A 72089-nucleotide genomic window follows, 5' to 3' on the forward strand; every position below is an offset into this window, starting at 1 on the left:
CAATATGAATAATGTGAAAGGGAAGTTTAAGTTTTAAAACTGAATTCGTCCAGCTCAGTTGCTATAGGTTCTAGGGAAGGTAAGTGTTGCGTGGAATTGCCACAGTTATGCGAGAAGAAACAAATGACCACATTCTGTGACTTGTATACCGAAACAGCGTACATGTTATATTTTGCTACATAAATAATGTTTACAATAGAAACTAATAATATTATTTAATTTAACGGCACTTTGTTTGTTTTTTTTGTTGTTTTTTCTAGCATTTCTTTACTAAAAAAGTTCGTTTTAGAAACATTCTCACAAATGCTGAAAGAAATATTGTATATACTGAAAAATCTATCATATATTTATCGATATTGTAAAAAGTGTTGAATTTGCTTCGGGGGTGGGGAGGGAGGCAGGGGGTAGATGTAAGCGAGGTTTGTTTAAACACCCGTTTTCAACTGTATTTCAGGTTATTTAAGATTGTGGCCCATAGGGGTAATGTTTTAAAATTTGGCATAACTTTGATACAGTCTTAAAATTTAAAACATTGTTTCGCACTGTGTTGCTTTTTAAACAACTTTTACCGTGTCTTTCTTTTTTAAATTTTGTATAATTTATGTTATTTCCTCAAATTCAAACATAGACAAATTTCAAAGTGATAACCACTGCGCAAAACAGTCGCAGAGAATTCATTATTCCAAAAACATTTATAAAAGAAACATCAGTCTTGCGTAACAATATAAAACATAACAGAAATCTGTCGATAACATATTTTCTGTTGAGCCTCAAGTAAAAGGATTTAACGGACAGAATGAAGCTCCAACACTGAAAAATATGACATTTTTTCCCCTGCATTCAAAAATAACCATAGATGTTTCAAAGACGTCAAAACCCCTTTCTTCCTTCTGAAATCAGGTTTAATTTCACTTTAAACAGAAAATTGGCTAATCAAATGAATTTTTCTCCCTTTTGTACAATAAATCATAAGAAGTCTTAAAAAAATCAGTTTATCTTACTAGATAAAAGAAATATAATGAATAAAAGTTTGGTCCTAGTGGGGTTTGAAACTTCGTCCTCTTGAAAAATTAGTAGGTTTATGGTAGGAATTGAATACTCTTCAAAAATGGAGGTACACTATTACGGGTCCGTTAATTATCCTAACTACGTATATTTTTGAAGGAAAAGGATAGACCAATCATTAACAGTCCGGTTGGAAGGGGGTGCGACCCAACTTTTCCCTCATCCCCGGACAGAAATCCCCCCATCAGTACTTTAGTACTTTGACTAAGTAAAAAATGTAAATTGTAAATTTTAAAAATTTTATTGATTTTTGTCTACGAGTTGAATCCCTTAATTACGCGGTAAATATTTGTTATGTGCCCAAGGCGAATGACACACAGAAAACTACATTTATCCGCTAAAATATAAGTCGTCGGTAGCACCAATCTTTATAACGTGAAAATCATGGATATAGACTTTTATGAAGTATTTGCAAAAAAAGTATCAGTGATGATTAAAAATGCCAATAGGTCCCTTTCTTATATATTACTGATATGATGATAGTCTTGCCAACCCTCTTGTGGTATTTTGTTGATATGCTCTAGTCTGGCCCAATTATTTTCAAGTTCGCACACAATACTCTTAAGTGAATCAGTTGGATTTCTTGACATTTAGAAACTATTGGGCCTACTTCATACTGAATGTTTAATCTCACAAAGTTTTTAAAAATTTGTTACAGTTTTGAAATATTTTTTGAAAAAAAAATTGTTACACAGGTTTGTAAGATTTAAAAAATTGTTACAAAAGTTTAGATAAATATTTTGATATATTTTCTCTGTTTGTTCTCTTGGTTTTATGCCTTGACATTCACTATGGAAGATCCTGCCATGACTGTCTGTCGAAACCTGCTTTCAGTCTAGTCCGTTTGATTTTCTTAGAACCTTGCAAGACAAAAAACAACACCCATTGATTTTGGTTTTCGAGATCAAAGCTACCTTTAAAGCTTAATCTGCTTTTACTGATAATCAGATTTCATACGTAAAGACATTGGTTCCTATTAGATCTATTAGATCTAGAGTTGGCTTCTCTATTAAATGCATACCGGTTCAGTTACGCTTCCCTACAGTCCCCCCAGGGGTTTGATTCATTCTGTTAACAACAAATCTAAAATGCCATGTTCTCTCCAGCACCATTAGGGTGTATTCCTATGGACACAGACAAACAAATTAAACTCAAATATTGTTATAAGTCACTGATCAGCTTAATATAAAATAGAAAAAGTTGACACTCCGCATGCTTAAGGCTCGGTATGATTCAATCTGTTCATGGACGGTAGTGGAAATGTATGCTATCGTCTACGCTCGCAAGCCCCGGGTTGAACAGAGCTCAATATTTACACATGCTACAAGTACTAAAACAATTTAGAGACATCAGCAGATGTGTTCAAACGGCGATGCACATGGAACCTTCAATCATTTTCGTTTTTGTCGTGTTGAGCGACCTGTGAAATTTCTACTTTTCTCTATTTTCAATGATTCACTAGTGCCCATTAAATGCGGCGTATGAATTTGTCCTAAACTAAACGAACTGGAATGTAGAAAGGGGATCTTTGTTTACGGAGCCCAATATCCAGAAACTGACAAGATTAAAAAGCAGGCGCCTTATCCAATGTGTTTAGAATTATACAAACTCAAAGCTATGAAAGCGGGATATTGGAATCACCCGAGCAAAAAAAATGTTCAAGCTGAAACTAAACAGTACCCCTAACACAAAATAAATGTCGTGCTGAACGATCTAATAAGATCGAGATAAACAGCTCTGACTGAAGTACGGACGAGACTTTTACGGGCCCCCACCCCAGCACAAACCAAAACTGCTGATAATAAAAATGAGAAAGAGGGAAAAATCCACAGGCCTCTCAACACAATAAAATTGAACATTTTTCCGGCTCAGCATGATTGTACCTGCTTATTAACGGTAATGAAAATGCATGATACCGTCTACACCCTCTAGCCACGGGTTGAGCAGAAGGTAACATTTACACATGTTACAAGTACTAAACACAATTTAGAGACATCCCGTCTGGCACCTCCCACCTTCGCCTTGCCCAAACTCCTGTGCTCATTTATACATAGTGTGTAGAATAAGTATACCGAAGTTTTTGAGAAATGTTTAGTTCGAGCAAGCGGGAAATGTTAATCTATAAAAAGATTTCCATGCATTAAAAGGTAACATTAACTGTTAAGACCTCAAAAGTAACATCTTGATAATTTATTTTACGAAATGTTTTCGTAATCAAAATCCAATGAAAAAATTTACAGAACTACTGTATCAAATTCCCATTAAATCTTTAAAATGTTTTTGGCACATGTGCTGATCACTGGAAGACTTCGTGCATGTGGTGTTATATTTATTTGATAGGAAATCCCGGTTTCGTTACGTTCTTGCATCTGAATATGCCAATTTATCTAAACACATCTATGCCAATTTATTCTCAATTACACAATGTAGTGTTCTAATTAACTACTCTCTTGGAAGTGATATTCGGAAAACAGCGTATCTTTTTCTCTGGTTTCGTTACAGAGTTATTAGAGAATTATTGTTTAGCTTTGTTAAAGATAATATCATAGATAAATTGTACCTCATTTAAACCAATATCTCGGATGTTTTGAATGAACTGTATTGAATTCAGAAAAAATGACCCATAGCAACTGCAAACTTAATTTCTCTAGATACTATAAATTGTAATATTCACATAAAATATATATTGAAACTGTGCTATTTTAAAAATGATTTTAAAGTTTTGCTATGTAAAACAGTGGAAAATATCGTCATGGAATAATATTGTATTGATGAATTCAAACGAACTCGATGTATTTGAAAGAAATTTATTACCGCGCTTCTTCAGAATTGTGCAGTATTTTGTCAATTTCTGTATTGTCTAATCCAATAATGTAAATGAAAGTTTTTGATGACGTCATGACTGTTACATAAACAGCCTTTTATATAAACAGAAACAATAGTTTGTGATTTTTTATAGGTTAGTGACAAACCAATTGTTTTCCCTAGCGTAATTTTTAACATTATGGCGTGTAAAGCCTTCCATACATCGAAACATGTATATCTAATTACAGGTTTCTCAAGAACTATCTTAGTTCTGTCGATAATGAAATACTGTAAATGCAGTTAAAAACACAATTTTGAAAGAAAAAATCACTTCTTGGGTTTGTTTACATGACTGACCAATCAGAAGGCACAGACGTTACCTTATTCCCAAGTATACATGTAAGTTCCCTGTACTTTTTAGCTCACCAGAGCACAAAGTGCTCAGGGTGAGCAATTGTGATCGCTCACCGTCCGGCGTCCGTCGTCCCTCCGTCCGTCGTCGTCCGTCCGTCCACACTTTCCTTTAAACAAACTTCTCCCTAAATCAACAGGCCAATTTTGGGTGAAACTTCACAGGGATGTTCCTTGGTGGTTTCTTTAAAAATTATTCAAAGAATTGAATTCCATGCAGAACTCTGGTTGCCATGGCAACAGAAAGGAAAAACTTTAAAATCTTCTTTCAAAAAACCCGAAAGCCCTAGAGCTTAAATATTTGGTGTGAAGCATTGCCTAGTGGACTTCTACCAATTTTGTTCAAATCATGACCCTGGGGTCAAAATTGACCCCGCCCCAGGGGTCACTTGATTTTACAAAGGAAAATCTTCAAAAAGTTTCTAAAAAAAAACAGAAGGCCTAGAGCTTGATATTTCACGTGTAGCATTGCCCATTGGACCTCTACAAATTGGTTCAAATCATGACCCCCAGGGTCAAAATTGACCCCGCCCCAGAGGTCACTTGATTTTACATAGGAAAATCTTCAAAACTTTTCTAAAAATAAACCAGAAGGCATAGATCTTAGATATTTGATATGTTACATTGCCTAGTAGCTTCTACAAACTTTGTTCCCTTCATGACCCCCGGGGTAAAATTGGCCCCGCCCAGGGGTTACTTGATTGTACATCAGAAAATCTTCCAAAAAAATTCTAAAAATCATCAGTTTGACATTTGAAACATGTAGCACATATTACTCTGGTGAGCGATCCAGGGTATTCATGACCCTCTTGTTTGAATTGGTGGTCTCTGACCAAGACAAGTTACAAGCTTTCAACAAGTGGACATACATTCCCTATTAAGTTAATCGATATCATTACAAGATGTTTCAGAACAAAAATAAAGTGCAGTTACTGAACAAGGATCAGTGATATCTTACTTCCGTTAAGAACTCTGTAAGATATGTTCTGGTCCTTTGGGATCATGTAGTCCATTCAATTTTACTATAATAGAATTCCGCTAATGCTGGTGCTAGGGATGTGAGGGGTTCCCATTTCATTACCTGTTATGGACAGACTTTAAGCAAACCGAATCTGCTATTTGTTGCATGGTTGCATTCTATGTTTAAACAAATGATAACTTCCTTGCCTTCCATGATCACTACCGTTCCGCTAAAAACAAGTAAGATTCCATTGCTATTCGAGTAGAAAAACACATTCCATTTAGCATTCTAACGCAGTGCAACATATAAAACGTTACAAAGAATAACCGTATCATTCAGAAAATGTGTTTTAATGAAAAGTTCCATCTGTCCTATATGTAGTAATTTCCAACATTACTGCCAAAACAGAAACAAGTGTTGCAGCAATGTTTAAATTTAAAGTCATTCTTAGTATAACGTTTTAAGAACAGCGGTTATAAACAATCTTACTGGGCGTATTTACGTCAGTTTCATTAACGATTCAATGCATCAAATGTCTAACAACTTTGTGTATTTTGAAGGTGTCTTAATGATCAAGATTGACAGTAATTTTATAAATACCCGTTAAGATTGTTTTAAAAAATTAGCTTTCCTTAGCTTTTACTTTTCAAGACATTTTGTTATATATATATCTTTTTTATAAAGGGAAAAACACAGAATATGTACCCTGTGAAATATACGTTTCGAATAATATTGTAGTTTTTAATGGTAGAAATAACTCTTTCGTAAATAGTTGGCCTTAGACAAACATCAAATTTAGAATATGTCTTTTTATTAATAGGGGAAACAAATGCTTACAGTAAAAGTGGTCATACATGTTAACTTAAATGCAATTATTTGCCATATTATGTACGACATTCGATAACTGTTGCTTTTGTTTTAAGTCTAGTTGTTCAAAAAGCTTTCTATCATTAGGAATTTTAAGGCAAATTACATTGTATCCGTGTAATGGATCTGTTCCAAGCATCTAAAACGGATGATTAACACATATACGTATTCACTGAAAACATGATGAATGTCTGATATTCTTAGGACACCGGGCACATTTTTATGCAATCTCGCCAGCCATATGTTTGTTTGTGACAACACAGAAAATGACGTCACTCGACCTTCAGCTATTTCAGGAAGTAAAGAAAATGAAAGTTTACATGTTTAACTTGAAAACAAAAGCCGTATTAGCATTGGTCGATAGTCAGGGGTCTCGCGCAGGGGTCACCCCGTCAAAATGTATGCGCGTGGTCTTCATTTTTTTCTTTTTTCTTTTGCTAATGTGAAGTCAATTTTCAGCCATTTTCAACGATTTGAAAATAACAGGGCTTTAGCACTTTAGCATGTCAGCTTTTCATCTACGAAAACATATTTGAACTCGTAATAAACACAAATCCAAAAGGTGTCTGTAACGAAGCAAGGTTACATAGAGATTTTAGAACTTCGTCAAACCGCTCAAAGGGTCCTTTTTGATGTTGTCTGAAATCGTCAGTATATGCCTCGGATGTAAGATATTTCCATATTTTAGAGCTCCTGATACAGCCATTTCGGAAATATTTACAAATAATAAATGTTGATTTTACGGAAGCGTAAAAGGGCCATCAGACGCTAATACGTTTTATTACGTTACAGGTGCGGAAAGGATATTGATTGGAAATATTCGTTAAACAAATTACTGTTTAAAATCGTTTTGAGTTATCTTGATGTCGTAACCAAAAATGAAAATAGACTAGTTCTAAGTAAATAGCCCGTCTACAACTTGCCAACTGATTAAAAATTTTAACACAATTATCACAGGACACCAACTGTTATTTGCAAGTCTAATAAAACAAAGCACAAATCACTAATCAATTTAAGAGCACGGCCGTAAACCGTAAACGTCTTCCATTTATCCCCATCTTGCAGCAGTCTGGCAGACCCAGTGGTGCTATTGACTGAAACATGGTCTCAAGCCTTCAGTAGCGCGACAGCGTCAGCCGTATAACATTTGTTGTAGCTCCCGTCTCCGAAGTATCCTTTCTTCCACTCTACGTTATCAGCTATTATTGCCCAATGAAAATAGTTTTGCCCTGATGTATTAAACACATAATAGTATGTGCATGAAAATGAGACTTTTTTATATTGGCAAGTTTTGTAGCTCAAAACCGGAAGTAAGTGTTAAAAGTAAATGCTAAAAGAAGTATTTATTAGGTTAGCAGGTCACTACTGACTGGAATTTTCACGAGGAACTAGTCAACCCCCTTTCTCTTTCTAGCCTATTTTTTGTCAACTTGTGACAATATTTCATGAAAAGCGGATGTAGGATAAAAAACTTTTCTCTAAAGATGCTTACCATCAGATCTAAAGTGGTCGTAGTTTATTTGTAGCAAAGAAGAATTATAATTAGTGATATTTAACCTATAGGATCTTATGTCTTAATCTGTAGACAGCCGGTAAGAGGTAATGATATTTAAAACATTTACCAAAAAAGTCTTAACAGGTATCTGATGTAGAAAGCCTATGTGGTCATGTACGTTATTTTCGTGATATTACCGTAAAGACATAATGTACCGGGGATTCTAGCAGTGAAAAGCATGATTAAAACACTCGTTCTACACAAATGTACGCAAAAATGGGAAAATTAGGATCTATTTACTTTGGACATCTTTCGACTACACCACGGAAGCACATTTTCGACCGAATTACTGACCTTATTCCTGATATTCAATACAATTATCACATCCTGATAGTATTCGTAATGAAGTTTTCAAAATTACTCCCTGTTGGATCTATGAAAATTTTAACCCAAGATTTAGCAATAAATGACAATTCTATACAAATGTAACATGTAACTTAGTATTAACTGAATTGCTTTTAACTGATAAAGTAATTCATATACATGTATGGAACGGCTCATTGCATTGTCTTTATGTTTTGAACATTGTGACTGGTATTTCAAAACATTTTTACATTTCTTTTTTCAGTCAGGCAGCTTAAACTCTACAAATCTGAGAACACTAAACATAGGTTCAGTTCGGTATGACATAATGTTGATGTTGTTAAAGAATTACAAAGTTGCCTAAGCAGAATCCTATGGCTTAGCGGAGCAATTTTTAAATTGTATTGTTTTTCACTTTATGCAATATTTTATGTTAAAACTTGGTCGCAAATTGATCGTAAATTAAGAAATGATAAATATGTGCCTATATTTTATCAGTTAATAAAATATGGGCAGGAGTTCGGATGCGTAATAATTAAATCACGAGTGCGTAGCACGAGTGATTTAATATTCGCGTCCGAACGACTGCCCATATTTTATTAACTGATAAAATTATTGGAACATATTTATTATTTCGATTCTAACCACGCAAATTCTTCGCATTTTACAGCACTATATTTTAGCGCGATATGTCATTCAGTTGGCCATATGCTATTATAAAAACCTCCCCACGAATGGAAAGCGTTACATCAAACGGAAATTTCCGATATTCAATAAATTTTAATTAAATTATAAAGTAGTTATTGCCGTGAAAATGTTATTTTTAATAACATCTAAGGTCGGATATAGAAATCAGAGATAAATACTTAATGCAGAGTTTATATATGCAGTTTCTAAAAATAGTACACGTCACCTACATGATGGCACTGAAACATACACGCTAGGACATTGCGGCGGCATATAAACACGTAAACACTTGAGTCTGGAAGACTGGGACATGAATTATGATTTATTTACTGTCAAAGTAGAATCTAGTTGACATTTGTGGTGCCTAGCTACAACGCAGGAATTGTACACTACACACACGACCATACATAGATGCACTGGTGTTGAAGTTGAAACTTACCGGGCTGAAACATTTTCTTACGGTAAAAATATCAACAAATAAATTCATCAGTTAGAAATTGTTTGTTTCAGAAAATTTGATGTACTTTTTATTACTACTAGCACTGAAAAATCGAATATTTAGTCGGTATTATACTGTATATAATGGAAGCAGAGTAGAATCTCACAGTCATGTTACAATCGTAGGGCGGAATGGAAGAGCTATATTTTATCGTAGATTCATGTATAGGCGAATTCGCTATATGTTTATATTGCAGCTGCTGCGGATCGTGTTAGAATTGATGATATGCTATATGTAGAGAATCCAGTATGAAGTAAATCATACATGTATGATGATTGTAATCTTTTACGTGTTTCGATTGCGCTACGAGAATAATCATTTGTCGAGTGGGATGGGGATGGGGAATTACGGGGAGGGGGGGGGGGTGTAGGTGAGGGGGGGGGGGGGGGGGTGTCGACGGATGTGTCGGACAAACTGTCATAGCTTATATAGGCACGTCTCCATACATACTGTTGTTTATTGAAATTCAGTGGTAAGTAACAGTAAAATAGAAATGGATTCAGTGACTTCCAGGTAGTATTTATTTACAGCAGTATAGTGTATTAAGTATGTACAGCGTCAGTCTCGCACAAGAAATGTGAGATTCATAAGATATTAACTTAAATTAAATTTATTAATTAATATATCAAGTAAAAGTCTTTATCTCAGCTTGTTCACGTCCATGCTCCCTTTTATTACGAAAGAGAGAGCACTTTAACAGTTTGTTCCCCCGATATCCAAGAAATAGTGGTTTGTCTTTGGTGTCTTCGTGAAATTTCATGTATGTTTAAGCGTGACAGTTTACTCAACTAAGCTTCTACTAAACATAGAAACATTGGCTTTGAGTAATTAATCTGCCATTAATAACACCGTTTTATGAGTCTTTCACAAAAAACATAATTTGTTTATGTTTCCGTGTCCAGTTAAGGTAACTTGCATCTTTTGATACATATCACATTTCATACCACTAATGCTATTAAAATCTAAAATTGGCTCCATGTTACTTCTATCTCTGGTCGCCTTGGTGCAGATCGGCAATGCGAATTATCTAAACCCATTCGAGATATACGGTTATTTTTGCTGTATATTTAGTTTATAGCAACACTATCAATTCATTTATGGAATATCCAGGAAGAACAGACAGATCCTGCATTAAACATTAATTTTTATTTCTTCTTAAGCTCATCCGTATGTGAATTTTAGACCAAAGTATCAATTTACATATGAATAGTTTTTCAGTATGTAATTTGTGTAAAAGTGTAATCCAGATAGATTATTTGTGTTAAACAAAAGTAGAGTCTAAGCGTGCACAAAAACACCAGAAAATGTATTCCAGTAGTTACTGTTGGAAGACAAAAGACTGGAAGAGGACGAACATTTCACCTGAACACGAGCACCTTGTTTAAGAACGACTACAGCATCAGCAGAGTAACAGGCGGTCCACTTTGCATCACAGAACCACCCTTTCTTTATTTCTTCATTATCAGCAACTATCACGTAATACATATTCTTTCCGCCGACAACACAAAATTGGACAGTAAAGATATACGTTCCTCCTACCGGCGCAGTGAATATCCCGGTAGTATTATCATACCCGAGACCTTCGTTCAGCATCGTCGTCTGAAACACAAGGGTGTCACCGCTGTTTGGTGTTAGATCAGCAACGTCCTTGCTTCTGAAAGCGACTGCAGGTCCTAGAATAAAGAAAAGTTAGATAAAAAGGGAACTGTAAAATATGCTAAAATGATATTATCTACAAAGAAGTGTTTTAGCACATATACCAGTGTGTGTCTGTGTGCGTGTGTGCGTTTGCGTGTGCGTGTTTGTGCTTGTGAGTGTGCGTGTGCGTGTGTGCGTGTGTATGTGTGTGTGTGTGTGTGCTGAAAACGAAGATTACCAACGTATTCTTATATTAAAATATTCTCGTACTTTCTGTATTTTAGTACGACATTTTAAACAGCATTTTGTTAAAACAACACATTTGATGCATTATATAACTTGGCAGTATTAAGTCATAAAAGTGAACTATAAACAAATGTATTCTGATTTGTCAGAGTGACCCTTCGTTACAAGAAACAACACATGATATGAAATTATAATTTTGCAAAGTCGCTAACACAAACAGTACAACTGGCCAATAAAAATCATGTATGACGTTGAATGTTGCTGAAAAGATATGAATAAATAACATTTACAAAAATAACCATTCAAATTTCATCTATTGCAATAAAATAGGATGTGCCATATGATGTGACCTTCACCAGAATATAAAACATTGTCAGGCCAATATTAAACAATAATTTTATTTTAGTGAGATTGATATTTGAAGAATATTGGCTGTTTATCGTGAAATATGTCCGAGTTCTGCAGCACATTTAGTATTCCGCGAAAGAACGGGTACATATTTTTCTATTCAAGGAAATTAATTTTTTTATGACTATGTATATACTTTTATTAATATCATATACATGTAAATGATATAAAGTTGTTCTTTAGCCTGAATTAAATCGGCGTTAATAAATTTTTAACGTGACGGTTCACATGAAAAGGACATAACATATGAAATAGTCATCCAATATGAAATGTGAAAGTCAACTTGGAAAAAATGACGTTTATGGACTATTGTAAATTGACAGACTTTAAAAATGGCTATGTAACAAGAGGATTTATTGGTCTGGGACAAGTTATTTCGACAGAGTGCAAATCCTCATATCGACCAAACATTTGACCATGTCGTTACATGATATTAAATTAATATTGGAGACATTTATTCAAGCAGGGACCTCTGTGGCCAAGTGATTAAGGTCGCTGACTTCGAATCACTTGCCCCTCACCGATGTGGGTTCGAGCCTCACTCATGGCGTTGAAGTCTTCATGTGAGGAAAGCAATCCAGTTGGCTTACGGAATGTTGGTGGTTCTACCCAGGTGCCCGCCCGTGATGAAATTATGCAAGAGGGGCACCTTGGGTCTTCCTCCAACATCCAACATGAAAAGTCGCGATGTGACCTATAATTGAGTCGGTGCGTAGTTAAACCCAACAAAAATAAAAATATAAATGAAATTTATTCAGGCTAACATTGCTACGTTATGTTGGTCACAACACGTTTGACTAATAGCAGTTCACTGCTGTATATATATTCTATGTATTGTGTAAAGACATATATTCAACAACATCACATCAATGTAACTATATAACAGCATGATACCTTTTAGTTTTTCCAACTCGTTAGTGAATTCCAATATATCATTAGCAATCGCCCCTTTCATGTCTTTGACATCGCGTTTCAGACTTTCTTTTTCATTATTCCAGTCATCTTTAATCTGCTGAGTTTCTTCCCTTAGACCACGAAGGGCGTCTAACACCTGCTGCTGCGTGGCAGCCATATCCAACTGCAATTTCTCCATCGCTATTTCCACTCTAATCATCTTGTTTAAAGTTTGTTCTTCATAGTGGAATCTAGAGCATTCTGGCTCTGAGAAGGCCACATATATGAAAAGAAATGACAAGACCACTCGCAACATTATTGTTTGCTAAAGATGATCGTTCCGCCACGAATTCAATTCAAAACTAAATAGTGTATACCAGTTCAAGTATAATATATCGTTACGGCTATAAAGGGTTGTCCAGTAAGTAGTCAATAGTTTACTTTTGATAAAACACATGGTTGTACACTGAAAGTTTGAATTACCGCATAATCAAGCCCTTAAAAACCCATCACAACCTAGTGACCTACTTTTTCCTCCCACATGAACTTTGTGAAAAACATTCTGACTGGTATAATTCAGCGATACTGCATGATGTCAGACGGACAATTTAGGCCCTCCCTGAATAAATGTGTTTTCAGAACTTTATCTGCAAACTTATTCAGTCAATCTCTTTTCAGTATAGGTTTAAAAACATAGATAGATAACTATCTTACCCTTTAGAAAATTGTGGTCTTAACGTAACTTAATAAACTAAATACTATGTTCATGATGAAACATTAATTCAATACAATATTTAGATATTTTACACATTGTCTTGGCCTAATATATGTCACTGTCTATTTGTAAATAAATACCTGTATTTTACATTTTGTATTCATGCAAATCATTCATCATTACCATCATGGAAATATAAAAGAATACAGTTATTCTGTGTCGCAGAACGGAGACTGCGTTTTAAGCACGCGGCTTTCCATGTTTAATATTCATCCTTGCTCCATTTTCCCTAACATTCGACCCTTGTATCTACCCCTTACTCCTACTCAACTTTCTATATTTTGCATATAATTAAAATGTACTTGTTGATGGGATTTTCAAGCAACCCGTCTACAACATTTTTCCGTTCCAGCTTCTTTTTTGTTGTGGGCCTACTTTGCGATGCATGCTGTATGGCTGTGTTTGGAGTAATCTGTGCTTCCGGAAATTCTACCCTTAGCTTTTATATTTTAATACAAATACCGCATGGTTGGTGCGAATGGCGGTAAAAACTCCGTTTACCTTTCTTCAAATGCATTTATATCCAAATATACATAAAATTAAAATACATATTGTAAGTCATTAGGTCTTTGTCGACTGTTAAAGGAGAAAAAAATGCTTAATTCACGTACATAAACTGAAATTCAGTTTCAACATCATTTTGATTACACATTTTTACATAATTGGTTCACTCAAACAATAATGTCTGGTTTCAATTTATAATTTGTGAATTGAATCTTAGATGAGCTAGGTGTTTTCTATGGTTGTCATTTTCAATAATAGTAAGATAGTTTTCAAATCTAAAATAGAAAAGTGGAACACCACAGGTTGACCAACACGACATAAACGAAAATTTTGCAGGCTCGGTTTGATTGTGCCTGTTCATGGACGGTAGTGATAATGCAAGCTATCCGCCTGCGCCCTCTAGCCCCTGGTTGAGCAGAACTCAACATTTCTTAATTGTTAAACATCCCCCAAAAGCATCGTTGTCCTAGAATTTCGTTATATTAGAAAGTAAACGTAACAAGAGCTTTCAAAGGACAGCAACGTTCGATTATTCGAAAAAATCTTTACACATAAATAAGTTGAATTAATGAAAACATAGACATGTGCAAGTGCAAAACGGGCAACATATTTAAGTCATAGACTTTCCTCTCTTATGATGTAAAAGTGAATAAGATAACAGCTCGCACACAAATCCTAAGTCACTAAGGCATAACTTACGAAAAAGGAAAGCCGAATTATAGGACCTTAGTAGTACATTTCAGATCATCACAGTGAACAAGTTTATGCAGTTTCCATCCATTTCCAGAAGTGGGTATTGAGATACAAGCTTACATGCAAAACTTAACTAAAACTTTTTTAGTCGAGGAAGGGGTATACATTTCGCAAACAGCAAAGCATATTTATGAAACCAATGCATTGCATGTCAGATTATCACAGTAAATATGCTTGTGAAGTTTCTGTCCATTCCGTCTTGAGGTTACTGAATCACCAGCTTACAAAAACTTCATCAAATTGGAAGTGGACACAGACGTGGACGCTGTCGACCGGTAGAGTATAGAACTTTACCTTTTCTAAGAATAGTCGAGCTAAAAATTATGTTTGATGCGAAACAGGCACCACATTTTTTCATCCTACGGTTGAAGAAATTTACGCAAAATAAAAGGATGCTGCAAAGATAAGATGTAATCGCAAAATGATGTAAATAAATAGGTTTATCAACATCAAAGGCTTCTTGGTAGAAGTGCTGAAGACTGGACCTTTTGGTTTTGTAATAAGCTTGATACCCTTATCAGTTTGTACTTGGACTAGAATGTACAAATTTATTATCAAATACACAATGCTGTGTTCTCCTGACCGGTTCAAAATTTCAGAAATGATAGTCGGAAAGATTATACTGTTTTATTTACTGATTACTGATTATCTAATAGAGTTTCTGAGAAATCCTTCACCTTGAAAAAAAATCAAAGATAAACGTACATTCGTGAAAACATTCAAACATTTATGAACCAGTTACTTATTTGCCCCATGTTTAGTTAACTTCAAAACTAATATTCATATCATCATTTTAAATTGTTTAATCAATGTGTGTTTCAACTACACTAACTTAGTTTTCGATAAACCACTGAAAACCGTGAAATGATATTATTTCTTTCCGTCGACGGGTCGGTATTGCAATAGGCCTTTGGTTTGGAAACATCGAGAAAGACCAAGTTTACCATGCAGGTTTTGACTTGATTTCTGCCCAGTAAGCAATTTGCAAGCTAACATATCACACTAACCCCAAAGAGACTGCAAGTATTTCGTATCATTTTAACGACTAATGCTTACCAGTGGAGGTAAGTAAGAAAATTAGCAAAGTAATTGAATAAATAATGTCTCATTTATCTATCTGTTGAAAACGTCATGTGTTATTTTTGCGACTTTTTAGAACATGTGTTATGTTTTCATTTTGATGCTTTCATGTTTATACATCGAATAAAATCAATAAATGCCGATGTGTACCAAGTTTGACAAATCAACGTTCTTTTTCCATATTATTATATTGCTAAAACATTAATAGATTTTTATACCATTTTGTAACACAACTCAATTGCCTTTCTCAGTGTAATTGTGTTCAGTAACGTTAAATCCCGGTTATATTGATGTTTTGACAATAACTGGAAACTTCAGTGGTATAATTTGTGGGAAGCGTAGCTTTCCCAAAGTCGCCAAACTACGGACAGGGATTATATGTTCTTGTAAAGAACTTTGTGTACGCGTTGTACTACTTTACGACGTAAATATTTATCACATGACCAAGACCAAGAACACATGGTTCCGGTTCAGCGCTACCTTTCTCCATACATGCGCCGTAAAAGCAGTTCAATACTTACAAGGAATTGAAAGATATGAGAGGAAACAGATCGATGCAATTTATTATGGATATGTAATAAATTTAATATGACCACTCATTAATTTTGGGGCGATTAGCCCAGAGTGAACAATGCAGTTCAGATTTTCTGAATATCATATGCCTACAAGCAACAGTAAACAATTTCCCCCGAAATAGTGGATCCTAACATTAAAATTTCTGCAGGACAGTAAGATCATTTATGGCTTATAAATACGTACAGCTGTTCAAAATGAATAGAATACTACATTTTATACATTATTCATTCTGTAAATGATTATTAAGGTAAATTAATTCGCGTCCTATGAATGAAATATCCGTATGAATGGAACTTTTTCGTCTTTGGTAAGGTAAAACTCATTGACAGAATACACACAATGTGTAATATGCAGAGATAAAGCTAATAAATCATACGAAATGTAAGACGTATTTAACATAAATATATGTGACACATCGAATTAAAATTTAATCGAAACACTTAGATAATCATTTATTTTGTTTAAATGGAAACGGAATTCCAGCGATCACTTCGTTATAGCTTAAGACCTCGGTCTATAAATAGGTCATTAAACAAGCACTGGTTCCGAGCACAGCTTCGTTCGTAACAAACGTCGATATGAATTATACTACGCATTATTGATTATATGTTTAATAAAAGTATTACTTTTACTAGGTATGATTTTTGCATATAATACAATATATAATGAGCACAAAATATGAATAATGTGAAAGGGAAGGTTAAGTTTTAAAACTGAATTCGCCCAGCTCAGTTGCTATAGGTTCTAGAGAAGGTAAGCGCTGCGTGGAATTGCCACAGTTACACGAGAAGAAACGAATGACCACATTCTGTGACTTGTATACCGAAACAGCGTACATGTTATATTTTGCTACATAAATAATGTTAACATTTACAATAGAAACTAATAATATTATTTAATTTAACGGCACTTTGTTTGTTTGTTTTTTGTTGTTTTTTTTCTAGCATTTCTATACTAAACAAGTTCGTTTTAGAAACATTCTCACAAATGCTGAAAGAAATATATCTATCGATATTGTAAAAAGTGTTGAATTTGCTTCGTGGCGGGGGTGGGGAGGGAGGCGGGGGTAGATGTAAGCGATTTTTGTTTAAACACCCGTTTTCAACTGTATTTCAGGTTATATTAAGATTGTGGACCCATAATGGTAATGTTTAATAATTGCATAACCTTGATACAGTCTTGAAGTTAACATTGTTTCGCACTGTGTTGCATTTTTAAACAACTTTTACCGTGTCTTTCTTTTTTAAATTTTGTATAATTTATGTTATTTCCTCAAGCTCAAACATAGACAAATTTCAAAGTGATAACCACTGCGCAAAACAGTCGCAGAGAATTCATTATTCCAAAAACATTTATAAAAGAAACATCAGTCTTGCGTAACAATATAAAACATAACAGAGATCTGTTGATAACATATTTTCTGTGGAGCCTCAAGTAAAAGGATTTAACCGGACAGGAATGAAGCTCCAACACTGAAAAATATGACATTTCTCTCTGCATTCAAAAATAACCATAGATGTTTTCAAAGACGTCTAAACCTTCATCCTTCTGTATCAGAGGTTAATTTCACTTTAAACAGCAAGAAATGGCTAATCAAATGAAATTTTTCCGCTTTTGTACAATAAATCAATAAGAAGTCTTGAAAAAATCAGTTTATCTTACTAGATAAAAGAAATATAATGAATAAAAGTTTGGTCCTAGTGGGGTTTGAACCTAGGTCCTCTTGAAAAATTAGTAGGTTTATGGTAGGAATTGAATACTCTTCAAAAATGGAGGTACACTATTACGGGTCCGTTAATTTTCCTAACTATCGTATTTTTGAAGGAAAAGGACTAGACCATAATCATTAACAGTCCGGTTGGAAGCGGGGTTCGAGCCAAAAATTTTCCTCATACCCGGACAAGAAAATCGCCCCATCAGTACTTTAGTACTTTGACTAAGTAAAAAATGTGACTTGTAAATTTTAAAAATGTATTGATTTTTGTCTACGCGTTGAACTACCTTAATTACGCGGTAAATATTTGTTATGTGACCAAGGCCAATGACACACAGAAAACTACATTTATCCGCTAAAATATAAGTCGTTGGTAGCACCAATCTTTATAACGTGAAAATCACGGATATAGATTTTTTATGAAGTATTTGCAAAAAAAGTATCAGTCATGATTAAAAATGCCAAAGGTCCCTTTCTTATATATTACTGATATGATGCTAGTCTTGCCAACCCTCTTGTGGTATTTTGTTGATATGCTCTAGTCTGGCCCAATTATTTTCAAGTGCGCACACAATACTCTTTAGTGAATCAGTTGGATTTCTTAACATTTAGAAAATATTGGGCCTACTTCATACTGAATGTTTGATCTCACTTTGTTTTTAAAAATTTGTTACAGTTTTGAAAAAAAAAAGTTACACAGGTTTGTAAGATTTAAAAAAAATTGTTACACAGTTTAGATAAATATTTTGATATATTTTCTGTTTGTTCTCTTGGTTTTATGCCTTGACATCTCACTATGGAAGATCCTGCCATGACTGTCTGTCGAACCTGCTTTCAGTCTAGTCCGTTTGATTTTCTTAGAACCTTGCCAAAGACATAAACAACACCTATTGATTTTGGTGTCGAGATCAAAGCGACCTTTAAAGCCTTAATTTGCTTTTACTGATAATCAGATTTCATACGTACAGACATTGGTTCCACATTAGATCTATTAGATCTAGAGTCTGGCTTCTCTATTAAAATGCATACCGGTTCAGTTACGCTTCCCTACAGTCCTCCCAGGGCTTTGATTCATTCTGTTAACAAAAAATCTAAAATGCACATGTTCTCTCCAGCACCATTAGGGTGTAATTCTATGCACACAGACAAACAAATTAAACTCAAAAATTGTTAAAAGTCACTGATCAGCTTAATATAAAATAGAAAAAGTAGACACTCCACATGCTCAAGGCTCGGTATGATTCAATCTGTTCATGGACGGTAGTGGAAATGTATGCTATCGTCTACGCCCGCAAGCCCCGGGTTGAACAGAGCTCAACATTAACACATGCTACAAGTACTAAAACAATTTAGAGACATCCGTAGATGTGTTTATACGGCGATGCACATGGAACCTTCAATGATTCACTAGTGCCCATGAATTTGTCCTAAACGAAACGAACTGTAATGTAGAAAGGGGATCTTAGTTCACGGAGCCTACATATCACAGAAACTGACAAGATTAAAAGCAGGCACCATATCCAAATGTGTTTATAGAATTATACAAAATCAAAGCTATGCAAGCGGGATATTGGAATCACCCAAGCAAAAAAATGTTCAAGCTGAAAAACTAAACAGTACCACTAACACAAAATAAATGTCGTGCTGAACGATCTAATAAGATCGAGATATAACAGCTCTGACTGAATGTACGACGAGACTTTTACGGCCGCCACACAGCACAAACAACACTGCTGATAATAAAAATGAGAAAGAGAAAACTCCACAGGCCTCTCAACACAATAAAATTGAACATTTTTCCGGCTCAACATGATTTTACCTGCTTATTAACGGTAGTGAAAATGCATGATACCGTCTACACCCTCTAGCCCCGGGTTGAGCAGAAGGTAACATTTACACATGTTACAAGTACTAAACACAATTTAGAGACATCCCGTCTGGCACCTCCCACTTTCGCCTTGCCCAAACTCCTGTGCTCATTTATACATAGTGTGTAGAATAAGTATACCGAAGTTTGTGAAAAATGTTTAGTTCGAGCAAGCGGGGAATGTTAATTTATAAAAAGATTTCCATGCATTAAAAGGTAACATTAACTGTTATGGCCTCAAAAGTAACATCTTGATAATTTATTTTATGAAATGTTTTCGTAATCAAAATCCAATGAAAAAATTTACAGAACTACTGTCCATTCACATTAAATCTTTAAAATGTTTTTGACACTTGTGCTGATCACTGGAAGACGTGCATGTGGTGTTATATTTATTTGATAGGCAATCCCGGTTTCGTTACGTTCTTGCATCTGAATATGTCAATTTATCTAAACACATCTATGCCAATTTATTCTCAATTACACAATGTAGTGTTCTAATTAACTACTCTCTTGGAAGTGATATTCGGAAAACAGCGTATCTTTTTCTCTGGTTTCGTTACAGAGTTATTAGAGAATTATTTTTTAGCTTTGTTAAAGATAATATCATAGATAAATGTACCTCATTAAACCAATATCTCAAGATGTTTTGAAAGAACCGTATTGAATTCAGAAAAAAATGACCCATAGCAACTGCAAACTTAATACTCTAAATACTATAAATTGTAATAGTCTACATAAAAATCATATATTGAAACTGTGCAATTAAAGATGATTTTACAGTTTTGCTATGAAAATCAGTGGAAAATATCATCATGGAATAATATTGTATTGATGAATCCAAAAGAAATCGATGTATTTGAAAGAAATTTATTACCGCGCTTCTTCAGAATTGTGCAATATTTTGTCAATTTCTGTATCGTCTAATCCAATAATGTAAATGACTATGGATGACGTCATGACATGTTACATTAGTCATGCCTTTTATATAAAACAGAAACAATAGTTTGTGATTTTATTATAGGTTAGAGACAACCAATTGTTTTCCCATAGACGTACATTGTAACATTATGGCGTGTAAAGCCTTCCATACATCGAAACATGTATATCTAATTACAGGTTTTTCAAGAACTATCTTAGTTCTGTCCATAATGAAATACTGTAAATGCAGTTAAAAACACAATTTTGATAGAAAATATCACTTCTTGGGTATGTTTACATGACTGATCAATCAGAAGGCACAGACGTTACCTTATTCCCAGGTATACATGTAAGTTCCCTGTACTTTTTTGAATTTGTTGTCTCTGACCAAGACAAGTTACAAGCTTTCAACAAGTGGACATACATTCCCTATTAAGTTAATCGATATCATTACAAGATGTTTCAGAACAAAAAAAAGTGCAGTTACTGAACAAGGATCAGTGATATCTTAGTTCTGTTAAGAACTCTGTAAGATATGTTCTGGTCCTTTGGGATCATGTAGTCCATTCAATTGTACTATAATAGAATTCCGCTAATGCCGGTGCTAGGGGTGTGAGGGGTTCCCATTTCATTACCTGTTATGAACAGACTCGAGCAAACCGAATCTGCTATTATGTTGCATGGTTGCATTCTATGTTTAAACAAATGATAACTTCCTTGCCTTCCATGATCACTACCGTTCCGCTAAAAACAAGTAAGATTCCATTGCTATTCGAGTAGAAAAACACATTCCATTTAGCATTCTAACGCAGTGCAACATATAAAACGTTACAAAGAATAACCGTAATCATTCAGAAAATGTGTTTTAATGAAATGTTCCATCTGTCCTATATGTAGTAATTTCCAACATTACTGCAAAACAGAAACAAGTGTTGCAGCAATGTTAATTAATGTCATTCTTAGTATAACGTTTCTAAGAACAGCGGTATAAACAATCTTACTGACGTATTTACGTCAGTTTCATTAACGATTCAATGCATCAAATGTCTAACAACTTTGTGTATTTTGAAGGTGTCTTAATGATCAAGATTGATAGTAATAGTTATACATACCCGTTAAAGATTGTTTTAAAAGTTAGCTGCCTTAGCTTTTACTTTCAAGACATTTTGTTATATATATCTTTTTTATAAAGGGAAAATCACAGAATATGTACCATGTGAAACTATACGTTTCGAATAATATTGTAGTTTTTAATGGAAGAAATAACTCTTTCATAAATAGTTGGCCTTAGACAAACATCATTTAGAATATGTCTTTTTATTAATAGGTGAAACAAATGCTTACAGTAAAATAGGTCATACATGTCAAATTAAATGCGATTATTAGTCATATTATGTTCGACATTCGATAACTGTTGATTTTGTTTCAAGTCCACTTTTTCAATGTTTGAAAATAGACTAATTCTAAGTAAATAGTCCGTCTACAACTTGCCAATTGGTTAAGATTTCTTAAAGGACTCAACAGCTGTCAAAAATGTGAGTTGCATCAATTTCTGACACTTTCGTAAATTTTTGACCTAACAGGGAGATATTTGCAACATTTTAAGAAAAAGATTATAACAAACATTTACTGATAGGGGTCTGACTCTATAAAATGGACACCCTAGTTCCTTAAATAACAATCTAAAACAATATATTAGAAGTAAAAAAATGTTAAGTTTGGATTGACAATCTGTAGTGGAACTACATGAGCAGATGAAGTAACCTTAACTTTGATTGATTCGTCAGGAAAAAACATTTGCCCCGAAATAAACACGTATTAAAAACTTCTGTCATCTTCAAATAATTCAAAAGAGCACTAAGGATAATGAGGATAAAAAACAACACAATTATCACAGGACACCAACTGTTACTTGCCAATCTAATAAAACAAAGCACAAATCACTAATTAATTTAAGAGCACGCCTGTAAACGTGTTCCATTTATCACCATCTTGCAGTAGTTTGGCAGACCCAGTGGTGCTCTTGACTGAAACATGGTCTCCAGCTTTCAGCAGTGCTACAGCGTCAGCTGTGTAGCATTTGTTGTAGCTCCCGTCTCCGAAGTATCCCTTCTTTAACTCCGCATCGTTAGCCATTATTGCCCAATGAAAATAGTTCTGCCCTGATGTGTAAAATATATGTATTGATACATACAACATGTATTATTAAATCAGGCGTAATCTATTTATGTTAACTTTGTAAGATAGAGGACCACAATGAAATTCAGATAATGTTTCTCTTTATTGTTGACAGGGATCTTATAATATGCATATAGTTTTATGATACATTATTCCTTCAAATGAATCGATCTATTTATATCCATCCATTTATTCTTTACAAACAAGTGGGATAATTTTAAAAAGTTTGACTTGCTTAAGTGAAAATGTGAGTAACAAAATGAAACAGTAACAAATATTACATCTCCTATAAAGGAATAAGGGGAGCAATTTCCATGGTTGAATAATAATTCTATCATTTTTTCGTGCGCATTTTCGTGTAGAAAATGATGTTATAATCACACGTTTTCACAGCTAGTATGCATTTTGCATGAAAATGAGACGGATTTATTTGTATTGGAAAGTTTTATAAATCGAAACGGGAAATAGGGGTTTAATGTGCGGACAAATGTCAAAAGACGTATTTTTAGGTTAGCAGGAACTATTTAACCGCCTATTTTTGTCAACTTGTGACAAAATTATATGAAAGGCGGATGTAGGAAAAAGTTTTTTTCCCCTAAATATGCTTAAAATCAGTTCTGAAGTGGACGTAGCTTATATGCAACAGAGATGAAATTTAACATATAGGTTTTTTCTCTCTTAAACTGTAGACCGCCGGTAAGAGGTAATGATATTCAAAACATTTACGAAAAAAATCTTAACAGGTATCTGATGTAGAATGACCATGTGGTCATGTACGATATTTTCGTGATATTACCGTAAAGACACATCTGAATGGTGAACAGGTAAGTCCCGTCTCGAGGGGCGGTAAATACTCCCGTATTGTTATCATAGCCATTTCCTTCATTAAGCGATGTATTAGCGAAGACAATCGTCTGATTGGATTTCACAGTTTCATCTACCGAGTCTTTACTCTGAAAAGCAATGGCTTGTCCGCCCGAAGAAGCTGTAACATTGCAAAAGATAAAAATGATGAAAATAGAAATATCTTCTTCATCAAATCGCATTGTAAAGCATCATCGCTATTTCAAAATTTTGTATACAGCTGGGAGGACACCTATATTATTTTTTACTCACCAAGTTAACCACGGCCGGATATAGCCCCAAACATAGATAAACAAACACCATGATCTGACGTCTTTTTCCAACCCACAGGCAACATCTTGCTGTATCAATGTTTATTTACAGTATCCACAAATATTTATTTATCTCGAGACATTTTCAAATTATTAAATACTGGTTACAACTTCTATCGTCCAATAACATACTACTAAAATACATTTATAATGATTTGTTTAACAAATGCTTAAATGGTAAAGCTAACTGGGCCAGTAAAGTTAAGCACTTGCTATGTCAGTATGGCTTTCCTGACGTCTGGAGTTATCAGGACAGTGTAGATTCCAAAATATTCTTGCCCATTTTTAAACAAAGGCTTATAGAATGTTACATCCAACAATGGCGGGCAGATTTACAAAGTAACAATGTTCTTCACACTCTTAATACAAAAACCTTACGTCAGGCACTAGCCAAATTGCGTGTTTCAGCCCATAACTTGCGAATTGAAACAGGTAGGCACGGTAGAAACCGTATCGAAAGGGTCGAACGAATCTGTCAGCTATGTGAGTCGCGTGACATAGAAGACGAGTATCACTTTGTCATTAAATGTAAAGTATATGAGCAGTTACGACACCAATTCATAAACTCGTATTTTTATAGACGTCCCAGTATGCACAAATTCATTCAGTTACTTAAATCAGAAAATAAAGTTGTTATTAGAAATCTCGCTAAATACATTCTTCGAGCTAATAAGAAAAGAAATGAATTATTGAATCTTGTAGCTTAGTACGTAGTATGTTTGCGTGTGTATGTGTTTAATAATCACATGAGTCAGTAAAATAGCTCTTAAAACGAGAAAATACACTCTATTAAATTTTTGACCTTACAGTTCATTCTCCAAATCCTAACTATTTTATTTTTAGTTTGCAAATTAATTATTTTTCTTTCCACTGTGCTTATGACAACGAGACATTAGCTATTTAAACAAATACTGATATAATGAAAGATCGTATGTGTAATAGAAAAATATTGTTTGTAAAAACTTATCGATATAACATATATTTTGAAATGACCATGTACATTATGAATATTGTATGAATGTTTCGTACAACGAGGTACTTGTATATGTGTACAAGTTGAATAAACTATGTTCTGTTCACAAATAAATGTTTAAATTAATAACTGAAATACAAATTTGGCCTATGGCAAACTGTTAAATGCTAAAGAGATACAAAACAAATTATCATCAAATTGCGCGATCCAGTTATTCATTTAAAGCAGAAACCAAAGCGTATTTGGGCTAATGTGACGCACTTTTCTTCAACGTGTTAAAGGCACTGGCCTCCAGATCGTACGACAACAAAAGATTTTTTTAGATATCTAGGAATCAATGTTATATTTCTTAAGAATGCTTTGAAACTTAATTACTGACATACTATATGTTATGGAAACACATGCGAATTAGTTGTTGTTGTTTTTTTTCTTATTTGTACAATGAAAATCGAAAGTGCCTTGATTATAAATATCTATATTTAACGCGGATTAAAAAGCGGTATAGATAAGCAGAAATGTTCTTTATTGCCGCGGCGGTCCGGTTTCGATTCCCGAAGCAGGCATTTTTTTTATCTTGATTTGGCATTTTCTAGATAGTTTAGAAACAAAAATTCATATTCTAATGTTCATGTTTATAAATATGACCAAACTTCAATTTTAAAGAAAGATCATTTTAGCCAAAATCTGGAGGTCAGTGCCTTAACTTCAAGCAATATTTTCAAATACATGTTCCCCATATATGACACATATAGAGACCTACGCGAGATATGATACTAATAGTATAAACGACTAATTTCATTCAAAGAACTTGGTGAATCCGTTTCAAAACTGTATCACAACAGATATGAGCATAATGAAGTAGAAATAAATGTATAACTTGTTGAATATATGCTGCAAATTCCTTTTATGTAATCTAACTTTTATTTTTAAGAAAAACGTATGTCCGTACCACACGCGTCAGTGTTGCAGGAAACTATTTCTGTAGAATCTCCATCACAGTATCGTCCGAGAGCTGACGGTACAGGGTTCGAACATGTGCGTTTTCGAGACTCGAAACCTCCTCCACAAGTTGCACTGCACTTTGTCCAAGTACTCCAGTCCGTCCAGCCGCCATCTGTATTTAAACAATTTCATAACTACTTTTGACTAAACTCTAGCATCACTAAATATATTGAATATTCATTCTATATGTGTTTAGAAAATCATTTAAGTATGATCAATAGGTGTCTGTATTGTCCAGTCTACTTGACTGATGCGTCCTTGTTAGGTCGGAATAATAAACATACTAAAATACTACTGCAAATATTTACATCATGATATTTTATAAATATATCTTGAAAATAACCCTATATACTAGATTCTTGTAAAACTAAAGGAATAAATAATTAGTTTATTTACCAGCGCAAGGACCTGGCCTGCATATTTCCACATCTAAGGCCTCACCGAAACAGTGAAGTCCTAGACCACTTGGGTAGGGATTCGAACAGCTCCTGTGACGTTTCTGAATACCAACACCACAGGTGACCGAGCACGACTCCCAATTACCCCACTGACTCCACCCACCACTCACTGCAGACAAATGGATAACTTTTTCATGATGTCAATTTGGTCGAATGTTTAGAAATTTCCTTGCGTCAAATAATAAAGTATCTTCTCAGCTTAAAGGAATTATAGTTGAACTTGTATCAAAATAAATTATAGACAGGGTTTGGAAAATGTCTTAATTCTACGACGTTACTAAATTAAAACATGGTTGCCGATTAATACAAGATGTCCAAGTGTTTTAAGTTGACTGAACCTATTAAAGGTATACATCCAATGGCCATCGTTCACTAAAATATTGCATCTTTTAGTATTTACTTCAAATGTACAAAATAGTCAAATATATTCAACTGTAAATTAATTGTGTGTGCAGAGATACATATAATTATATGCAGTAACAGCAATTAAAAAAACTTCCAGATTTTTTCTGTGGCTGTACACAATTATACTGTTAAGCTATGCATGAATGGTGTGTACTATTTCAAACCTAATGCAATGTACTGCTAATGTACCTATCTTGTTAATTCTGTATTTACACAAACTATATGTAGTAACTGTTCATGTTTTAAGATTCGAAATTTAGGTCTAATATACCTTTAAATTATCATTGTATATTATAAACTTCAGCATTTCTTTAAGTTGAGATGATCTGTTTTTAGAGACAGATATTAATGCATTCTAGTAAATGCAACATTTTATCGTACAAAATTTGTAAAACTTGTGTACGATTTCTCAAAGTATGTGTCTGTTCTCGTTGCTTGTATTTTGCTGTCTTGTTCCGTTCCATGTACTATCTTCCAACTCTTGTTTATCCATAACTATTGCTGAGTAATGCCATTTTACTATACCAGATAACTCTGTTCAATATTCTATGTATATGTCAATGACCTGCTACACACTCAAACTAATAAAGGAGGTTCAGGTATGGTGAGTTCAATCAATATACCAACTCACCTGGACACACATCTCGTCGACATGTGCGGTGTTCCGTACTGTTTCCCACACAGTCATATCCACCATCTCTTGGTGCTGGGTTGGTACACGTGCGCGTTCGAGAGTCGACACCAATTCCGCATGTTACGTCACAATTTGACCAACTAGACCACGCCGCCCAATTCCCATCAGCTGTAAAGATAAAAACGATGGCCATACTTATGACAGGTTAACACAGTTACCCACTTTTTAGATTTTACCTGATTATGAATAGTAGTTGCGGTGAATAGTATATTCATGGTATATTCAAATATGCGTACATCTGATTATAAAAAGTTTATTCAACGTCAATGATATTCCAGATACTTGTTTTCAAACACACTAAGAAAATGTTTTATTTGGCCGCCACTTGACTTTTATGGAAAATATGTTTGATATGATAGTTGTCTTAATTGTTTGAGTTGGGTAGATGGTAGTATTTTTGCATGCATCAAAAATAGTGCTATAATTGAAGGCTTGCTTGAGATAGTGTTTTCCTAGAAAAACTGAAATCATAGGTATTGTTTTAAAGTAAAAAAATGAATCAAATGAACCAAGTACTGTAACTTAACCTGCGAAAGATTTACAGAGATTGTCTCATATGTAACACTTTAAACATTAAGTACAAACAGGGAAATAATCATACAATCACTATTTAAAGAGATATGCTTCTTGCGCTGAGCGTTGTTTCATTGCCATCTATCACTGTATCACTGTATCAAGTTACGTCAAATTCCTTCCAAAGGATTCGCACTAAATGACTTAAATATTAAAGTGTTTAGAAGAATTATTCAAGATTAATTTATCATTACTGTGCTCAACAATTTCTGTCAGTGCAATTGATCACTATATGGAGTAATATAAAAATCTTTCAGTGGTGCCAAAGTAACTGACTTTAACTGACAGTCCGACGGGAAAAAGTAATTCAAATTTTCACGGTTCCCGCAACCAGTCGAACAAAAAAACCCCACTGCAATACCGATTATCAATAAAATTATATGCTAATTTAAACATTACCCATGTTACAAAGCCCACAGAATTTGGCGCACACGGTTTTTGCGTGATGTTTATCATTACACACGCCAAACAATGTATTCAACTTTGAACAGTCTACTGTTTCATCATTTTCACAAGTTGCAGCTGAAATGAAAGCAAGAAAAACCAAAGATTTATGATTGTAGCACCGACAACGAAGGAAAACAAGATCAGTAGGAAGATATTCACAAAAACAGTGCACTGAGGGTACATGTGGAATAGCTTGAACCTGGATCTTTTTTGATAATAATAATAATAATGACAGTAGTAGTAGTAGTAGTAGTAGTAGTAGTAGTAGTAGTAGTAGTAGTAGTGTAGTAGTAGAAGTAGCAGTAGTAGTAGTAGTAGTAACTTTATTTCAAGTGGATATACGTATTTTGCTAAAGCATCTTCTAATATAATAATTCAAAAATTCTATTCTTAGTATGTAACATAGACAGTGACCGACATGAATAAGAATAACGTATTATGAACAAAGTATTATCTGTTAGCATCAAATGCAGTAAAATGAAATGGGCAATATCTGAAGATAAAATTATGTATATTACCAAAACACATTTGGTAAACAAACAACACCTTTACCAACAATCTATCTGTCTATTACATGTCCCCCACGATGTCAAGGAATAAAAATAAACAATTATTGAAAACTACGTTCGACCTAGTTATGTTAAATTTCAGCACTGGGACATTTATGCAAATGCATCGAAACGAAGGTATGTAACAGTTCTCTGAAAATGATGAGGTATAACAGTTCTCTGAAAATGATGAGTTTTTAAGAAGTTTAAACTGTCCAAAAGTGTGGCCCCCTTTATGCAGTCCTTTTCCAGAAATTAATGCATATATCAGTTAATGACTATTTTTATTGAGTAATTTACATATGTTACATGCTAATCATTTTTTTTTTATATAAAACATCCCTTTCTTTTTATGATTTGGTATTGTTTGATTTGTTTTTCAAAATATGGGGCTGACAGTTAAAGAATAAATTATCTAACAATATGACCACTGAACTGCTAAGAAAGACGCTCTAAAACAACTGCTCTGGTAATAGTTTGACCTTTGTGCGTTTTGTACGGAAAATTGGAGCAACACGTTCTTCTTGGCACGGAAATAAGTTTAATAAATTTCCGTGATACCCGTACTGAACAGAGGAAGGGCCAATTTTATTGGCTACCAACCGACATGTTTCATCAACCTGTCATAATGTGATACGTAAATATAAGTAAAAATTGTATCTGTGTCAAACTACAACAAAAAACAATTCAAAACATTGTATTATACTGTTAATAATCACACACCAGCGTGAAACAAATCTTTTGACAGAAATGGTAAAACATGTATCTTGTGGAAATTGTGTAACAAATAGGCATTTTATTCACACAGCTAGAATTCTTTTCTCCTTAACATGAAAATAAATAACAAGCATGAGAAATCTATCAAAAATCTTTAGCTCTTAAAGACAATCAGCCTAGTCGTTAAATATTCTGCGATCTTTTGAATATTACATAGTTTTTCATAAATACTTAGATACACACACATTTTCACAGACGGCGTGAAATGTTACAATAAAATGCCAACATAATTTTGACTCGCTAATAATTTACGTGAAAAATATATGTATATATTGGTGTAGTCTTTATGCTATCCATAACGCAGGTTTCTTTTAAAAAGGAAGACAACTACTATTACGCAAGTAAATGTTTGTGATAACTTGCTAGTCTCCCGTTGTATGTGGGATTATTACCGATGTTGCTTTCTTTATTGTGGTGAAACTATCCATCTGAGTCAGTGATACAGAGATGTTTATAAATGGGTGTAAGAATATCTGGACTTAATTTGTGTCAGTAAATAACAAAAATATTCAAATTAAAGTATACATGTAGGTGAAAAATTTATTATACGCACGTTCAGGATGAGTACACAACCCAGCATTACACATGTTTGTTGAGCAACATTCATGACAGTTTGCCCTGGCATTGACTGATCTTCCGACAATGCTGCTTGCCCCGTTGTTCAGATCACATTGCTGTTATTTAGGAGACACTTAACAATATCTTAAACATAACTTTATTCGAAGTATGTTTCTGAAATTTGGCAACGTTACGACAATGATATTTTAAATGTAATAATATCTGTTATACAGAAGTTTCAGTAAGTCATCTTATAATTTTTCTGATTTTTCGAACAAACACCATGTTACAAAAGTCATAGAAATAATCTATTGAATTTCTAATTTTCAATTAAGTTAGATTTTTAACACAAAAGCAAACCCAACATGTACAGTACCACCATTGTTTTGTTAAACATAGCAACAATAGGTATCTACAACTTCCTTGTTCTTTTAATAAAGGTTCGCTTATTTAAAGTAATTTGCATACATATTCGGTTACTATTTTGAAAATGTTCATATATTCCTTGTTTGATGTAGAAATTAATCTCTGTTATTGAGAAAACAATAAAAGTAATGAGTCCTATAAACATAAACGATTTATTCGTTCTTTCAGGTGTGTCTTGGCATTAGATAGGGCCTACTCTCTTTTCGAAATATTTTGACCTTTTTCGGGGTCAACAGAAGTGTTTGCAGATATTGGCAACAAAAATGTGATGCGCTAGAAGGTGTTATTTTAGATTTATTCCATCTAAGTACATGCTTTCTGATAATCATTCCAAAAGTGTTTTTTAAATTTATTCACTCGTGTTTTCAATGGAGTTTTAAAGCAGTATTGCTACAAAATGACTACATAACACTGTATCAATTCACTTCACAGAGACATCTAGAAGTAATCTTACAAAGCCCGGGGAATACTCCAAGAATTTCTGACCAGTGACTTATCACGCTGTCATATTTCCCACCTACTGACTTGCAAAAAGGAGAAAGAAATCCAAAGAAAACACAACAGTTTTACCATACGTTACAGTCTTTGCAAAATGCTTGTTAGCAAATACTGCAAAATTCGTTATCTGCTGCAGTCCTATATTTGTAGTTTTTTTGGAAGTACAGCCAATTCATGTTTACAATAAGAAATCTGAGGAAGAAAACATAAGACCAGTGTTACCGTATTGTCGATACAGCCATGTACCGTTACGTGTGTAGATACGTCCTTAAAACAAGACTGAAAAATAGAAAAGTCGTGATTAAGACAATGTGATTTATCATTGATATATTTTACATGAATTGGATTTGTGATAGCAAAAACATGACAATTAAGCAAGTACCGTCTTTAAAAGTTTACTCCTAGAAGTACACATATTTATAGATACATAGTTCATAATATTTGTCATCATTCGTTTTAGCAATCTGATCTTTTTCTGCTTACCCTGATAACATTTATTGAGACTAGTTTTCCCTTTCCAGACTTGCTAGATTTGCTTCCATCTATCGGTTTTTGATAGTATACAATGTGCATTTTCAACAGAGGAATAATATGAACGTAATTTGATGTATGCTATCAAAGAGACATATATCAATGTATTTGGATGTTGATATACGTCTCTTTGGCGGTATACATCCAAATACGTTCATTTATTTTATGCTATCTAATGAAATACTGTATTCTATCAGTTAAATATTTTCATATCTCATCACTTACACTGTGAAAATATGAAATCTATATTTTCACACTGTGAGAGATATAGCTCCGACTCCTAATTACATTGTGTATGAATTTTAAATTATTTGCTTAAAACAGGATGAAAATTGTAGTCGCACTTTGTTCTTTATAGTATATTTCTCGATTCAATTTATTTTACTTTAAGAGAATTTAATAACGTTATGCAGCAAAAAATAAAATAAAATGGAACCTTATGTTGTGTGCGTCTTTATAACGTCACAGCACGCCTGACGTCATGTAAGTTTACGCGCGTCTGTTTCCCGCGCTGAGATTAAAATAGTTGCAAAATGCACACCTCAACCTAATTGAGCACAAAATAAAAAGAAAATGTGTTTGTTTTTTGTGAATATGGAATATATCTTACCTCGAAGTGAGAAAATTTTCACATTTTCACTCGCGCTACGCGCTCGTGAAAATATTTGAAATTTCCTCACTTCTCAGTGATATATATTCCATATTCACTCAAAACAAACAAATATCCTCTATATTATGTCTCTCTGTTAAAAACATTCATACGTTCCTTTGTAAGTTTGTTATCAAATTGTTGAAAGATACACAATTTTCGAAATATTGACTATGTCATTTGCATCATTATTAGCTTTGCTGATATCTTCATGTCATATATGACTTTATATCTGAGTGAAAATTGTATCATTGCACGAGGTATGTCGCTGGCCTATATATGAACACGTATTTGACAAGTTACAAATGTAATATCGATCTAATGAAATAAGACATCGCTTCGTACCTTGAGCGCAACTCATCAAGTAAGTGTTTAATATAGAAGTGTTATTCAAATATACCTGCTGTGCCTTACAGGAAACTGTGTTGTTACAACTGGCATTTACGTCGGTACTTGTGCAGCTATAGCATTCCAGCGTATCTAAAGTATAAAATACTATAAGGAATACAACTGAAACATTTCAGCATATTTAAAATTTATGATTAACTTGGATAAATATCGATGTACCTTACCAGCGTATGTAAAATATATGAATAACTAGGGAGAATACACCTATCAAACTACGCAATATAATTAACTTGGATTAATACAGCTGTAACATTTCTGACTATTTAAAGTATTATGATAAACTAGGGACAATACAGTTGTAAAATTCCAGCGTATCCAAAATATATGATAAACTGAAGAGACTACAGTCATTTCAGCGTATTTAAGATATATAATCAACTTGGAAGACAAATTCAGCTTTAAAATTTAAACTTTTCAAAAATGAAACCAGAGCATAGCTCGTGGATGCAAACGTTCTCAATTTGGCACTAGTAAAAAACGACTATGGTTTTTACCATTCTTACTCAAGGACACTACAAAATAGCATACAAAACGCAAGCTAAAACAGGTGATGAGGGAAGGCTGGAATGATGATGGTATAACCACACAACCTTTCATGCTGAATAATGTTCCTATACAGTTGTATGACTATAGGTCAAACACCTTCTGAGATACGAACGACACAAACTTTAAGGCCATATATGCTTATTTTTGACTAAGTCAATGGTCTTTACTGTTGTCTTGTATGAGCGAATTTTCAATCAAAAACCTAGGTACACAACTTCACATGCTGAATAACTACCCACTCTCACCACTACTAAAGATGGGGCGAGTGGAACACCGCAATTTTGGCTGCACAGAATTACGGTTTATACATAACAAATAACCAATGAGTCTAATATTTTATACAGCTATAACATTCCAGCACATCTAAAAATATGAAAGGGTTAAAGTGTTCGTTTTTTCAAATCCCTTATCGTGTCAGACTCATTTTAGATTTTAGATCATTCACCGGTACATTATAAAACGTCAAATTTGAAATCCGACAACTGACTGAAACAGTGCGTAAAAATATCTTTCAACGTTCGTGTAATAATATTCGATATTTTCACCAAGCATCAGAAGGTTGGAAAACCCCCGTGACCTCTGGATACCGAACATACGGAGAAAACTTAGGTATAATTTATAACTTAAGTAACATTTTCGCTAATTTTTAATAATTACTTGACGGACTTTTATAAGTCAAGTGCGCCGAAGACAGCAAAATGAGTGCTTTCTTCCGCACATAGTACTTGTCATTTCGCAGTAGGGTGAAGTGTTTCTCAAAAGTACCGAGAACTGATTTTAGACGTTTTGTGCGGAGGAAATATTCGCTATTTCTGTCTTCTACGCTCTTTATCTTATAAAAGTCCGTCTAGCAATAAGGAAAACATAGGCAAAAATGCTACCTGAATCGGGAAATTTTCTTCGTGTGTACGTTATCCAAAAGTCACGTGGGTTGGCCACCCTGATCAGTCTATTACGAATGATGGCAGCGTATTGGTGCGTCACAAGCAGTCTGTACGACTTCCACATATGACTTACTATCTATGTGGCCCATTATTTCATACTTGTACGGGTTCCCTTTTATATTTTCATAAGCGTCTGTCACTATATAGCCTTACGCGTTAAACAGTTAAATAAAAGGCAAACATAACGTTTTTACTTGTAGCGTGAGATTCGATGGATTATTTCATGTATTAGAAATAACATTACGTACGCGATGAAATCGTTACCACTCGTGTTACTCCGTACAGCTTCCTAATTCCTTCATGTGACATTATATGTGCACCACGTACAAATTTCTACGTAACAAAACACACAGTCTACTGATTTCTAAGCAATGGAAATTATTTTGTAAGGTGTGCAGACATCCTCATTCTGCAGTCCTGTATTTGTCTTTAGCCATATTGAGAAACGAAAATCTTTTCTGGTACTAGTACGTTTTCTTATAAAATCATGTTTATTTTGTGGTTAGAAAACAATTCATCAAGCTATTGTCTTTTCTTGTGTGTAACTTCATTTTGATTTGAGAAAATTTGCGCTGCATGTTTTTTTAAATGTACTGAACTGAATGTAAGCCGACTTCACTGCGGGTATTACTATTAAAAATATCTTGAACTCACATATTTGTTCGACATTGACCAGTAACCAAATCCAAATGATACCTGAAATATAAACAAAGTTCATGTCATGGAAATGTTATGTTCACACCTGTACAAGTTTTGACATTAATTTCGGGTGGTGAATATTTATGAAATTAAAAAGAAGCTAAGCCCAATTTTTCTTCATTAATAACAAACTCCTACAGCGGACACAAAAGTGAATCCAGCTAAACAGTAACGTGAGCGTACGTTCACACACAGTGAAGTGAAAGACATGAATTATTGAACAAATTAATCCTTAGTGGCATAAACAGTATGTAGTACGATGAAAATATGTGGGCAATATCAAAAGATAAAACTATGTAGAAGTGGTTCAAGAATGAATGTTATTTGTAATTCATGCACCAAAACCCTAAAAAAGTACGGGAAAGCGGCAATAATATTTTGTTATGTCCGAACGAAATTAAACACATGCAGTAACAACCCTAACCCTAACCATTGCAACACATCTTATAAAAAATGTGAACTCTGGACAACTATTGTATTGCACCTTGTACGATCAGACGTAAAGAGAGAAAAAAAAACAAATAAAAAGAAAATAAATTATATGACGTTGTGTTCTGACAGAATTCACATAATTGAGCCGCGCCATGACAAAACCAACATAGTGGGTTTGCGACCAGCATGGATCCAGACCAGCCTGCGCATCCGCGCAGTCTGGTCAAAATCCATGCTGTTCGGTAACGGTTCCTCAAATCCCAATAGGCTTTAAAAGCGAACAGCATGGATCCTGACCAGACTGCGCGGATGCGCAGGCTGGTCTAGATCCATGCTGGTCGCAAAGTCACTATGTTGGTTTTCTCATGGCACGACTCATATGTATTTTACACAACTAAATAGATAAGAAGAGACTAAAGCCACTCAGTACAATTTAGTAAGAAAGTCGAAAGAAAATGTGTAGAAGCGGTCTATACCCTATGTGGCATTTTTATGCTTCATTTTGTCTGAAAGGGCGGATGGACCGTAAATAAACTTAAACACTGACTGACTAAGATGTGTAGAAGATAATGACTATATATTTTGCATAAATATAGATAAGAATGAAAACTTTTCATGGCACTTATAATGTCTGAGAAGTCATAAATGGTAAGACTGAACGGTATACTCTCATGAATGATATTGTGCCGGGATGGTGGTTGTCAGATAAATGGAATGCAAATCAGGAAATAAGGAAACGAAAAGCTATAACAGCACCCCCTCCCTTGAGGCTACCTTATGTGCTCCATATAGACGTTTAAATCCCCTGATTAATAATGTAAAACATGTACTTTCACAAGATGAACTAACTGAACAAGAAGTATAACTCTTTTGACGGAGGAATACTCTTTGACAATAAACCTCAGGTTCACCGTTCTAGGATACACTTATTTTATTACTTGCCGGTAAATAGTAAAAAAATTACTGCCCGAGGTCCGAAGTCATTCGATAAGTCTTTCATTACATGACTACAGAAATCAACTTTCACAGTTATATATTTAAAATGTTCACGTATTATCCCAGTAAACATGTGTTGAATATAGACCCGTCATATAGTAAACACTATGGACCAGTGATTTGTATTTGGCGGCATGTAATAATAGCTCGTACGATAAGTGTATGGTATTGTTGCACCTACTTTTTACTATCGAGTCATTAAACATGTCAAAGTATATCGGCAGTAAATATTTCAGTTAAAGGAGTAATATATCAACTTACCTGGCACCATGTTTTAATCGGTTTAATAGTCCTCGTAATTTATTTACCTGGCATATCGTGTTCAAGTCTGACAATAGAAAATGCTCACGTCTTTGTTTCTGAACTAGTTTATCAGTCATGTATAGTACGTCATCGAAATTACGATAAGTAAAATGGTTCATCCGTTCAAGTTAAGACACACCTATAGTTTATCAGCAATTTTCTGTGCAAAGTCTATGAACAGAAATGAATATTCTTTGATACTAGTATGACTTTTTTACGAAGGACAGTGTATAGTTGTGTCAATCTGACTAAAGTACTTGATCTTCTAAACGAAGATCTGAGAACGACCCATTCACATTCGTCTTCTGTATATTTTGGATTTCTAGTATTGCTATTTTTATTTTATCCAATCAGACGACATGTTCGAATGTCAAAGAGTAAGAAAAATGTGCAGTTATTCCAGGGCTCGAACACAGGACCCCTCGCTTACAAAGCAAGTGGCCTACCGACTGAGCTAACCGGCTATCTGATACATTATGACATAAGAATTGTAAATATCAAAAGTCAAGGCTACGGGTAGATTTGCAAGATGTTGTAAGTTAGGCTCTGATTGGCTAGCAAAAGGGTCGTCAGAACGAGGCAATGAATAGGTCGTTCTCAGATCCTATGCGTAGCGTAATAGGATATGTACTTTAGTCAGATTGATAGTTGTGTCTATAAACAATTACTAATAAAAGCAATTCGCTGCAAATTTCGAGATGTGCTCCAACAAAGTGTTATAAATATAATGTTACGTAACGTTAAGGTAATGAAGCGTTATCACGAAAAAACATGTATTTGTCCTATTTTTATCGGTAGCATATTTTGAATGGCAAGGTTAAAATGAATAATGATGTTTTATGGTACTTTCGATATGAAATCGGAATAATTCATACAGTTATATTTTTATTCAGTTTTTAGTAGTCCAACTCTCTCAAACTTGTGCTAGATTTTTTTTAACATTACAAGCAGGTTAAATGACATTTCAAACGATAGATAACCTCGCTTTGACTTTAAAATGGAACTCTTAAAAAGAGAGGAGCGTAAGTTCATGTCTGAGTCACTGGAGTGATTCATTATTATACAATACAGCTTTGTTAGAGAAAACATAAAACATTAATAAATTGACTAATCATATTAAGTGATGAGAGTTAAAAGTACACTTATTCCTCAACAATATCTAGTTAGGCTACGTTATCTTTATCTCTATCATGATAATTTCCTGCAACTGTGTATTCAGTGAACTTTGTTGGTATTTCAATACAGCACATGTGACGATATTTTTTGGTTTGCGTAATTCAGGCATGCTAGTCTAGTATTATTCCTGTAATTTCTTCCGCTTCTAACCAAATGTATCACCATCCTCACAGTCCTTCTGGGACTTGTTTGGCCTCCCATGCGTAAACAAGCCGGTATCGCTTCTGACACTGACATACGAAGTGTCAGTCTATATATGTCACATTGGTCGCTGTACCTTTAACTTTTCAGTATCTCCATAAGAATTTAGTAGAGAGCCGGCTCCGGGAGCGGGACGTCATGGGTTCGTTTCCAGGTTGAGTTTTACCAAAAATATCAAAATAAGTACCTGTAACTGCCGTACTTGATGGCTTCTCCTTCAATATCGTCATTGTGATGGATAAAGTAAGAAATAAGGTATCAATATTGCTACCTATAAATAAAGAGGCTTATATATGTATACGCTGTAAAAACTTGTTTCTCAATCCACCTAAAATAAATTGGCATAAATTAAACATTTAGGTTATTATAAACTTCATCTGTGTTGACCATATTCATTGACAGGATACAAAAATGGCTCGAATAAAAATTTGTCTTGACATTGGTGCGGTCTTATCAGCAGCACAATTGTCTAAACTACTCAGTGCATAAGCAGTCTGTTGTCATGACGTCATTGGTATGTAATAATAATTTGTCTGATTGTAGTAATGTGTCCTTGTCTTGCATTACACAGGTCAGAACTATGTCATCACAAAAAGTGCAAACTTCACAGGTCGCCCGACACGAAAATTTTGCAGGCTAGGTGATCACAAGTTATTGTTTTCTTTTTCACTGGATAGATAACATTCCTCAAAAAATTGCAGCATTATTTCCTAATTCTCGTTTGTTTCTTTTCTTTTCTTCAAGACGGCAAATTTGTTCAAACCACCGCAACAGGAAAGCAGCCTTAATATAACCTTAATGTTTTATAACTGAAACTTGATTTGTATATCTTTGTTTTGTATTGTTTTCTATGCTTATACAATACATATATGGCATGTGTGTACATACATGTTTACTATTTGAAAATACTTAATATTGGAAAGATGATACACTATGTACAAATAAATCTATAATAAAAAATCTTCTTCGTTCTATTCTGTTCTTTTCTATAGTATATTAGGTAAGCATCTCTGCGAATGTACATTACCTTATCTAAACATCTTTCAGTACCTTTCATTTTGCCCAATTCCGTCTGACAAGTGTGTAATATGTCAATAATGTATTTTCAACTTTTTAAACACATATAAACACATTTAATTGTTAAAATCATAAAATTTGATAATGTTGCATAACGAAACTATATTCATTAATAAAATCACCAAATAGCGAGAACATTACGAAATTGACGTTCCATCCTTACAATTAATGGATTTTTAGAACCGCAATGTCTTGTGTATTTATTCCTATCACAACGTTGTTAGATAGTAGTATGAATGAAGCCAGTCCGAAATTTCATACACAGATATCTAGCATTTAGATTTGTTTCAAAATAATTTTCAAGATAAACTGCCAAAATTTACAAGTATGAGGGGAATTAAACTTAAAACTGAACAGAATACAAACATACATAAAAAATGGAAAAATATGTATATTATTTCAATCTCACTTTGCTGGCTCGAAAAAGGAGTTTTGTTATCAATAAGTGATACTTACTTCTCAAATGATAATGATATATTATTTTACATATGTGAACCAACAAACGGTCTGTCCCGCCATTTGGAATCTTTAATCAATAAGGGTAATATCGTAGAGAAAGAGGATTGTCCCCCTGCATTCAAATATTTATGCAAAGTCACCACACCTCTTACATCAAAAGCTAAATTCCATTTATGTTTTGTAATATTCCTAGTATATGGGTTTGGTATTGTCCTAAAGCCAAAATAAACAACCTTCACGTTTAATATTTCTTTTGAGAATATAGCTGTAGTTTACGTTGACATTTGTGTTTCATTTATTAATGAATGTGCATAAAATATAGTTAAACATTCGAACTGTCATTCCCATGATGCCGTATGTTGCACAATGTTTTATAGGAACCGAGTGTTTACGCGCGTGGATTTTCTCCAAACAATTTCCTGAAAGAATTTACGAACTGTTTTTGTATGACCAGTTAATATGAAATCGTTTTGACGCCTAAGTGTTTAGAGAGTTTTGATAGTTTCTGGGAAGTTGAATTTTGTCCACATCCCCAAGGATTTCTGTAAAAAAAAATTGACAAGCTAAAACTGAATCAGTTATTTATTTCATGTATTGAATCTGACAATGCACGTGCCGAGCACGAGCTTGATAATTCATTTCACGTTGGAGGTAATAGAAAAACGCTTTCATACTGGACGTTGAATCAAAATAAGTTAAAATGAATGAAAATATGTTAAAAAATATCCCTCCATAGCTTTCAGCAAGACAAGTTCTGACGCTAAAATTTGTGTTTTGCTTTAAAATAATAAGGAAAGGATATATTGATAAATATTTTTACCTCGCTTGGCGCTCAGCATTAAGACGATGGTGCTAGGACTGGTCAGTTCGGTGTCAGTATAATCTGACTGGGTGGGGTATCATGCAACGTGTCTACGGCGTGATATTCAAGTGAGGCAGCACTATAAAGTTGATTGTGCTCACTGCTACAAGTAGACACCATCATTTATATGAAAATTGTTGAAAAAGACGTTAAACCCGAACACACACACACGAATAACCAAATATGTTAAACCTAACTCAGTTACTGTCAAGCGTGTTTCATAAACTGTGCCATGAAAATAAGACGAAATGTATCGGGATGATGCTGACAATTATATACACATGATTATAAATGCATAATATGTCAATAGTTAATATCTACCTAGAAATCTAACTGTACATTTCCCCCATAGTCCGCACTTTTTTTACGAATTTTTACTTCGTAATGCAAATTATATATATCTGTAACTTTCGCTTAATCTATGATAGATTTTAGTAATGTGCACGTCAAATATGACAGCTATAATACATATTTTGATTAAGACTTAATATGCTTGTTGCCACACATATTTGAGCTGCCCCGTCTTTACTATCTTATGGATTGTGTACATGTTTTCTGTACAGAATACTAGTATATACCAACATTTTACTTATACCTTCTTTAAACTTCTTTCATATGGGAAATTAGTCCCAAACTATTTGTTTCTTTTTGTGTGTGTTTGTTTGACTTGCTAGATTATCAGAAATACCAAAAACTAATATCCTGTTGTGTCGACTTTAGCAGTTTTAAACGTGGAGAAGAAAATCCTTTCGAAGCACGGAACGAACAGGAAAAACTGTTGTTCATGAAAGGTATTGAAATGCGCAACACCCCTTAAGCCCTCTAGCGCGTTATATTTAACAAATAACAAGAGAATACTCTACAGGATTTCCTTACAGTTTTATAAGTGTATTCTCCTTCTTCGAATACAAGCGAAAATTAAAGCCGTCCCATATATAACCTCATCTACAGAACTTTAGCAGTTATTATATCCAGATACGTTTTCATGGAATTACACGCTAGTGTAACATTGAAGGTTCCATATGCACCGCCGTATGAACACATCTGCAGGTGTCTCTAAATAGTTTTTGGTACATGTAACATGTAAAAATGTTGAATTCTGTTCAACCCGGGGCTAGAGAGCGTGGACGGTAGCATGCATTTTCATTACCGTCTATGAACAGGCTCACTCAAACTTTCATTTTGTCGTGTTGAGCGACATGAGGAGTTTTTTACTTTTTATTTTTTAAACGAAATTAGTTTAATAATTTCAATATCTGTTAATTCAGGCAATTTGATTGGTTTAGTCGAGACTTTCTTACATATATGAACCTCCTTGTTTGTCATCTTTTTTGTTTTCATACACTTATTTCAGCGTTGCATCAATACCGGATAATATAGCAGTAAAATTCGAGAAACGGCAAGATTTTCCTTTTTATTTCTAAATAAAAATGTTAGTATGTACTCTCATTTTCTTAGTTACAACGCTTCCTGTCAGATGATCGTGGTTTCGAATCAAAATCCGATAAAAGTTGTTTTTGAATTTTTAGTTGCGGGAGCAGAATAATTAACAAACTATCTTTTGTTGTGTTCATACATTTTAAACCGTACCCTTAAACGCAAGCCCTGAAGGGAACGTTATTCAATGTGTACTTTATTCGACAGGATTTGTACATGCATGAACAGCAGAGAAATGATTTAATACTTTAATGAATAAAAGATACGACCAAACTGAATATGTTGGATTACTGTCATGTTCAATTGACTATACTAATGAAAAACAGAAATAACCAGGAAAAATGATTGACCGTGTAGACTCTAGACACGTTTAAAGTGTCTGCTCCCAATACATCATATCGACGTGCTATATCTTGCTACCCTTATGGCTGCGCTTGCTACTCATTCTCTGTCAATTCGTTCATCCGAAAATAAATACTTGGCAAGGTACAAAGACGGACGGTCTGCTTTTATCGGTTAAACGATACATTCAAACATCTAAACAGAACAATTTCTGAAGCATAATAAGGAGTTTTATATTTCTTAATCTCAGTACGCGACTGGGGGCCTCCGTGGCCGAGTGGTTAAGGTCGATGACTTCAAATCACTTGTCCCTCATCGATGTGGGTTCGAGCCTCAATCGTGGCATTGAATTCTTCATGTGAGGAAGCCACCAAGCTGACTTACAGAAGGTTGGTGGTTCTACCCAGGTGCCCGCTCGTGATGAAATAATGCACGGAGGGGCACCTAAGGTCTTCCACCACCATCAAAGCTGGAAAGTCGCCAAATGACCTTTAATTGTGTCGACGTTAAACCCAACAAAATGAATAAATAACATTACGCGACTACATGGTTAAAACGCGACTCCATGATTAAAATGTTCTCTCATTAGTTTAAACATATCTATTCCCAAAATAAAGTACATATATTGATACATATGTCATACTGTAGTGAATGCCAAACAGGAAAGGATAAGAAAGGAAGACAAGTCTTATAGAACTGTATGGGCTTACATCTGTAACGGGTCAAGAAATATAATCTTAAAATGTGAGAAAATGAATCGTTATAAAAGTAGAAAATGGAAAGGTGACAATATATGGTAGAAGAAAAGTATTTACATAAATATCGAAGTTGATGTTTTGAAAGATGGAACAAGTCAAAGTTAGAATTGAGGAGAGGAAGAAGGAAGAAATGGTCCAGGGTATGTGTCAGGGTTGCTAAAGAATCTCTTACTTTCGGGTATACACGTTTTATCTCAGTACACAACTCTATACTTTAAATGTTCGTCTCATTATGATATATAATATTTTTATCGTTCATAACGTTACATGCCTTTACATTTATAACATGTATATCTATATGGTCATTATGTACGTTTTTTTTTTTTATTTTATATGTTGTCATATTACACACCACCACTGTGCAAACGTTTATAAATATCATAAAGGTGTACTTCATATTTGTCCATTTAACATACAGTCGAATACCGTTACCTCGATATCCAAGGGACTGTAAAAATTGCATCGACGTATCCGAAGTTCGACGTAACGATATCGACCTTATGGGACTACTTTGTACTTGTGTCGGAAGTCTATATTGTCATTATATCCAATGCATTTTCAAAGGGTTTGAAAGGGGAAGGAAATAATATAAAACGTAAATACAATTTTAATTTTGACAAATAAAACACCCTATTTTAATAGTACATACATACATACAACCTTTTAATTTTTCAAAAAATACGTGTAAACATTACCACTTTTATTCCTTCCCTAAACAAGTCTGAATGTAGCGGTAATGTTCCTAGATGAGTAGTCATTTTGACTGTGCTTCGACAACTTAATTTGCCAGTTAAATACGCATACTGTTACTGACAACCCTAAATGGCAGATCTTTTACTCCGTCAGACAGAAAAATATATTTCATCCAAATTAGTTGTTATATTGGACGCTGTTTTATAAGACTAATTATTGGGAATTAAATGCAAACTTCCTGACATCTAAATTGGATTAAAGATTAAATAACAAACAAAACAAACACACAAACCAACTTGATTAGATTAATACATCGCCGGACAACAATAGGTTGATTTTCACACCTTACACATAACATGGATACATTTTGACAAGCTGTGATATCGACGAAACCAGGTGTAAAAACAGTACAGGTAAGTTGACGGGACTGAAAAATCTCATCGAGCTAAACAAAATATCGAGCTAATCATATCGAGGTAATGATAAATAATTACATTGAAATATATAGGGAAAAATCGGGACCGACTAAAACACATCGTGCTAACCGGAGTATCGAGGTAACCGATATCGAGCTAACGATATTCAACTGTATATTAATTAATGTATTCAATATATATGATAATGACCAACGGTCTCACTGAAGATTAACTAAGTTGAAGCGAACTAAAATCATTTACCGAAAATGTATTACTGTTAGCAATAAACAAACTTCTTATTTCATTTAGGTCTTTGGAAAAAAACAGGCAATCAAGAATACATATGCTGAAATTCAATTAAAAATTAAATCAAAGTTGATGGAAAGCAAGACTTCAAAAATTCCAAAATCACCCTCTTTGGCCGCGTAACTCTACCTAAATTGTTTCACTGACAACCAGTAACATAATGAAAAGAAAATGTTATTTACTGACTGCTAATGGCGATTTGTTGGCTGAGCACCAGCGCTGAATATCTGAAATAAAGTGTTTATGTGCGCGCTCAGGCTTTCGTCATCTATAAAGTCGTCTGCTGATCTGAAAGCGCGGCAAATCTATACGTGAAACAAGCTGGGGAAGTTTTACCCGCTCAACAAACAAGTGTGACAGACATTCTCAGAGAGGAAGAAAGAACACTGAAACAAACGCTGATCTATCCTAGGACGGATCTTTCCAATACAATAAAGGTAAATAACAATGATATTGTTTGTGGTTATTTTATGTTATTTCTAGCAACATTTTTCTTAAATTGTTATCTTTTTAAAATATTTTTTGTATGAAAACACAATTTTCGTGACTTTGTGTTGAAATGTTTTTTATTATTATCTATACATTGGAAAAGATTATCTTAACTGTATGCTTTGTAAACCAGTTTATAAAAAGATATACTCTTTTTTTTCGTTGGCAGGTGCTAACGATTTTACTTCAATCACACTTACATTTAGAATTTATAATCATTATTAGCAGTTTTATATCATCTAAACAGCGAAATAAGTTTTGAATAGCCATACCGATTATTGTAACAATTTGCTCTCCTTTTCCAGAAAATGTGTATGTGCTTCCCGTAAAACTTGTTAAATCTTACATAAAAGCATTAATGTCCACTGCTAGCTAAATTATAGTACGTACTTTAATAACGACAGAAATTTGAATAGAGTTAAACAGATTGTTTTTCTCATATAAGTAATAATGAAAAGAAATACTTTTTTTATTTAGTCTCCTGTTGATATAATACGTAAAATATTAATATAATATCTTTTTCAGCATTTTTAAAGATCACGCTATCACCATTTTCTGTTTTGTGGAAAGATTGACATTTTATTAGAAAATACTAATTTCATAAGTTTGAATAGTACTAGTATGATAATTATTGAAATGTCTATCACGAACGTATAAAACTCCTTTGCAAAATAACAACAATGCTTTGTAAAGAAATTTAAATATGAAAATCACATGATTGTCTTTTCAAGGTGATTTTATTAAACGATTTTAATACAATATTAAAATTCAAGGCTCTTTCAGACATTCTTTTATCACATGTAAGTTTTTTTCTGCTGAAGCATCGAAATTCCTTCCTTTTTGGCATATAAGAGAAATGGTCAATTCCATAAACGTCTTCTATGCTTTAAAAGACGTCAACGTCAAAGTTGTAGCACAACTGTAAATGACTTAGTATTGAACTGAACGGAATTAATAAAATATACCACCACGTATATAAACAATACAATAAAGAAATTAAAGAAATTTTTAACATAAACCTACAATATTTGGCATATTACAGAATAAATATTACCAAGACGAAAAAGCTATATGAATGTATAACGCCAATGAAAAGAGCATCAGATGACCAGATAATACCTTATAAATACTTAAGAAATAAAAAATCTAAAGTTCTTTGGTTCTGAAATTATATTATGGTAGTGTTAAGTAAATATTTAAAGATAAACGGCTTTTGTATCCTTGATACATGTTAATAAAATTTCATTGATTAAAGGAAAAAGCTTTTTGATCGCACATGCACACGATACAATATCATAAGTTTGATATGACTATTTGATATATCGATAAAATACATGGTATTTTATAGAATAAAAACACGACTTTGGCATTTCCTTTAGTTCAGATAGTTTAATACGAATTTGCTATTTAAACAATTACGTATAAACCATTTTGTATGTTTTATAGATTTTCAAATATTAAACGGAAATGATGAGGCAGAAAGCAATGCGATCGTGCATACTGAAATACAATACAATAGCATACGTTTGATATGAATATTTAATGTATCGATGTAATATTATGCAGCTAAAAGAATAAATATGACTTGGACAGGAATGCTTTATAACAAAGCCATGGGAATATTTTATGTACATGTATCAGGAAGAGATCACGATATACACCAGTTTTATGATATGACAATATGAATTAAAGTCATTGTGTAAAAAAAACAAATTTCCAGTTTTATGTAGCAGTGCACATACATCCATTTTGTTAGAATTGCAGCGTAAAGATAAAATTCAGCGTAAACAGTTGTCCTTCTGTTTTTCTTAAGACACGACTTATGTATAAGCAACATACACGTACAGTAGCCAAGAAACAAATATGAATTTCCTTATCACAAGGGAGTTGTGTACATTCCAAAGTTGTAAGTATTTTGTAACACTTGAAGACTCCGAAACAATAATACTCGTCGTAAAATATTTTTGAAAGAAAATTGTAATTTATATATCATATATTTTTCCCCAAATTGAAAAGTCTTGGAACCAAGTGACTTTCAAGCCACCTTCATTGGTAGTCTTTCGTATGAGATCAGCAGAGATTCTCCTGTATACCTGTATTTTAGTGAGAAACTGACACTTATTTTTCTTTTACCTTTCTCTTAACTTAACTTTTATGACATCAGTAATTACCTGTAATTTTAAGGCGATTAGGCTGTATTTATTTACAAGATAATTCCATCTGTCTGTAAACATTAACAATATGCTTTGTTGATGACAAAATAACTGTCCCCATGTTCATTACAGAAAATTATCTTATTGTATAGTGTACTTTATTTTATCTGCTTTTAAATAGTAGTGATGACAAACATCAGCATCTGAATTTCAAGTGGAATACAAAGAAAAGAACTGTGCGCCATTAATAATGCCATACAAATAATCTACGACTGACAACATGCATTAAAATAATTGTCAAATGTTAAAACTAAATTTCACACTTTTCATACTTGATTAAACGTTATATTTTTTTAAAGTAGTTTTTGTGACAAAATGTAATCTTGCTTTAAATATTAATAAAAAAATTATGCGAATCTGTATTAAATATGTGTAAAAATGTGTGTAAAATAGTGGCAGTTCTCTACTTAACTCTTTATTCGTGGTCATCTGAACTAAAAGCTGTAAACTAATGAAATAAAGGTAAATAAGCTTTATTATTAACGTCGCGTATGATCAACTGACATGAGCTACAAAGCTATTTTGCAAGCAAAAAAGGTATCCTGTAATGGATGCCTGCGTGAGTTTATTTTACCTCAAGGTACTACGAAGTGCAAAGCAAGGAAGCAACCAGTACAAATATTTTACGTTTTTGTTATAAATGGTGGAATGTTAACTTGTTTTTTACATCTCGTTTGCATATTTCCTACTTTATTGGATGTGACATCGTTCGATCGAAAATTTGAAAATTTTCATTCGGAACCAGTACTGCGGTAGTCAAGTAAACACCGCTAGTTCGATCTGCAGTATAGACCGCACACTAGTACATGGTTCGAACTATGGCCACTAGTTTCTGAATTTCATTTGAAGGCAGAAACCGGGCGGTGTCAGTTATATTTGTAACTGGATTTGTTTTGATATCTCGTTTGTTTTTATATGTATGCTCCACCTCATCTGCATATGCTACGCTATTGACCAAACTGAAGCTTCAGATCCAAATCCTCCAGTCGACTCTTATTTGGAATAATATAATATAATATACATAATAAGAATATTTTACTGGTTGAATGTGCTGATCGAAATCTTTGCCTCGAGGGTAACATTTATCCGAGAGCCAAACATTTCCATCTAAAGCAGTGATAGATCCTTTTTTTGCATGCCTTATTCTTCATTTAATAGAAGAATTAAAGAAAACGAATGCTTTTCTTTTAGGCACTTTTTTATTATAGTAGCGTATGAATTTACGCTACAGCATGTGAGTCATTTTACATCCCGGGATGAAAGACGACTTTTGCCAGCACCGGCAAAACACGGGAAAATTCTATCCGGCATGCAAAAATAACAATATACAATGTTTCTTTATTGCGTCAGGTTACATGTGCAACAGTAGGCAATAAAACATTCATATAGGTAACGGCAACAAAGTACTTAGCAATATTTTTTACAGAAAAGTGGTAGGGGACAGCGATATTCATTTGTCAGCTTAGGGATCATTTTGAAGTGATTTTAGCGTAAGACTGCATTTTTTTCAATGAGTATGTATTTAGTACAACAACACAGAACTACAATGAGCGTTAGTGTTGAAACTATGATTAAAGTGGAATAAATTTGGATTTATATAAACATATTTCTACTGCACCTGTCTCGTGATATAGAATACAAATGTCCTACGATTTTTTAGAAGTTTAAATCTTTGTTGTTCACTGTATGGAACATTTAACCAGCAGCCTGTCTCAATACTGGAGCATGGGCGAACATTTCATGTCACTGTATGGAACATTTAACCAACAGCCTGTCTCAATACTGGAGCATGGGTGAACATTTCATGTCACTGTATGGAACATTTAACCAGCAGCCTGTCTCAATACTGAAGCATGGGTGAACATTTCATGTCACTGTATGGAACATTTAACCAGCAGCCTGTCTCAATACTGGAGCATGGGTGAACATTTCATGTCTCTGTATGGAACATTTAACCAGCGGCCGGTCTCAATACTGGGGCATGGGGGAACATTTCATGTCACTGTATGGAACATTTTACCAGCAGCCGGTCTCAATAGGCAATTTATGGTTATTAGATAGATATTCAAAGATTGCTGGTAATAATGGTAATAACTAGTAGTCCTTGCAAGCATGTTGATATGTAAGTAAAGTTTTCCGTTACTAGATGGTTACAGTGTACAACGCCATTCTGAAAGGAACCGGTGATTTTGTTTTTGATACAAATCCAAGTTAGGTTTGCTTAATTTAAATGATAAATTACGAACTGGGCAGACAGACAGAAAGAAAAGCAAAACAAAAAAAAAGCAACGAGATGCGGGTATCGCTACCGATTCATTCCATATAACATTTTTGTTTGTAACTTTACATATGTGTAAGTTATGTATTCATTTAAAGATTAGGAATTATAAAGGTAATACTGAATGGATTTTTTCTAAATTTCTTCAGTCACTATTATGTTGACTGAATATGCCCTGGACTTCTTCGTTTTGTAATTGACTAAACTTTCCGAGCTAAAAATGCATATTAGGTCTCTTTCGCATTAGCAATGTACAAAGTGTAATCGTGTTATAAAGATCAGACAATTTGATGCATCATAAAAATATATCTCATTTGGCAGTTTCCCTCCTATTTCAGGTAATATCATCTACGAAACACTTGCGTAGTAAAATGTTTCCCTTTACTTGGTTTCAGTGTTGTTCATTCAATACCTGTGTAATAGAGTTCCGCTTAAGTCGGTGCTAGGGTGTATCAAGGTATGTTGTACTTTTCATCACCTCTCATGAACAGACTCAATCAAACCGAGTCTGCTATTATTTCGCTTAGTTGTTTTCTGTTTTGTTCTTATCGGTTTTATATTGTTGCCTGCATTGCATTTTGGAATGATAGGAATAACAAGCAAACAAGTTTATTTACAAATAAGCATGAGTCCCACTTTATGTGGGCAGCATCAGCATATACATTTCTATAATACATACATTCAGTAATATATCACATGACAAAAAGGAAAACGGCTACAAATTGTTCATATATAGGGCTATATACAATGATTGATTTCTTATATATAAACACAATAATATACTTTACAGTAAAATATCTTCTTTGCTCTATGAAAAATAATATAAGAGTAAGTTTGTTACTTACACTAGAGTATGTATATAAAACAGTACCAAAGCGACCAAGAAATAAAAATGAACTAACCTAACGCTATAAGCAGTAAATGAATTAATTCTGATGCTATACACAGATTGTGTTAGCTATCAAATGGAAATGTGAAATAGAAAATTCTTACAAAATAAAAAGGAGATTTTTACGAAGAGGAGGTCATTTTATGAAAGACAATAAAATATACTTTTTAATGAAAAGTGACTCTATAATCGATCTATATATTCCGTGTGCGTGCAATAATAATAATAATAATTATTATTATTATTATTATAACTTTATTTAAAGAGGGAAACATATTTGGCTATAGCCAGTCTGATATATGGTCCTCTAACATAATAATGTAAAAAATCATCCCAAGCATATAGCACAGACAGTGAAGTGAAAGACATAAATTGAAATAACGTTTCATGAACAAATCAACCCTTGGTGGCATTAACAGTATGTAGTACAATGAAAACAGTTTAAAGTCTAGATAATATCAGAAGATAAGATTATGTACAAGAAGTTAAAAAATAAATGTTATTTGTAATCCGCGCAAAAAAAATTACAATGTCTGAGAACTCATGAATGGGAAGAATGATCAGTATACACCAAGACTGATTGTGGATGGTGGTGGCCAGAGAATGCACAAATCGGGAAATAAGGACACGAACAATCATAACAGCACCCTTCCCCTGAGGCTATCTTACTCCTACTGCCGTATACCAGTGCTTAACAGCCTTACATGGTACGCCCAAATGGGCTGCATATAGGGGTTTAGCCGCTCTGGTTAATGGTGACATCAATTATTATTTTAAAGAATTCTACACACTACCCCATGAGGGAGCATGTAACATGTGAATTAGGTTTGATCAGGGAGCTAGAGTAGATAAATGGAATAACAGAGAAATTGCTCACATAGTAACATTTTAAAGATAAGTTTAAGATGTTTTTTTTTAAATTGACTTAAAGTTTCGCGATTTCTGATTTTGTAAGGGAGTTCGTTCCACATCTTAGGACCACCAGCCGAGAATGACCTATCATATAATGCTGTTTGTGACCTAGGAATTTTGAGATGTTCATTTGTGACCGATCTTAGGCTTCTATTATTAGAATAGGAAACGATTGTGATCAATTTATTAATGTATTGCGGTGTCATATTGTTAAGTGATTTATAAGTTAGTAGACATGTGTGGTAGGTCACCCGCTTAGTGATGGAAAGATTCTTTAAACATATATTTTGAGAGTAATTTGAGTAATGTTATCTTACGTGAATCATTAATGCGCAGTTGATCTATCTGTTTATTCCAAAAAAGTAGAAAAAGAAATGTCATGAAGTTTACACAGTTAAGTGACATTCATTTGTATGGTTTTAGTCATTAGAGAATATGAAGGGTCAGGATACAGAACATTCGCAAATTTGTATGTGGAAGACTTCGTACTTGTTAATCCTGAATAGAACGTTCGTTATCTTGATGAAGTAATTATTAAAATTCACCACGAGATTGGTAAAGGCAATAAATTGCATAATGAACTAAAGACGCAAATAATCGCACAACGAGCTGAATAAACACAATAACGGGCTTAGTAGACGCATGGCCATTTCTCTTGCTCACAGTGTCCTTCGGGCAGGGAAAGCACTGTCTTGCACAGACCGACGTGTAAGATACTTATAGTCTTTTTTATTTCTTTTACATCATGAAAATAAGTATTAAACATATTTGATGTTTTCCCTAGAATATCCAGACCAAACCTGTTAAAAAGTTAAAGTTGATATTGCTAAAACATTTACATCATTTAAAAAAGAAAACGTTTCATATTTAAACTACCTAGTAGTGATTTTTGCAACTGACTGCTCCAAGACGTTGTCACATGTGTTCGTTTATTGTTTTCACTTTGTCTGTTTTGTGTACATGTTTGCATGATGTTTTCATCCACACGTACCATGCCCTCTGTGCATTATTATCATATATTTTATTTCATCACGGGCGGGCACCTTCCACAAGCCAACCGGGTGGCTTCCACACATGGAAAATTCAACGTCTGGATGGAGCCTCGAACCTTCATCGCTGAGGGGCAAGTAAAAGCAGTCAGCTACCTTAACCACTCGGTTACGGAGGCCCCAAGAATAATTATATATCATAAACATATTATTTTTTATTTACTTAACTCGCTGTTACAAACTGAATACCGAAAAGCGAAAAAAAGAGCAACATTGACATCCATGTAACATTTTTGCCTGATGCTAATTTGAATATGCCTTACAACTTGTTGGAGTGGAAAAGTATATAAAGGAAATGTTTTAGCTATATATCTTTTGTGACGCCTAAACGAGCGTTCCAAATATGTTAATGAATTACTGCAATCCATTTTTTACCATTACATAGTTCACATTTCTCTTCTATAACAGTCTATTCAAATTTCGTATCTAACTTCAACTATTGACGTTACTGGAGAGTACGCAAAATGATTTTCAAGTGGCATCATAAATATTTGATTATTCAGAATTGCTCTAAGCATTAGATTTGGTGATATACAGTTCAGGCCATTGTTATAGCTCCAAGCAAAGTTTTCGTCAGCATAAATATTAACATCATCTATATTAATACTGTTTCCAATAATGAAGACTTAAAGCTTTTCATTAATTAGCATATAGATTCACATGTGTTTCGTTCTTTTGTTTTAGAAATAATTAAAGGAGTGTTAATTGAAGTATTTCAGTGGTTCAAGTCTCGCATTACTGTGATAAAGTCTCCTGCCAGCTGCTGTTTCAATTGATTAAAGAAAATATCTTGACAAATGTCAGAAACCGGGCCGTAGTACGATTTTTTACGCCATTGTGTTTTTAAATTCTGTCGATTGACAAGTAGATAATGAATTTCACACTCACAAGCAAACTACTAGTATGCAGTAATTCCTCAAAAGAGCTTAATACATCACAGGAACAGTTCTGAAGATTAAAATCCAGACGTCCCTACAAGGTGGTATTGAAACCAAATTCTAATATGCTTGTCTCTGTTAAAACACGCTTACGTAATAATGACGTCACGTTAACGTGCAGTGACGTCAAAGTTTTTGTTGCTACCAAACAAGAGCGCTACTATACTTTATCTTCTGTTTTAGATTAAGGGCATATTAGAATCGAAATAATTTATAACAAAAGAGTGTTTTAACAGTATTTGTACACTCGGGCGCCTTCGTGAAATTATTACGTCCGACGTATAACCGCCCATCGTGCATAAATAGTGTTAAAACACTCTTTTGCTATCAATTATTTATTAATTCTAATATGCTTGTCTCTGTTAAAACACGCTTACGCTAGAATGACGTCACGTTAACGTGCATTGACATCAAAGTTTTTGTTGCGACCAAGAAAGCGCACTACTATATTTCATCTACTGTTTTAGATTAAAGGCATATTAGAATTGAAATAATTTACAGCAAAACCGTGTTTTAACAGTATTTATACACCCGGGCGGTAATACGTCGTACAAATAATTTCACTCGGGCTGCGCCCTCGTGAAATTATTACGCCCGACGTATAACCGCCCATCGTGCATAAATAGTGTTAAAGCACTCTTTTGCTATAAATTATTTCTTAAGTAAAACTGATCTTCAATGAACATAGAAATGTACTGTCTCAAGAAAGGAAGAATTAAGTGCTGCTACAGAACGATGTGAAATTACGGTTTCATTGTGGAAAAGTCCCATGAGGCTGTAAAACAATATTTTGTACCTGGAACATTCCATTTGTCGCACCGACATATTCGCTGCAGTTTAAGATTTTCTAAACTTTATCATTGCTTTCAGATGAAACATCGTAATATGCATATTGTAGTTATTTCTGAACTTAATATATTTCTGATTAATTGTTTCAAAGAGTCATTATACGTATATGAATCTTGTAATATTTAACTTAAACAATGATACAATTTATAAAGAAATAAAGAGCTTTGCTATTTGATATTTTGGCGTTTGTGTCTTTTCTGTTTCTTTGGATATTTTTTTCATTTTCAAACATACCTTTTCGCTTTAAATGGTAAAGGATTTATGTTAATGGACAAGACTCGCATTTTGTTATGTTAGTGGACATGATGCGTTTCAGAATTTACACATGGTTTAAACAGGAGCTCAATACTTCCAGACGATCAAAGATATTTGATTAAGCCTCTACAACCGTTGTCTGTAAGCTTCGTAGAACGTACCTTTACCGTACTTGGTGGTATTATTATTGCTAGTTCTTTGAGATCACGGTGTTATTTGAATGCTACTTTAGAACATAATCCGCATAAAGCGGCGCTAGAGAGCGTGAGAGTGTAATATATTTAAACTGTTCGAGAATAGATGCGGAAATAAGAGAAACGCGAATAATTAGTGTACTACAAAATTATGAACAACAAAAAAAGATCTAAAATTACAGTAAATAAATCCAAAAATATTTTAAAAAAATCCAAAACTTACGAAAAGAAATCCATACCTACAGTAAATAGATCCAATACCAAAGAGAAAGATCAAAAACTACAAAAAAAGATACAAAAAATAAAAGGAGGGAAGTTTTCCCGGAACAACAGAGCACCACAAACACAGCCATAGAGCGATAAAACTAAAGTAGATATCACCGAAAGCTACATTAAATTGACCCAAACCTACATCTCATAGATCACAAACTAATTATATAGTAAATGTACCATTTTCTTTTGTAAATAATGGAGGAAACAGAAGTGTGTCGTTGTATGGACTAAAATGACATACCATAATGTTTTACTTAGAAAAGATGTCATAAATCGTCCGAAACAAATTGACCAAAACTGATTAATATCTAAATTTGCCGATGTTAAGTAAATGATAACAATCTAGTCTATATAAATGTTATATTCTATAGATAACTTATATGCACCTGGTCTAGAATGAGAATGTTTGAAGAGAGCGGATACGCAACATGCCAGTACGCATATAGACTAAAAATGTTTTCCCCTGTAGCTGAAAATGTATTTACCGAAAACAAGTTTTTAAGAACTATAGCATTTTGACCTTTGCGCTCAAAGAAAACAATTGCATTTGCATTTTACACGAGACGCCTTCTATTTATGCCCTAGTGTCAAATTCATACGCCTCTTCCTCGATATAAAATAGTTCTGTAATTTCAATGGATATATGACTATTTCATTTATATCAAGGGAACATGACTGAGGATGTTCCTTTGAAAAGAGAACCAAGTGGGATTTTCAAGAGCATTTCGTCGTAATGTTCTTAGAAATCTTGTCTGATATGTTACAATCGCTTCTTTATTATGTAGTTCCTTTTGGGAATCAAAGTCAAAGAATTTCTACTCAAATCTTCATCCAGGAATAACCACATTTGCCGATAGGAATTGTTTGAAGTATGAAACGGACAGTAGAAAATTATCTCTCACTTAAATTTTGATACAGGCTGCCATTTCTAGAAGAGACAGTGATTGTTTCATTATAAATAATAAAATGTTCTTTTGTATCTCCCTGCAAGAAATGGATGTGCACAATATGGCGTGTATCATACAGCACTTTTACACTGAATTCATAGTTCATACTTTGCAAATACGTTGTTTTAAAAAGACTAAAGTATCAGTTTAGTTTGATTTATCATTCAACATTACGACTTTGCTAAATGATATCTCACTGTATAGGCAACATATCTTGAATGCATGACTGGTACAAAATAGATATAAAGTCACAAAGATTAAAAAAGTATTAATAGGCTTTATACAAACTTAGGGATTGGTATTCGTATAAAACTATTCTAGGACTCTTAAATGGCAACATGTAGAGATACCTACTGTAATAGGAGCGAAATGTTTAACAGGAAATTGATGCAATTAGAAGCTTAATTAAAAACCATTCATTGTAAATTAACATGTTTGCATGAACTGTAAAGGCTTTCCTAATACCGATAACAACATACTTTCAATTTACAATATCAGCTTGTTTGTGGCTAATAATTACTTTTTAACAAGAATCAGCTATTTTCAAACATTCCCGTTTTTTGTAGGTGAACCTTATCAACTGAAACAAATGTATACCATCCGCAGCTATAAAATTGAAGACGAGTATTTCTGACGAATGTTTGTACATTTGTCAAGAAAAAAGTAATATACAAGATAACTTTACTTATTAGCAAATTAACCTTTTCAACAAATATATTTCATTCCAAGCAGTTTTGGTTCAGGAGATGTTACATTGTGTTGCATATTTTACGTTGAATTACATATTTTCTTATTCTTCATTTAGTTGTTTCCGTTCGAGAATTTCTAAGGCCAATGTTGTGTTACAAGCAGTATGAAAAGGTATAGTGTCTTTGAATTGATAGCGCCTGCAAGTGTTATGATTGAAAAAAAAATTGCTACATAACTCTGTTCTGTTCTGTTCTACAGTCTTAACAATAATGAAGCTAAATAAATACATAGCTTAGTATATATTTCTGTATGTTTTACGGTTTTTCCTTTTACTATATTTAACGGGAATATGAATGAGTTGAAACTGTTACGGTACCCCTTGTCTACCTACATTAACTTAAGTTGTAAAACGTATATGTGTAATCTGTATTAACGATTGACCAATCAATTAGAGCTGTATTGTAAAAACTTTCTATCCAATGTAAATTTAATAGCTAACGAAGTAATAATTTCAGTTTCAAAATAAAATAACACATTAAACAATGAACATTGTGAATAATTTTATACTAAAATCCCCTTGGAGTGTCAATTTATAAAGTCTAGTTAGCTAGAAACTTATAAAAGGATTAAATGTTAAGTGGTAACTGTTTAAACATTTTACCGGAATTAACAGATCAGTCAAACCGAGTCTACTATTATTCTTTTTGGTTGCGTTCTATACTTCCAAAGGACCTTTTACAAATTTTATTATCACAGTTTGGGTTTTTATGTATCCTTGCACATTAAGGTTATGTTCTTTATTGTGACAACATAGCGATAACGGACATGCAACATGCATTATATAGCATGGCAGCGATGCCATTAGTACTAGTGTGCCTTTAACGTTCAGTGAATGCCTGTCTAGTATTATTAATAATTCATCATAATCCCTTCACAAAATGGTGCCGTTACCTGACAGTCTGTATTGATTGCATGATTGTTTCCGTACCAAAGTAAAGTTATAAATTGAAAAAGTTTATTTGCTAGCTTTTAACGGAATCATGTTACGTTTGAATGCATATCGATGAGGTCTATAAAATTGCTTTTGAAATTTTGATCGGTAAGTGTTACAGAGTTATGACCATGAATATTTTAATAGGAAATTAATATAAAAAGCGATTTAATTAAGAAAATCAAAAACGTTCAAATGAGATGTGCGTGTACCAGTCACTTCCTTATTAATCAGTTTTGATTTTCAAAGCAACCTGTTTTCATGTTGTATCTAATGTTTCATAGCGGCCCGCTTTTGCATGATACTTAATTCTTTAAAGCTGCCCGTTTTCTACGTAGTGTTTTATAATTTCCAATGATCTGTACCTGGCCAAACATTTTAAATTAATTGTTTGTGTTAGAACTGTCATTATAGATGTCTACTACTATTAACTGACCAGTGATGGTTGTCAAACTCTCAATATTTCTTTTTCCATATTGAAAAGAGGTACACCATACATATGTTTTTAAAATATTTGATTTGAGGAAAAGTCTTTTATTTCTTGTTAACATTACTGCGACACAGTTATAGTTCATCATAATTTGATGGTAAAAGAATATCCCAGGTGCTCCTTCAGACTGTGATATAGTGTGGAGCCTTTACTTAGAAAGCTATGTTGGGCATTGATATTGTGGTCCACGTGATATAGGGTAAAAAAGATGTTTGTTCGTTTTTTCTTATTAAAACACTTTAACGGTGATGGGTACCAGTACCAAACTGGAGTTGATATGTCACGGAGCGGGACTAATATTTTCCTTGACTTTTGTCCCTTTAAGTTATTTCGACATAACATGACTTTGTTATAGAACAACCAGTAAGTAATTTTTAGTAAAAATGTCCTTTATTTATCCCCCCACCAAAGGTGAAGGGGATATTAGAAATGCTCTCCGTCCGTGCGTCCGTCTGTCCGTCCGTCCGTGCGTCCGCAACGATCTTTGTCCGGACCATAACTCCAAAAGTACTGGAGGGATTTTCTTCAAACTTCATACACTGATAGAACACATTGGGAGGAAGTGCAGTGTGCAAGAACAATAACTCTACCTTGCCTATTTTTTGAGTTATTCCCCTTTATCATATTTTCTTAAAACATTTTGTCCGGAGCATAACCCCAAAAGTACTGGAGGGATTTTCTTCAAACTTCATACACTGATAGAACACATTGGGAGAAAGTGCAGTGTGCAAGAACAAAACTCTACCTTGCCTATTTTTTGAGTTATTCCCCTTTATCATATTTTCTTAAAAATTTGTCCGGAGCATATCCTCATATGGAGGATTTGATATTCTTCAAACTTTTACCAACACTGATAGGAACATCCTATTGGGAGAAAGTGCAGTGTGCAAGAACAATAACTCTATCTTGCCTATTTTTTGAGTTATTCCCTTTATCATATTTTCTTAAAAAAAATTGTCCGGAGCATATCTTCTTCATGCATGGAGGGATTTTGATATGTCTTGGCACAAATGTTTACCACCACGAGGCGGAGTGTCATACACAGGAACCAGGTCCCTAGGTCTAAGGTCAAGGTCACACTTAGAGGTCAAAGGATACAAGAATAAAAACCTTGTCTGGAGCATTTCTTCTTCATGCTTTGAGGAATTTTGATATAACTTGGCACAAATGTTCACCACCACGAGACGGAGTGTCATGCGCAAGATCAAGGTCACTAGGCCTAAGGTCAAGGTCACATTTAGAGGCCAAAGGTCAGATACAAGAATGACTTTGTCCGAAGCATTTTTTCTTCATGCATAGAGGGATTTTGATGTAACTTGGCACAATTATACACCATCATGAGACGAAGTGTCATGCGCAGTTCCCTTCTTTAGAATTACTTCCCTTTGTTGTTACTTTAAATAGCTTTTATTGTAACTTTTTCATTACTAGTCGTAGGGAAAAATCGAGACCACTTTTCTGTAGTACAACACACATGCTAAATCCAATTTTGAGGTGTATTTTGACCAGTCTCTTCCTGATAAAGATTTTTGTGTGGACTTGCAATTTTTTTTTTTTTTTTTTTTTTTTTTTTTTTTAAAGATTAACTTCCCTTAGTTGTTACTATAAATAACTTATATTGTAACATTTTTATAATTGACCCTAGGGAAAAAACAAGACCACTTTTCTGTGGTACAGCATAGATGTTACTCTCCAGTTTTAGGTGTATTTTATTAATTTTATTATATATAAGGTATCTCTACCTAGTAAGGAGTTTTTTTGTGGACTTTAAAAAACAAAAGACTTACAATGATTACTAAACAACCACAAAATTAACATTCCATTTGCAAATACAGCTGCCCGGTGGGGGGATTAGCCATGTCTGACATGGCTCTTGTTACATTTGTGATCATGTTTGTAAGCAACATATAGTTTCAAAATTAACCACACAGACTGATTTTAGAGCATTAAAATGTTATAGATGTAAAAGGTTACGAAGGTAAAAGAGTATTTGTGTCCGTGAAATCGGATGCTCAGGTGTGTTTTTGTGATCGCTTGATGTCCGGCGTCTGTCTGTCGTCCGTCGTCTGTCGTCTGTCAACATTTAGCTTGTGTATGCGATAGAGGCTGTATTTTTCAACTGATCTTCATGAAATTTTATCAGAATGATAACCTTGATTAAATCCAAGGCCAGTCTAGGCCAAGTTCGAAATTGGCTCACCTGAGATCAAAACCTACGTCACTAGGTCAAATCAAAGAAAAACTTTGTGTATGCGATAGAGGCTTATTTTTCAACTGGTCTTCATGAAATTTTGTCAGAATAATAATCTTGATAAAATCTAGGCCGAGTTCAAAAATGGATTATCTGGGGTAAAAAACTAGGACACCTGGTCAAATCAAAGAAAAACCTTGTGTATGCGATAGAGGTTGTATTTTTCAATTGAACTTCATGAAGTTTGGTCGGAATGATTGCCTTGATGAAATCTAGGTCAAGTTTGAACATGGGTTATCTGAATTTAAAAACTAGATCACTAGGTCAAATTATAGATAATTCTTGTGTATGCGATAGAGACTGTATTTTTCAATTGATTTTCATGAAATTTAGAAAGAATGATTGCCTTGATGAAATGTAGGTTGAGTTTGAATATGGGTCATCTGGGATAAAAAAGGTAGGTAACTAGGTCAAATCAAAGAAAACCCTTGTGTATGTGATAGAGGCTGTATTTTTCAATTGATCTTTTTGAAATTTGGTCAGAATGATTGTCTTGATTAAACCTAGGCTAAATTTGAATATGGGTCATCTGAGATCAAAAACTAGGTCAATAGGTCAAATAAAAGAACCTTGTATATGCGATGGAGACTGTATTTTTCAATTGGTCTTCATGAAATTTGGTCAGAATAATTGCCCTGATAAAATTTAGGTTGAGTTTGAATATGGGTTATCTGGGGTCAAAAAGTAGGTCACTAGGTTAAATCAAAGAAAAACCTTGTGTATGCGATAGAGACTGTATTTTTCAATTGATCTTCATGAAATTTTGTCGGAACGATTGCCTTAATAAAATCTAGGTCAGGTCTGAATATGGGTCATCTGGGCTCTAAAACTAGATCACTAGGTCTTATCTAAGAAAATGCTTGTTTAAACTCAAGAGATCACATTTTTGGTCCAATCTTAATGAAAATTGGCCAGAATATTTGTTTCCATGAAATCACTAGGTCAAACATATTTACACTGTTATGGTATGTATCTCAGGTGAGCGACTTAGGGCCATCTTGGCCCTCTTGTTTATCAGCTTACTTTATAAAAGATCCTACAGGGCTGCCACGTCTCATCAACATAAAGCAAACAAATTAAAGAAAGGAACACAATGGGATACCACACTTTAACGGTTCATGGCAAAAACACCACTAGTTAGTTTTAACCTGTTACTTTCGCACAAACTATCACTTTTTATCGCTAGCGTGTATAGCAGTTACACAACAGCTTATGTATAAGTTTTCTCCGTCGTCTCTGATCATTTGCTCAGAACTGTATAGACATAAGATAATTATTTCCAGGCTCACTCTTTCAATGTTGGTTCTATAAATAGAATTGAGACGTACATGATAACGCTAAATTGCTTATTTTGATAAGTAGGCGGTTTTCGTGAAACTTGCATGTCAATACGTCTAAGACATTCACTTCAATTAAAATAAAAGTAAAATTATTTTGTCAACAGATGACAAGGCAATATCCATGTTGTCACGAAATATCTAACGTAAAAATGTGACGCATGTCTTTATTTATACTCTTAGAATGATATTCGCACATTGGATTAAGGGACGTCTTTTATGTGTATAAATCTATCTAACGCTAAGGTAATCAAATTAATATATATACTTAGTTCCATTCCTCAGTCCATTAAGAAGTACAAGGTTCTATGCATACACAAGTGTCCAAGTAAAATATGGCACTTTGGCGACACGCATTGATGGTAAAGTATGACTTAAAGTCTTATTAACGGTTCATTCCAATTTATTTCCGGATATTAATGAATCTTTCAACCAATCTTGTTAATTCTACGTCAGTAATACAGCTTCCTTTCCGATAAACAAGATTGGTGCAATTAATGTGAAATTGGCTGTCTGTTTAAGGCTGCACCAAAATGAACTGGTGAGAATCGGACTGAAACTGGTAGTAAACAAGGACATAATGTTAAAGCAAAATCTATAAATTATAAAAGCATTATTTATGTTACTCAGATTTTGTTGCATTGGTAAGTGCAGAATTGTAAAGGTGCACGTTTCCGTATGAACTTGACCGAATCAACAAAGCACGAGCTATTTAAAATAAAAAGTAAAATTTAGAGATTCAGTGAATCCTTTATGCAGTAACATGTAAAACAATCAGAAAAAAGTCTTTCAAATTCAAAATCAGGTATAAAAGAGATTTGATGAGTCATTTGCTATTCTACATTATTGCTGTTTTGCAGTTGTAAGCGTGGTAAAAGATAAAAGGTAAGAAGAAACTCCAATCGACTTAAGTCTAAGCACTTTGTAAAATCTCACTTCAAGATAAAATCTCAGCATCCGCCAGGATGTACCTTTCCACAACTTATGGACGTGACTACGTCACATTTTCACGTCGTATGTAAGTTCAACACTTGTCTCATGGAATCAGGTTCCCATCCCTTTCATCTCTATCATCTTTCCATTGGGAAATTTAAGTATAACTTTCTCTCTATTCAGTTTGATATACTTATATCCGAAGGGATCAAATTTATAACAAATCGATACTCATTATGTTACTTTGCGCCCTTTTTTGCAGAAATGTCTCTTATTATGGATGATGAAGAAGAACACACGTTGCTTTGATGTGTGTAACTGTTAAATAAATAATGGCATTAAACGAAGCTTTATTAACAAAATTAGAAACAAAGCGTATTGCAATCACTGATAACGCTCACCGGGGAATATCTGCACTGATGGTGTGATACTTTGTCTTCGTTGTTTCTAGAAACACTAACAAATTAATTCAACTAAAGCAGCATTTTGTAATGCAAATTAGGAAAACGTCACTTTAGCCTTAAACTTACACGTAATAAATAAACTGAAACATACTAAAAAAAAAACAACAGAATATGTGACCGACAGAGGTCAGGAATACGTTTCGTTGCATTTGAGTTTTATGAAATATATTTGAAATTAAATGAGTGAGAAAATCATTTGAAAGAGTAGACCGCAACCAAGCAAAAATTATAGAAGACTGAATGAGTCTCTGTATGAGAATACACCACTCGTTCTACCTGGCTCCTAGGACTGAATGAGTCTCTTTATGAGAAATACACCACTCGTTCTACCTGGCTCCTAGGACTGAATGAGTCTCTGTATGAGAATACACCACTCGTTCTACCTGGCTCCTAGGACTGAATGAGTCTATTTATGAGAAATACACCACTCGTTCTACCTGGCTCCTAGGACTGAATGAGTCTCTGTATGAGAATACACCACTCGTTCTACCTGGCTCCTAGGACTGAATGAGTCTCTTTATGAGAAATACACCACTCGTTCTACCTGGCTCCTAGGACTGAATGAGTCTCTTTATGAGAAATGAGTCTCTTTATGAGAAATACACCACTCGTTCTACCTGGCTCCTAGGACTGAATGGGTCTCTTTATGAGAAATACACCACTCGTTTTACCTGGCTCCTAGAACTGAATGAGTCTCTTTATGAGAAATACACCACTCGTTCTACCTGGCTCCTAGGACTGAATGAGTCTCTTTATGAGAAATGAGTCTCTTTATGAGAAATACACCACTCGTTCTACCTGGCTCCTAGGACTGAATGGGTCTCTTTATGAGAAATACACCACTCGTTCTACCTGGCTCCTAGGACTGAATGAGTCTCTTTATGAGAAATACACCACTCGTTCTACCTGGCTCCTAGGACTGAATGGGTCTCTTTATGAGAAATACACCACTCGTTCTACCTGGCTCCTAGGACTGAATGAGTCTCTTTATGAGAAATGAGTCTCTTTATGAGAAATACACCACTCGTTCTACCTGGCTCCTAGGATGAATGGGTCTCTTTATGAGAAATACACCACTCGTTCTACCTGGCTCCTAGGACTGAATGGGTCTCTTTATGAGAAATACACCACTCGTTCTACCTGGCTCCTAGGACTGAATGGGTCTCTTTATGAGAAATACACCACTCGTTCTACCTGGCTCCTAGGACTGAATGGGTCTCTTTATGAGAATACACCACTCGTTCTACCTGGCTCCTAGGAACTGAATGGGTCTCTTTATGAGAAATACACCACTCGTTCTACCTGGCTCCTAGGACTGAATGGGTCTCTTTATGAGAAATACACCACTCGTTCTACCTGGCTCCTAGGACTGAATGGGTCTCTTTATGAGAGATACACCGCTCGTTCTACCTGGCTCCTAGGACTGAATGGGTCTCTTTATGAGAAATACACCACTCGTTCTACCTGGCTCCTAGGACTGAATGGGTCTCTTTATGAGAAATACACCACTCGTTCTACCTGGCTCCTAGGACTGAATGAGTCTCTTTATGAGAAATACACCACTCGTTCTACCTGGCTCCTAGGACTGCATGAGTCTCTTTATGAGAGATACACCACTCGTTATACCTGCCTCCTGCCTTATGACGAAGTCTATTATGGAAAAATTGAATAGACTCCATGACATCAAAGAAGCAGAAAATATAACAACACCGAGTTCAAGCAGGTCCATGTGAAAATTCTCAGGTGGAGAATATCTAGTATATTTGATATACCAGCATGACTAAACTCCTGCTGCTTTGCAGAGAAGTTCTTCTTATTAAAGCCTTACGATGAGTCATTAAGACTCAAACTCACAGTTAAATAACATACTTGTAAACATACAGTTTATAAATGTGCCATTCCAAGGATTTATATTCGAGTCTACATTTCTGTTTTTGCTGTCTATGATCTTAATGTATTACGTACAAAACAAGCCTTAGGGCATTAATTATACGCTACAAATGAATTCCTGTAAATTATTAGGCACACCAGATGCAATGTTTTAAGATTTAAAGTCATCTGAATAATATGTTTTTGTGAATGAAGATAGACAGGTGGATGGGTGCCTGGAAGGCTGGATAAAATATGATAACAGAAATAACGATTTAAGTACAATTTGATATTTGATGCTGAATATAAATAAATATTAAGTAACCTAAAATGGTATCAATACAGATACAATAGATGTAAAAAGTGACCAATGATGATATCCAACAGAAATATGCTTTCCCAACACTAGTAGTGCAAACAAATTGATGAACAAAGTGGGGCACCGTAATGAAACGTTTAATGGCAAAAACACTATCAGGGAGCTTACTCTTCCAAAGCTACTTGTCAGTGTAATTAAAAATGATCCCAACCAGGTTAGGTCAGTCGGTTAAAATTATTCAGTTGTTAAAACAAATATGTTTACAGGAAGCTCAGTTTTGCTAAATATAAACTATAGTCATCTACGTCGAGAAACGGTATTAACAGTCCCAAAAGAAACCTTACTAAGCCAGATATAAAACTAATCAAATTTCTGATAGTTACCAACTAAGTGTTAGACTGATTCTCATTAGCCAAGTTTGTCACACAATTTTGTTAGAGCCAGTTAATTTGTGATTTAGAGGAAAACTGTTTGAGCTATCAGATAAAAAACCCGTAAAGCAAGAAATGTTGATTCATTTATAAGTGATTAACTTGCTTTAAAGCCAGATGTTTATTTTCTTAAAGTTATAAAACAAATTTCATAATTAGTAACGAATTAAGTTTTGTAGTCATATATCAGGTTTTTTTTTTTAAATAAAGATGATTACGTGTAACAAAAATAATTTCGCATTTTTAGTCAAGCGTAGGCGGAATCTGTAATAAAAACTCACACTATTTGGCCATTATTTTTAAGTCGAAACATCCAATGTCAGTAAGACCAGAATAAAGCGAAATCAAGTTCTTTAAATGTTTTTGGCATTTTATCCATTTCTGTATTATTTCACTATTCTCAATGATCATTTCCTTGAGGTTGATAAAAGCATTTTCCAGTCATTTGTTTACTTGACCCAGATTCAGTGTTTGCCATGCTGTTTGCTACAGGAGATGTAAAGTTTGACGTTCTCAGTGTGCCTATTGAGAGTATTGGTGAGTTCAAAAACATTTTTTGTTTCTTTGTCAATATCATTTTTATCAAGGTGAACTGTATATTTTCAAATAACTTTACTGTTTTGCACATATGCCTTTATTTGTCTGCATATTTGGCAGCCTGTTTTGAGTACCATATTACGGTTAGGAAATCTCACGTGGTTAGTTACAAGCAGAGAGCAGTATCATTTAAGGGGAAGGGATGCCTGTCCGTAGGTTGATTTTGTATGAAAACAATCGTTCATTTATATATAACGCTGAGAGAATTTTCAAAATGGGAACATTATTTAGAAGTTGATACTTCTGAAAATGGCTAACCGTACTGTTTCGAACGTTGGCCGAGTTTAAGATGTACAGGATAATAAATCATTTCGTCCTGCTTGGAGAAAGTAGTGATTTTTTTTTCAAAATAAAGGAAGTTCAATTCTAAGTCCGATATGCTGACATAATATAAATTCGCCATTTTGTCCGCTGTACACAAAAAAAACTGCATTTTTTAATAAATACTTTTCATATCTTTCTTACATTTACTTTTACTTTTTAAACATTTATTCACTGCTCTAATTGATTATAGAAGACCTAACAGACAGAACATAAATACAGCGTTTAATAAATAAAGCAGTTTCAGTTTATATTTCTCCACATTTTAGTGTCAAGCATGTCTGCGCAAAACACAAACTGGCCTTTCAGAGTAATTTTCAAGACAGATTCCATAATATATATTTCGCTTGAACTGATATTTTGGGCGTGAAAGCATTGCACATGTGCACTAGATTTGGCTTTATTCAAACGTATTTGCATATCCTCATGTAGGATTGTATAATACTTTGTGTGAAAATAAAGTTTGTCTGTCTGTCTGTCCGTCTGTTTAGATATCTTATGAACAGAGTAAATGAAACTAAATTTGCTATTATTTTACAAGGTTGTGTTCAGTTTTGTTTGTTTTCTTTTTCTGTTGTCAAAGTCACATCAACATAATAATTGTTTTCTATGAATATATACCTTAAGTAGGACAAACAAGTAGTTTGTAACCAAATATAAAATGGTTGTCAAGAGGCCTGTGCATTATTTATCACAGTTGGCACGACATAGATACTAAAAACATTTATGTACAGACAGAAACGACAGCCAAGTAATGACATTATTTGATATAGTTGACAAGCTACGCAGAAAGCTGACATTTATTGGTAGAAAATTGAAAGTAATTGTTACAAATGTTTCGTTCTAACTTTTTAAGGATTACGACTGAAGCAGAATACACTGATATAGAGTTTCCAGATATAGTCAGATTTTCTGTTGTCTGTTCTTTAACTTATGATTCCCTCCCGCCGTTGGCATGCCTTAATGACCGAAAAAGCAAAAAAAAAAAAAATGTTATCACTTGCAAACCAAATTAGTACGAAGTAATCTTTTTCTGACCACCTGATGGGTGAGAAGATAGAATTTAATCGATACCTAAAGTAGCCTATCCATTAAGTAAAAAAAACCCCCAAAAATACAACAGAAAATGTGTATAGATTAGAAACAATTATAAACATAACAAACATACGCCTTCTCTATATTTATTGTGTACGCGTTCAAAATATACGTGTCAAAGAAATACCATATATGTTTTTCCTTTATTCAGAAGGAAGTTCAGAATTTGATGCTCATAGGCAGATAATCGTTTCATCACCCATGTAAAATTAACACGTTTTCTTTTCATTTAATGCCGGGTCAATGCGTTTAACCAAATCAGCGTCGTGTCATTGCTAAGCTTATGTCGAAAAAGTAATAATAACTTACTTTTAGATTAATAAGGAAAGTGTGCATATTACATGTTCTGTAAAAGAAGATTAATTTGAAACTGTATGACTACCACAGGTTGTCGCAGCGTTAATTAGTCAGTATGATTTTACGTTGTAAAAATGCCAAAAAGGTGACGTTGACGTAATTTAAAACGTTCACACAAAAGTGTTGAACGTGGAACCGTAGAGCCGCAGCCTGTCCAGTGAAAGTTCGATGACTGTCCCATAACGAATTACTGGATGTTGCTTGATATTATCGCTTTAAAGGGTTTCAATAAAACATTTTGTGAAACGCCTACTTTGAGAATAATTAATATTGATTTTAATTCAATGACAGCAGGAAAAAGTTGAGAATCTCATCGTTCGTTAGTTTAATATAGCAGACTTCAACTTATGGTATCATTTAAGTTTTGTGAATGCAATGTAGTGAATAATGTGAGTCGCGAACAGCACGAGCAACGAGCACAAGTGACAACGGTAACGCCCAAGTTATCACACCATATTTTACCAGATGTAATGAATAATGATATTAAATATCAACATATTTGAAATCAAGCTGCCGTTTTTAAAATCCTTGAGTGAATCATAGCACGCACGAAAATATCACCATAACATCGTGAATTACCACATTGTAAGAATATAAAATACATTATATACAATAGAATCTAAACGAGTATCGCTGTTATCATCCAAAATAACGTTTAGAATGCTGTTAGCGAATATTCATATTGGTTAAGGTTTCTTTATTATTTACGATCTTTCTCTCAATTGACGATCGTCTTACTTAATTTGAAATATCTCAATCGCTGCCTTTTCATATGATACAGATTACGAATAATCTCCACTTGATTAAATTGTCGGCAGGGGAATGTTCCTCTAGATTGTTAGTAATGTAAAATAGAAGGAGACCCGCACGACAATGTTCAGAATTTGCATGCAGTTTTATAGCCGTAATACTTCCATTTTAAAATAGAATAGTTGACAACTCAGAGAAAAATTCGTTTACATATTAAGTACAATTTTCCATCTTAATGAGATGCCGATCAATACTTTGGCGATTTTAATTGTTATTTATCGAAGCATATGTTTTCACCAGCATCGTCATCACCGTCATCATCGCCATTACCATCATCATTGTTATCATCATCTTCATATTACTTGTTACTGCGTTGTTATTTCTCTTGATAATTTTATGCCATTGTTTTATAACATTTCTATGAATTTTTAAAATCAATTTATATATGTATCCACTTTGCCACCTACCCAATTAATTTTAATGCAAATTACGTTATAAAATATGTATTCAAAGGCAATAAAATGTGGTTATATCAAATGCTCTGTTAAAACATTTTACGTCAGTTAAAATATGAAACGATTTCTGATTTTATATTCATGGGGTTTTGGAGTAATCATCTTAAATTGGCTTCCTGTTTTCATTTCGGGATTCAAACGTTGAAAGATGAAATTTTGTTTCCCCTATAGTTTGATTAATTAGAATTTTATTTTCAAAAATCCTACTTTTTTCAAAGACCGACCAATTATATCTTGGTTTTCGCTTTGTTTCCAGAAAAATGCTCTAGGAGTGGTTACGCTTTGAATTATGACTTAGGTTATGTTCTAAAAGTGTCTGATGTTTGATTCATGAATGGTGTGTAAATTATTTCCAGTTTAATTTTAAAATATTTGATGAGCAAACTATTTCTATCTTTTATCTTTGTTAATGTAACAAGGTTTTTGCGCTTGGTATTAGTTTTGACTGGACGTTAATTTATGATCAGTTTGAATATGTATAGAAAAGTTTTACAACAGTACGAATATCAAATATAGTTTGTTTTTTTGTTTGTTTTGGATTTAACGCCGTTTTTAACAGTATTTCAGTTATGTAACGGCGGGCAGTTAACCTAACCAGTGTTCCTCGATTCTGTCCCAGTACAAGCCTGTTCTCCGCAAGTAACTACAAACTTCCCCATATGAATCAGAGGTGGGGGACGAATGATTTCAGACACAATGTCTTTTATCAAATCGTCACGGAGAACATAGGTCTCGCCCATGACTCGAATTCACGACCCCGAGATCCGTAGATCTGCGCTCTCCCAATTGAGCTAAGCTGACGGGCTTCAAATATAGGAGGAAAAATACCATGACAGAATTGTATTGTTTGTTTTACCATGTAAAAAAGACAAAGTGTTATAACAGTACGAATATCAGATACCATGACAGAATTGTATTATTCGTTCTACCATGTTAAGGCAAGCATATGTTAATACCATCTGAATTTCAGTTTACTTCTTCATACGCTGTTCGGCAATGGGTTCCATGTATATTGAAGGACAGCCGTGCGCATATGTAGGCAAAACGTAAGCAAAAATAAAAAGAATGTGCCGTATAGTTATATAATAAATTTGGAAATTATGAAAATGAATCCTCTTATTTATATTATGTAAATGATTCTGAATGTGAAATTGTAGAGTGCTACACACTTGTTTAGTTTATTTAATGTAAAATCGTCTTATAAATGATTCTGAATGTGAAATTGTAGAGTGTACACACTTGTTTAGTTTATTTCATGTAAAAAGAAAACTCACTGCACATTAATGTTGCACATACATTTTAGAGTAACGACCCTTGAGATACATTTCCACATCAGCTGATCAGACTGTATGTTGTCGTCTGGACCGGAAATTGACTAGGAAAGTTAGTGCAAGTATTTTTTCTGAAAATGTTGACGAAAACATAAAATACGCGGAGTGTATCTGCGATAAGCAATATTGAGAAAATGTGACTGGGACACGATGGAAGAAAAATATAAATTGTTCTTATACACAATACGCATTTGCCGGACTGCGCTTATTAAGTGCGACATGTGAGATTGAAATTGGCGAGTATTTTATTCCCGTTGGTGACCATTGTCCTTATAACATACCTTTGGGTAGAGTATATCTTTTACAATGACATTTTTATTTTGGTCTGGTGTCAGTCAAATCGATAGTAGCCATTTATGCCATTGACTTTTAAAGTGCCTTTTGAAATCGGTTTAATATTCCCATATAGCTGTGCCAATTTTGAAAATTTCAAATCTGTTTCCCACACCTGAAATTTTGATAGTGATTTTATTTGCGTCAATAGCAGTTGCATGCAGTTTGATAAATCACTATTTCTGATTGAAAGGAAACTTAAATTTAATCCATTTAGAAGGCAACTATTGAGCAAAAGTGAACTTTCTTTTTTATCAGGCTTTCCGTTCTATAAATATAATTAAGCATTCAGAATGTTCTACAAAAGAACTTTTGAACAATGAATTATTTGGAACGCAATATCCCGTGTACATTTACATGGAAGTTTTGAATTAGATACTGTTGTTTGCTGAATTGCAATGTTTTCTACGACTGTTACTTTATGTTCATGATTTAGAGTTTCACTAAAATCTTAACCTAATCTGGATATAAATCATGTAATAGAGAAACACAGTCTAAATTTCGGATATATTTTTGTTATTTGACATCAAAGAGTGTCATTAACATTACTATTATTCACAATTAGCTGATAGAATATCTGCCACTGTCATACTATGTGAATTATGCCGTAAAGAACTGTCTGTTTTATTACATTAAGCAATCGCAGTTAAGTGTAGAGTTACGTAATTTTTATGTGTTTGTGTATCTCATAACGCAATCCAAGACATTAATATGAAAATGTGCTTTCATGTTTTATTGTCTCATATATGCAGTAATGTGCAAAAAAATTGTATATTTTATTGCACAAGCAGACAACAGAATTGATTATGGCGTTATGTAATATATGTTTGTTATCTCAATCCTGGAAGTCATAAAAAAACCTAGACGTATGACCGTTATAAGTGATAGCGTGAGATGATTACATAAAAACCACCCGTTTATTGCAGACATCAGTCGCAGTTAAGTATTGCTACCGGTACATTTAACAAATCAAACCATATGTGTTACAGCTATCCCGGAGACTGACAGAAAAAAATAAACACTAATTATAAAGTGATAGTATTAATTCAAGTGTAAGGAAACGCCCAGTTGAACGTCGTTTTACCAACATTCGACCTTAATATTACACATTTGTGGATTAAGATGAAGGCGAACTGTAGGGCGCAATTTAGAGAGCTATCAAGGGATCCACTTTTTGTCATATTTTTTCAGTACATGTTGCCATAACAAAAAAAAAGTAAAAGAAAATAATCAATTCTCCATATAGCCTTCTG

General features: G+C 33.9%; 2 protein-coding genes across 3 annotated transcripts; both read right to left on the bottom strand.

Annotated features, from left to right (window-relative positions):
- Window positions 1-9651: 9651 nt before the first annotated feature.
- LOC123532083 (complement C1q-like protein 2) lies at window positions 9652-12708 on the bottom strand. Its single transcript, XM_045313438.2, has 2 exons — window positions 12340-12708; window positions 9652-10826 (listed from the first exon to the last, which is right to left on the bottom strand). The coding sequence occupies exons 1-2, from the start codon at window positions 12653-12655 to the stop codon at window positions 10432-10434; spliced, it is 711 nt and encodes a 236-aa protein (XP_045169373.2). The 5' UTR covers window positions 12656-12708; the 3' UTR covers window positions 9652-10431.
- Window positions 12709-22417: 9709 nt separating this feature from the next.
- Window positions 22418-36844, bottom strand: LOC123532937 (coadhesin-like). 2 transcript variants are annotated; one of them, XM_045314558.2, is made up of 11 exons: window positions 36755-36844; window positions 34974-35015; window positions 32822-32901; window positions 31464-31520; window positions 30313-30433; window positions 28387-28509; window positions 27352-27522; window positions 26254-26424; window positions 25805-25969; window positions 23504-23692; window positions 22418-22691 (listed from the first exon to the last, which is right to left on the bottom strand). In XM_045314558.2, the coding sequence occupies exons 1-11, from the start codon at window positions 36759-36761 to the stop codon at window positions 22477-22479; spliced, it is 1341 nt and encodes a 446-aa protein (XP_045170493.2). In that variant the 5' UTR covers window positions 36762-36844; the 3' UTR covers window positions 22418-22476. The 2 variants fall into 2 exon arrangements, with proteins under 2 accessions (XP_045170493.2, XP_045170492.2); XM_045314557.2 differs by having other exon boundaries at window positions 36708-36839.
- Window positions 36845-72089: the final 35245 nt, after the last annotated feature.

Source organism: Mercenaria mercenaria, chromosome 11 (genome assembly GCF_021730395.1).
Source record: "Mercenaria mercenaria strain notata chromosome 11, MADL_Memer_1, whole genome shotgun sequence".
In the NCBI taxonomy this organism is placed as follows: domain Eukaryota; kingdom Metazoa; phylum Mollusca; class Bivalvia; order Venerida; family Veneridae; genus Mercenaria; species Mercenaria mercenaria.

Coding starts and splice junctions, on each gene's coding strand:
- LOC123532937 (XM_045314557.2), bottom strand. Junction 32,902..34,973: donor GGTCAATGTCGAACAAATAT/GTGAGTTCAAGA, acceptor TTTATACTTTAG/ATACGCTGGAATGCTATAGC. Junction 25,970..26,253: donor CAGGCCAGGTCCTTGCGCTG/GTAAATAAACTA, acceptor GTTTAAATACAG/ATGGCGGCTGGACGGACTGG.
- LOC123532083 (XM_045313438.2), bottom strand. CDS start 12,655: ATGTTGCGAGTGGTCTTGTCATTTCTTTTCATATATGTGGCCTTCTCA. Junction 10,827..12,339: donor CGAGTTGGAAAAACTAAAAG/GTATCATGCTGT, acceptor TCTTTATTCTAG/GACCTGCAGTCGCTTTCAGA.